The sequence below is a fragment of the Parasteatoda tepidariorum genome, chromosome 2 (genome assembly GCF_982258835.1).
Source record: "Parasteatoda tepidariorum strain Cologne lab strain chromosome 2, Ptep-v5.0, whole genome shotgun sequence".
Classification (NCBI taxonomy): domain Eukaryota; kingdom Metazoa; phylum Arthropoda; class Arachnida; order Araneae; family Theridiidae; genus Parasteatoda; species Parasteatoda tepidariorum.
Window position 1 is genome coordinate 100857631 of NC_141756.1, and position 60948 is coordinate 100918578.

The 60948-nt window shown below is 30.7% G+C and overlaps 1 protein-coding gene across 3 annotated transcripts; it reads left to right on the plus strand.

The window, feature by feature from the left end:
• Positions 1 to 3519: 3519 nt before the first annotated feature.
• On the plus strand, positions 3520 to 60175 carry LOC107439709 (fatty acid synthase). 3 transcript variants are annotated; one of them, XM_087157882.1, is made up of 28 exons: positions 3520 to 3710; positions 24182 to 24383; positions 26370 to 26522; positions 27661 to 27834; positions 28562 to 28762; positions 30534 to 30656; positions 30741 to 30971; positions 31844 to 32277; positions 33397 to 33633; positions 34614 to 34803; positions 35522 to 35751; positions 36581 to 36882; positions 37614 to 37984; positions 38739 to 38981; positions 39288 to 40674; positions 41720 to 41865; positions 43106 to 43309; positions 44511 to 44840; positions 45735 to 45854; positions 46820 to 46942; positions 47550 to 47782; positions 50298 to 50648; positions 51438 to 51681; positions 53560 to 53799; positions 54735 to 55201; positions 56629 to 56904; positions 57836 to 58087; positions 59786 to 60175. In XM_087157882.1, exons 2-28 carry the CDS (start codon positions 24251 to 24253, stop codon positions 59894 to 59896), a joined length of 7506 nt encoding a protein of 2501 aa, XP_087014008.1. In that variant the 5' UTR covers positions 3520 to 3710; positions 24182 to 24250; the 3' UTR covers positions 59897 to 60175. The 3 variants fall into 3 exon arrangements, with proteins under 3 accessions (XP_087014008.1, XP_071034019.2, XP_087014009.1); XM_071177918.2 differs by lacking the exon at positions 3520 to 3710 and adding an exon at positions 21125 to 21334; XM_087157883.1 differs by lacking the exon at positions 3520 to 3710 and adding an exon at positions 23050 to 23252.
• The last annotated feature ends 773 nt before the right edge of the window (positions 60176 to 60948 follow it).

The following is a 60948-nucleotide window of genomic DNA, read 5'->3' on the forward strand; positions in this document are numbered from 1 at the left end:
ATAAACAATGCTTAATTTTAGGTGGGCCGCAAAAAAAAAAAAAAATCAGTGTTCATAGAAACAAATATTTTTATTTTGAATAGTACATTGTAATAAAAATATATAAAGTAAAATTATTGTTTGATATTTGACATCTGTTCACAGCTACTATCCTTCCTATTTCGGGAGAAATTTTATTTGCCGAGACTACTTTCAAAGTTGACCCAACGTGAGCGTTATTAATACGGTTTCGGACAGGAGATTTATTTCCATTCATAACAGAAAATAATTGCTCGCACTGATAAGTACTTCCAAACATGGAAATAATTTCATATGCGAATTTTCGAGTATTTTCAAACCTAGTATGTAAATATTTGTAAAATTCAGGCACACTCACTTCAATGAATTTTGCCTTCAAATTTGAGTCGCCCTGAATCACTTCCATTTGCATATTACTGGGTACTGAGTCTATATTTATTGAGAAAATCGAAGAAAACAAACGAAATTTGTCTTCCAAAGAATTAAAATCCTTGTTTCAAACCTTGTTTCAAATTCTGTTCTAAGATTTTATTTTATTTTATAACCGTCGTTGAACAGCCGACCCAATTTCATGGGTTTACGACTACTTACGTTCAACTCCGTAGCCTTGTAATTTTGAACCAATCCAGAAGACAAGGAAACTCCTGGATCAGTACCCCCAGAGGTATTGATTTGTTGTGGGAACATGGAGGACTTTGAGACTCGACAGATTTAACGTGCATCAGTCACCATTTACTACACGGGGAGTCTTCTGCCGGCGAGGATCGAACCCACGACCTCTTGGATATGGGCCCAGCGCCCTACCGACCAGGCTATCCCGGCCCTGTTCTAAGATTTGAAATTTTTTCCGCATATTTTTGATACGATGCAGTATCCCTGGAATGGCAGGTGCCGCAATCCAATTAGAATTTTACATTTTCACGCGTACAATTTAAAATGATCCGTATAGTTTATAAATAAAGTATGTTATAATTTTAAATGCTAGTTTCCTTTCTAATGAACATTTCTATTTTATTTTTACTTTGCGTCGAATATATTGACTAGGCCGCAAAAATGTTCATCTCGGGCCGCGAGTTTGACACCCCTGATTTAAAGTATTAAAGCTATACATTAAAGCTCCTAGCTCCATTATTTAAAGACATTAAAATACGTTTCTTGTTCTTCTACTTCTTCTTCTTCTTCTTCAAAAAAAAAAAAAAAAAAAAAAAAAAAAAAAAAAAAAAAAGTCTAACTGTGATGTAAAATATCCGCTTGAATAACATTTTGGTATGAGATTTATTTCGCTTGAAATGTGCAAAATCTCGTGTCGTTCTTCCACAAGTTGAACATCCTGCTTTGTGTCCTTTACGCAGTCTTTTAATTGTATAAATTGTTTCTGTAATTAGAAATTAAAACAAGTTTCTACAGTATGTAATTACACCTTTTTCACACTCACGTCCAAAGGCACACAAGCACTCACATATATAATCAACATCTTCAGTCGATCAAGAAATCAATTATTTTATCATTCACTTCCAATTGATAGATATATTAGAATTTTCAACTTCGCAGACTTATCTCAGCTATAAACACCTCATTAAGGTGAATAAGCATTTACAGGTTGTCGTCGCTGCTATAATGAATGCAAAATCAGCGAATATATATTTCTTCTGAAGACTTAAGTTAATATTTTGAAGGCTGCCAACTGTGAAAATTTATCTTTGGCATGAACGTTTATGGGGGAGCATATCTTTAAGTTAAATAATAAGGGAATTTCAGGGAAGAATGCCCTGAATTTTACCAAAAGTTGAAAGTCCTACATTTTAGTTAAAAAAAAAATAATAGCAGAGGAATAGCGAGCGAAACAAAGGTTTTATTTAAGTCGCACTAGAGCTGAACAGCGGGCTATTGGCGACGGGGAAACATCCTTGAGGATGATCCGAAGGCATGCCATCACCATTTTGATCCTCTGCAGAGGGGATTGCTCCTCCGCTTTGGTAACCAGACGACCTGCACTCAAAGTCGAGCACTTTACGGTAAAACAATTTAACGAGGACCAATACCGCACACCCTCGGTCCCTACGCTGACTGATCCAAGTGGTTACCTACCCGCACACTGACAGCAACCGTGATCTGCTGGGAACCGTGTCTTAACGATCAGTCCACTGCGGGACGATCAGTCTAATTCAATCTATATTTAACTGTTATTATTAATTTAGTTAAAATAGTTTTCAGCCTCTAGACTCGCAAGTCGTACTTTTAAGTGGATACATTTCGTCGTCCAAACGGTGTCCATTTTATGAAGTTTTCCCATAATTAAAATTTTGCACTATTATATTGTATCAAAACCAGCTATTTCAGCATAATTATTAAAATAGAAAAGAAAAAAAAAAGTGCTGGACTGCTTGGATTTCCAAAACTACAATTATTTTCATCTATAGTTTTTAAGGTTACTGTGAATCTGAATATGTTGGACACAAATGAATGTTACCCGGCATAGGAAACCCGGTTCCGGGTCTTGAGATTACAAAATGTTGTGTCCAGGTAATAATGAGAAGTCGGTGGCAGATCGGGGAATTGCCGCGTACTCGGTACAACTCTAATTACGAGCTATAGTTTGTCTAACGTAAGAACTCCCCCAGACATTCGTCTGGACCCATGGCGGTGACTATGGTAACGAGGTGTGACTATTTCAAGGAGGGGTGTGAGGTCATTGTTTAGGACAGGTTGTGGCTCAGGTCGGTGAGAGAAAGTGAATATTTTTTTTTCGGTCTATTGTGTTAGCCCTAGAGTGAAGAGAAGCTACCCTACCTGAAATGAGCCATTCTTGTTTCCATAGCAGCAGACGGCCTCAGACTTTGTGGCTGGGGGAAGTTCTTACCATAGACAAACTATAACTGCTATTCCGACAAATTTAAAAGTCACTCAAAATAATAATATTAAAGGTACACGCATGTTATATTTATAACGAGTAAAATCTTCGATAAAAAAATTTTTTTTTAGGGGAGTTTATTTTCCTGCTGTTTAAGTGAGCCATATTATACGAAATATACATATTATACGAAATATATTATACGATATATATATTATACGAAAAAGCGAAAAATGGAAGACGTTTTTATGTATTTCTGATATCAGCGTCTCCCATCTTATCCTATATTTTTATAAGCCCATGTGTGAACGACCACCGGCTAAATCATCTTCCTCCAAACGAATGAAAAGGTCTTCCGTTACTTTTAGAATAATCAGACCACCTCATTTCCTTTCTTGACAATTTACTATTAAAATCAACATTCATTGTTATCAGTAGGTATTTCATTTTATTGTTTTCTTCTTGTAAAAACGATTTGAAAACCTGTTTTTTTTTCCTAACATTTCTGACTTTCATAAAGTATAGAATCCAGACTGTGAGTCAAAGCAGTCTAAGTATGACAAACGACAATTGAATTGTCGTAATAACGGACTGTTCTCTCTGTAACATTTAAAATCTTGTTACACAACATGTACGGCAACCCTTTTGGTTCGCTGACATCTCTTAAAAAAGCTCGCGCGTGTCGAACTTTATACCCACAGAAGTTAATTGGGGGTCAACATTTGTTCAATTCCAAGATCAATTTCATAAACAAAACAAGTTTATAAATTCTGCTGCCGGCTACAAGTTCTAATTAAGTTAACAAGAGAGATCCAAAGAAGAGATATTTTATGTGTGGTTGGTACGTAACTCATTGAATTTATTTCTTTTATTTAGGCATTTATTTGAAGAAAAAATATGTAATTTACTTTATAACATAAGTCCTAATTTTTTTAGTTGTTTGGTTGCATTTCAATTTGTTCAGTATTTTGATTTCAATTAAATAATCTATTTAAATACACCATTTGAGTCTTTTTAACAATATCTTGAAAACAAAATCAAAAAGAAAAAAATAATATTTTTAAAAATCACGTTTTTGTAGTGGAGAATAATAATTAAAAAATAAAAATTTGAAAAACTAAAAACGTGGGGAGCATGAAATACATAACAGTAATGTTATGTCAGTGTGTGTATGTGTGCTTATGAGAATATGTGTATGTATATCTGTAATTGTATCTGAATGTGAAATATGTTTGTGTATATGCATGTATATGTGGATGTGTATGTGGCTATGCATGTGTATGAGTAAGAAAATTTGTATATGTACTGTTATGTATTTCATGCGCCCGACGTTTTTCGATTTCAAAATTTTTATTTTTTAATTATTATTCTCCACTACAAAAACGTGGTTTTTAAAAATACTATTTTTTTTTTGATTTTTTTTTTGTACTCACTTCCAAAATCTCTTTTCACTCACTGTGCACAAAACTTTTCAACTGACATGTGACACTAATTTGAAATAATCGAATCGACAACAAAAGACAATCGCGAAAATATTAATTTTTCTTTACTTTTAATTTTATTTTACTTTGTATGTCTTCTTCCTCTTCATTTTCATGCATTGTCATCCAATTCTGAACTATGTGTCAAATTTGAAGTCTGTAGCTAGTCGGGAAGTTAGTTTAAAATCGTTTACGAAATTCCACCCGAACAGACAAACACGAAGGCAAGTTAATATAAACGTGGTAATAAAATAGTGTTTTTATTTGCAATATATAATCACTAGAGCCCGGAAGTTCAGGCAAAATGCCGTAAATGCCCTTTTCTGCCTTTTTTAAACGTTTTCTTCTGAAAATGCCTTTTTCTTTCCTTTTGTTCATAAATGCCTATTTCTGTCTAATTAAAAATTTTTCTGCAAAGCTTTTTGTGCTTTTGACCGAGCATAAACGCAAAATGAAGAAATTTTGAAGTACAGAAATGGTTGACTGTCATCCGACGTATTCTAATGCATTTATCGAGATTAGGACTTTATTCCTTTTGTCTTATTAATATTTCCTCTCCGTCTCTTCGTGGCATCACCTTCGTCGTGGCGTCACCTTCGCACTATGCGCTTTGCAAGGAGAGAGAGAAAGGGAGTGAAAAGATTGGAGTTATTTTTACTTACAACCAATAGAATTTATTCTTACTTACGGCCCATATAGCCTACACCATCGAATAACTCGTATGCTCTCTTATCTACAAAACGAATTCACCAAGCTGGTTGAGCACATTGTAGCAGGAGCACGAAAAAGTTTTCTAGTACTAGTTATTTCAAAAATGCCTAAAGTAAAAGCCTGCACAAGCAAAAAACTGGACAGTTTTGTGAAAGAGTTTGGGTCGGATGTGTTTTCTACTGATGGGAGCATTCTGTTTTGTAAGGCATGCGAGAAGTCAGTAAATTTTGAGAAGAAGTATTTTATATCTCAGCACTTGGAGACATCTAAGCATAAAACAGCAAAAGATAAAAAAGATGGGAAAACATCGACTCTGATTTCCACCTGTTTTCAATTATCTTCTCGCAAATCGGAATTCGCAATGGATTTATGCAGATCATTTGTAGATGCCGGCATTCCGCTGTGGATACTTGAAAATAAAAGTATACGAGCTTTTTTGCAAAAATATACGAATCAAAGTGTGCCCTGTGAATCAACTTTAAGGAAAACTTATTTAGATGACTGTTACCCCGAAGTTCTTAAAACTATTCAAAATGAAAACGGAACGAAAAACATATGGCTATCTATAGATGAAACGACAGATGTAACTGGACGATATGTTGCGAATGTTATTGTTGGTGTTATGGACCCATTTGAAAAACATAAAATCTTTTTGTTGACATCTGAACAGTTGCAAAAGACTAACAGTACTACAATTGCACAGTTGTTCACTAATGCACTGGCTTTACTTTGGCCAAATGGTACTGAGCATGAAAGAGTGCTATTATTTCTTACAGATGCAGCCTCCTACATGAAAAAATCTGGAAATGCCTTAAAAGTTTTATTTCCTAATATAATCCATCTAACGTGCCTTGCTCATGCATTACACAGGAGAGCAGAGGAAGTAAGAGGTCTCTATCCTGAGGTAGACTCGCTTGTTTCTAGAGTGAAAAAAGTATTTGTGAAGGCCCCTTATAGAGTTCAAGTGTTCAAAGAAATTGAGGCCAGACATTCAATTACCTCCTAAACCACATTATAAATATATGTGATCAGCAAAAAAATAATTTTTTTTCGCCTAAATTTAACGCTCAGGTGTTATTTGAATTTAAACGTCAGCAACAAAATAAAGAATTCGGCATCATTCATCAAGTTGAGACACCAGGTTTCATTCGAATTTTTTGAATGTAGTTTAACTGGAATGTTTCTTAAAATAACATGTATTTTTAATATTTACTACTTACTACAGCTTGATCAGGCATTTCAACCTAATGAAGCTTTATTTACAGTCCCTGGCCAAATTATTAGACGCACAATGAGATTCTACGTAAAATCATAATTATCAGGTGATACTATACAGCTTTATTGCTTTTACGCGACTGAAACAGGTTTGCACTTGTTTACAGTCGTGTATCGATTGGTTAAATTAGGCGATAGATAATATAAAGTTGACGATTGGATAAATTAGACGATATTTTATATAAATTATAGAATATTTATTATATCAGGTATTATATTGTAATAATTAGATCAAATTATTAGACACATTGTAGTTTTTTAATAATTACATGCTTTGCACGAGTTTATCTGAAATACTTTTATAGTTAAACATATATACAATTGGTCTTTATTCAGGAGAGTTTTTATATAGTTCCTATTTGTATTTATTCTTAACGTATTGCATTACAATGTTAACCAATTGATACACGGACGCAAACAAGTGCAAACCGGTTTCAGCCTCGTAAAAACATTAAAGACGCATAGTATCACCCGATAATTAAGATTTTGCATAGAATCTTATAGTACGTCTAATAATTTGGTTTTTATTCAGGCGAGTTTTTATATAGTTCCTATTTGTATTTATTCTTAACGTATTGCATTACAATGTTAACCAATTGATACACGGACGCAAACAAGTGCAAACCGGTTTCAGCCTCGTAAAAACATTAAAGACGCATAGTATCACCCGATAATTAAGATTTTGCATAGAATCTTATAGTACGTCTAATAATTTGGTTTTTATTCAGGAGAATTTTTATATAGTTCCTATTTGTATTTATTTTTAACGTATTGCATTACAATGTTAACCAATTGATACACGGACGCAAACAAGTGCAAACCGGTTCCAGCCTCGTAAAAACATTAAAGACGCATAGTACCACCTGATAATTAAGATTTTGCATAGAATCTTATAGTACGTCTAATAATTTGGTTTTTATTCAGGCGAGTTTTTATATAGTTCCTATTTGTATTTATTTTTAACGTATTGCATTACAATGTTAACCAATTGATACACGGACGCAAACAAGTGCAAACCGGTTCCAGCCTCGTAAAAACATTAAAGACGCATAGTATCACCTGATAATTAAGATTTTGCATAGAATCTTATAGTACGTCTAATAATTTGGTTTTTATTCAGGCGAGTTTTTATATAGTTCCTATTTGTATTTATTTTTAACGTATTGCATTACAATGTTAACCAATTGATACACGGACGCAAACAAGTGCAAACCGGTTCCAGCCTCGTAAAAACATTAAAGACGCATAGTATCACCTGATAATTAAGATTTTGCATAGAATCTTATAGTACGTCTAATAATTTGGTTTTTATTCAGGCGAGTTTTTATATAGTTCCTATTTGTATTTATTTTTAACGTATTGCATTACAATGTTAACCAATTGATACACGGACGCAAACAAGTGCAAACCGGTTCCAGCCTCGTAAAAACATTAAAGACGCATAGTATCACCTGATAATTAAGATTTTGCATAGAATCTTATAGTACGTCTAATAATTTGGTTTTTATTCAGGCGAGTTTTTATATAGTTCCTATTTGTATTTATTTTTAACGTATTGCATTACAATGTTAACCAATTGATACACGGACGCAAACAAGTGCAAACTGGTTCCAGCCTCGTAAAAACATTAAAGACGCATAGTATCACCTGATAATTAAGATTTTGCATAGAATCTTATAGTACGTCTAATAATTTGGTTTTTATTCAGGCGAGTTTTTATATAGTTCCTATTTGTATTTATTTTTAACGTATTGCATTACAATGTTAACCAATTGATACACGGACGCAAACAAGTGCAAACCGGTTCCAGCCTCGTAAAAACATTAAAGACGCATAGTATCACCTGATAATTAAGATTTTGCATAGAATCTTATAGTACGTCTAATAATTTGGTTTTTATTCAGGCGAGTTTTTATATAGTTCCTATTTGTATTTATTTTTAACGTATTGCATTACAATGTTAACCAATTGATACACGGACGCAAACAAGTGCAAACCGGTTCCAGCCTCGTAAAAACATTAAAGACGCATAGTATCACCTGATAATTAAGATTTTGCATAGAATCTTATAGTACGTCTAATAATTTGGTTTTTATTCAGGCGAGTTTTTATATAGTTCCTATTTGTATTTATTTTTAACGTATTGCATTACAATGTTAACCAATTGATACACGGACGCAAACAAGTGCAAACCGGTTCCAGCCTCGTAAAAACATTAAAGACGCATAGTATCACCTGATAATTAAGATTTTGCATAGAATCTTATAGTACGTCTAATAATTTGGTTTTTATTCAGGAGAGTTTTTATATAGTTCCTATTTGTATTTATTTTTAACGTATTGCATTACAATGTTAACCAATTGATACACGGACGCAAACAAGTGCAAACCGGTTCCAGCCTCGTAAAAACATTAAAGACGCATAGTATCACCTGATAATTAAGATTTTGCATAGAATCTTATAGTACGTCTAATAATTTGGTTTTTATTCAGGCGAGTTTTTATATAGTTCCTATTTGTATTTATTTTTAACGTATTGCATTACAATGTTAACCAATTGATACACGGACGCAAACAAGTGCAAACCGGTTCCAGCCTCGTAAAAACATTAAAGACGCATAGTATCACCTGATAATTAAGATTTTGCATAGAATCTTATAGTACGTCTAATAATTTGGTTTTTATTCAGGCGAGTTTTTATATAGTTCCTATTTGTATTTATTTTTAACGTATTGCATTACAATGTTAACCAATTGATACACGGACGCAAACAAGTGCAAACCGGTTCCAGCCTCGTAAAAACATTAAAGACGCATAGTATCACCTGATAATTAGATTTTGCATAGAATCTTATAGTACGTCTAATAATTTGGTTTTTATTCAGGCGAGTTTTTATATAGTTCCTATTTGTATTTATTTTTAACGTATTGCATTACAATGTTAACCAATTGATACACGGACGCAAACAAGTGCAAACCGGTTCCAGCCTCGTAAAAACATTAAAGACGCATAGTATCACCTGATAATTAAGATTTGCCTCGTAAAAACATTAAAGACGCATAGTATCACCTGATAATTAAGATTTTGCATAGAATCTTATAGTACGTCTAATAATTTGGTTTTTATTCAGGCGAGTTTTTATATAGTTCCTATTTGTATTTATTTTTAACGTATTGCATTACAATGTTAACCAATTGATACACGGACGCAAACAAGTGCAAACCGGTTTCAGCCTCGTAAAAACATTAAAGACGCATAGTATCACCTGATAATTAAGATTTTGCATAGAATCTTATAGTACGTCTAATAATTTGGTTTTTATTCAGGAGAGTTTTTATATAGTTCCTATTTGTATTTATTTTTAACGTATTGCATTACAATGTTAACCAATTGATACACGGACGCAAACAAGTGCAAACCGGTTTCAGCCTCGTAAAAACATTAAAGACGCATAGTATCACCTGATAATTAAGATTTTGCATAGAATCTTATAGTACGTCTAATAATTTGGTTTTTATACAGGAGAGTTTTTATATAGTTCCTATTTGTATTTATTTTTAACGTATTGCATTACAATGTTAACCAATTGATACACGGACGCAAACAAGTGCAAACCGGTTTCAGCCTCGTAAAAACATTAAAGACGCATAGTATCACCTGATAATTAAGATTTTGCATAGAATCTTATAGTACGTCTAATAATTTGGTTTTTATACAGGAGAGTTTTTATATAGTTCCTATTTGTATTTATTTTTAACGTATTGCATTACAATGTTAACCAATTGATACACGGACGCAAACAAGTGCAAACCGGTTTCAGCCTCGTAAAAACATTAAAGACGCATAGTATCACCTGATAATTAAGATTTTGCATAGAATCTTATAGTACGTCTAATAATTTGGTTTTTATTCAGGAGAGTTTTTATATAGTTCCTATTTGTATTTATTTTTAACGTATTGCATTACAATGTTAACCAATTGATACACGGACGCAAACAAGTGCAAACCGGTTTCAGCCTCGTAAAAACATTAAAGACGCATAGTATCACCTGATAATTAAGATTTTGCATAGAATCTTATAGTACGTCTAATAATTTGGTTTTTATTCAGGAGAGTTTTTATATAGTTCCTATTTGTATTTATTTTTAACGTATTGCATTACAATGTTAACCAATTGATACACGGACGCAAACAAGTGCAAACCGGTTTCAGCCTCGTAAAAACATTAAAGACGCATAGTATCACCTGATAATTAAGATTTTGCATAGAATCTTATAGTACGTCTAATAATTTGGTTTTTATTCAGGAGAGTTTTTATATAGTTCCTATTTGTATTTATTTTTAACGTATTGCATTACAATGTTAACCAATTGATACACGGACGCAAACAAGTGCAAACCGGTTTCAGCCTCGTAAAAACATTAAAGACGCATAGTATCACCTGATAATTAAGATTTTGCATAGAATCTTATAGTACGTCTAATAATTTGGTTTTTATTCAGGAGAGTTTTTATATAGTTCCTATTTGTATTTATTTTTAACGTATTGCATTACAATGTTAACCAATTGATACACTGACGCAAACAAGTGCAAACCGGTTTCAGCCTCGTAAAAACATTAAAGACGCATAGTATCACCTGATAATTAAGATTTTGCATAGAATCTTATAGTACGTCTAATAATTTGGTTTTTATTCAGGAGAGTTTTTATATAGTTCCTATTTGTATTTATTTTTAACGTATTGCATTACAATGTTAACCAATTGATACACGGACGCAAACAAGTGCAAACCGGTTTCAGCCTCGTAAAAACATTAAAGACGCATAGTATCACCTGATAATTAAGATTTTGCATAGAATCTTATAGTACGTCTAATAATTTGGTTTTTATTCAGGAGAGTTTTTATATAGTTCCTATTTGTATTTATTTTTAACGTATTGCATTACAATGTTAACCAATTGATACACGGACGCAAACAAGTGCAAACCGGTTTCAGCCTCGTAAAAACATTAAAGACGCATAGTATCACCTGATAATTAAGATTTTGCATAGAATCTTATAGTACGTCTAATAATTTGGTTTTTATTCAGGCGAGTTTTTATATAGTTCCTATTTGTATTTATTTTTAACGTATTGCATTACAATGTTAACCAATTGATACACGGACGCAAACAAGTGCAAACCGGTTTCAGCCTCGTAAAAACATTAAAGACGCATAGTATCACCTGATAATTAAGATTTTGCATAGAATCTTATAGTACGTCTAATAATTTGGTTTTTATTCAGGAGAGTTTTTATATAGTTCCTATTTGTATTTATTTTTAACGTATTGCATTACAATGTTAACCAATTGATACACGGACGCAAACAAGTGCAAACCGGTTTCAGCCTCGTAAAAACATTAAAGACGCATAGTATCACCTGATAATTAAGATTTTGCATAGAATCTTATAGTACGTCTAATAATTTGGTTTTTATTCAGGAGAGTTTTTATATAGTTCCTATTTGTATTTATTTTTAACGTATTGCATTACAATGTTAACCAATTGATACACGGACGCAAACAAGTGCAAACCGGTTTCAGCCTCGTAAAAACATTAAAGACGCATAGTATCACCTGATAATTAAGATTTTGCATAGAATCTTATAGTACGTCTAATAATTTGGTTTTTATTCAGGAGAGTTTTTATATAGTTCCTATTTGTATTTATTTTTAACGTATTGCATTACAATGTTAACCAATTGATACACGGACGCAAACAAGTGCAAACCGGTTCAGCCTCGTAAAAACATTAAAGACGCATAGTATCACCTGATAATTAAGATTTTGCATAGAATCTTATAGTACGTCTAATAATTTGGTTTTTATTCAGGAGAGTTTTTATATAGTTCCTATTTGTATTTATTTTTAACGTATTGCATTACAATGTTAACCAATTGATACACGGACGCAAACAAGTGCAAACCGGTTCCAGCCTCGTGAAAACATTAAAGACGCATAGTATCACCTGATAATTAAGATTTTGCATAGAATCTTATAGTACGTCTAATAATTTGGTTTTTATTCAGGCGAGTTTTTATATAGTTCCTATTTGTATTTATTTTTAACGTATTGCATTACAATGTTAACCAATTGATACACGGACGCAAACAAGTGCAAACCGGTTCCAGCCTCGTGAAAACATTAAAGACGCATAGTATCACCTGATAATTAAGATTTTGCATAAAATCTTATAGTACGTCTAATAATTTGGTTTTTATTCAGGCGAGTTTTTATATAGTTCCTATTTGTATTTATTTTTAACGTATTGCATTACAATGTTAACCAATTGATACACGGACGCAAACAAGTGCAAACCGGTTCCAGCCTCGTAAAAACATTAAAGACGCATAGTATCACCTGATAATTAAGATTTTGCATAGAATCTTATAGTACGTCTAATAATTTGGTTTTTATTCAGGCGAGTTTTTATATAGTTCCTATTTGTATTTATTTTTAACGTATTGCATTACAATGTTAACCAATTGATACACGGACGCAAACAAGTGCAAACCGGTTCCAGCCTCGTAAAAACATTAAAGACGCATAGTATCACCTGATAATTAAGATTTTGCATAGAATCTTATAGTACGTCTAATAATTTGGTTTTTATTCAGGCGAGTTTTTATATAGTTCCTATTTGTATTTATTTTTAACGTATTGCATTACAATGTTAACCAATTGATACACGGACGCAAACAAGTGCAAACCGGTTCCAGCCTCGTAAAAACATTAAAGACGCATAGTATCACCTGATAATTAAGATTTTGCATAGAATCTTATAGTACGTCTAATAATTTGGTTTTTATTCAGGCGAGTTTTTATATAGTTCCTATTTGTATTTATTTTTAACGTATTGCATTACAATGTTAACCAATTGATACACGGACGCAAACAAGTGCAAACCGGTTTCAGCCTCGTAAAAACATTAAAGACGCATAGTATCACCTGATAATTAAGATTTTGCATAGAATCTTATAGTACGTCTAATAATTTGGTTTTTATTCAGGAGAGTTTTTATATAGTTCCTATTTGTATTTATTTTTAACGTATTGCATTACAATGTTAACCAATTGATACACGGACGCAAACAAGTGCAAACCGGTTTCAGCCTCGTAAAAACATTAAAGACGCATAGTATCACCTGATAATTAAGATTTTGCATAGAATCTTATAGTACGTCTAATAATTTGGTTTTTATTCAGGAGAGTTTTTATATAGTTCCTATTTGTATTTATTTTTAACGTATTGCATTACAATGTTAACCAATTGATACACGGACGCAAACAAGTGCAAACCGGTTTCAGCCTCGTAAAAACATTAAAGACGCATAGTATCACCTGATAATTAAGATTTTGCATAGAATCTTATAGTACGTCTAATAATTTGGTTTTTATTCAGGAGAGTTTTTATATAGTTCCTATTTGTATTTATTTTTAACGCATTGCATTACAATGTTAACCAATTGATACACGGACGCAAACAAGTGCAAACCGGTTCAGCCTCGTAAAAACATTAAAGACGCATAGTATCACCTGATAATTAAGATTTTGCATAGAATCTTATAGTACGTCTAATAATTTGGTTTTTATTCAGGCGAGTTTTTATATAGTTCCTATTTGTATTTATTTTTAACGTATTGCATTACAATGTTAACCAATTGATACACGGACGCAAACAAGTGCAAACCGGTTCCAGCCTCGTGAAAACATTAAAGACGCATAGTATCACCTGATAATTAAGATTTTGCATAGAATCTTATAGTACGTCTAATAATTTGGTTTTTATTCAGGCGAGTTTTTATATAGTTCCTATTTGTATTTATTTTTAACGTATTGCATTACAATGTTAACCAATTGATACACGGACGCAAACAAGTGCAAACCGGTTCCAGCCTCGTGAAAACATTAAAGACGCATAGTATCACCTGATAATTAAGATTTTGCATAGAATCTTATAGTACGTCTAATAATTTGGTTTTTATTCAGGCGAGTTTTTATATAGTTCCTATTTGTATTTATTTTTAACGTATTGCATTACAATGTTAACCAATTGATACACGGACGCAAACAAGTGCAAACCGGTTCCAGCCTCGTAAAAACATTAAAGACGCATAGTATCACCTGATAATTAAGATTTTGCATAGAATCTTATAGTACGTCTAATAATTTGGTTTTTATTCAGGCGAGTTTTTATATAGTTCCTATTTGTATTTATTTTTAACGTATTGCATTACAATGTTAACCAATTGATACACGGACGCAAACAAGTGCAAACCGGTTCCAGCCTCGTAAAAACATTAAAGACGCATAGTATCACCTGATAATTAAGATTTTGCATAGAATCTTATAGTACGTCTAATAATTTGGTTTTTATTCAGGCGAGTTTTTATATAGTTCCTATTTGTATTTATTTTTAACGTATTGCATTACAATGTTAACCAATTGATACACGGACGCAAACAAGTGCAAACCGGTTCCAGCCTCGTAAAAACATTAAAGACGCATAGTATCACCTGATAATTAAGATTTTGCATAGAATCTTATAGTACGTCTAATAATTTGGTTTTTATTCAGGCGAGTTTTTATATAGTTCCTATTTGTATTTATTTTTAACGTATTGCATTACAATGTTAACCAATTGATACACGGACGCAAACAAGTGCAAACCTCGTAAAAACATTAAAACCGCATAGTATCACCTGATAATTAAAATTTTGCATAGAATCTTATAGTACGTCTAATAATTTGGCCAGAGACTGTATATGAAAAAAAATTTTTTTCAACCTATTTAATGCATCCTACTTTTTTTTAATGTTCTCCGTCTCGAAGTCAACTTTTTCAAATCCAAATTTTAAAGATCAAGGGTGAAGATGTTGTACAAAACATTAGGGCTGCCTCTTAAAAGTTCGGAGACTGTTTTTATTGACATCATTCTATCTCTCTCTGAAACATTTATTCTTTTAATGACACACGTTCCTCACCTTTCCAATTGAATTTCAAGGTCAGAGGACGAAAAAATAGAATCCATTCAAAACTCGAATAAAATCTGTCACTTTTATGATGAGATGAGTTCCTTTTTCTTTCATGGAGCAGCGTTTTCCCCCATGGAGAAAGAAATGGATTGATGGAAGTCATGAAAAAAAGTCGACTTTACTAACACAGAAAACAATGATTCGGAAATTATTTTATTAAAAAGTGCTGTCGTTGTTATTATGCCTTTAAATAAATCTAAAGAACAGAGTCGTCTTGATAACATGTATTTCTCCCGGGCACAGAAATGTTTTGGACCTATATAACACGTCATAGTGTTCGAAATAGAACTAAATAACTTCACATGCATGAAAAAAAAGACAATAATTTTAAGATATTCAATAATTTTAACAAATTTAATCGCATTTTGATTACCCCCAAAACTCAATGAACATAAAATAAAGCATTTTTAAACTATGCATAATTTCAATAAAAAAAATAAAAATATATATTAAGATTCTAATCAGTTGCAATCCTCAAATAATGCAATAATTTTAACAAACTTTCCCCGTGATTTAAAAAATTCTTATATTTTTAATACTTTAGTTAGAAAGCACGTGAGTTTCGAATTGCCCATTAAAAGAATTACTTTTTACGTGTTATATTTTTAATTATTTTAACATGAATATAAAAAAAAATTCCGAACGTTTTTTCTTTTTTCTTCTTCTCGTTATTGCTGCATTTTTACTTGTGATTTTGAATATCCTGATATTTTAACACAATCGTGAAATTCGATTCTGTTTTAATTCTTTTTGCTACTTAAAAAGTAATTACGTATCGTAGCAAAATCGACACCTTCCCAAGAATAAAAAAAAAACGAGATGTGTAACTTTATATTAAACGCTGTCCCTTTAGCAGAAAAATAATTTAATGCACGTGCCTATTTCTATAATCCCATGAACACGCGCTAGTTCAACACACATACCTAACGTATTCTTTTTCGTTGTCACATGATTTAAAAATCACATATCGCGATTCATAATTACGCGTTTTTAAAATCATACGTTTTGATTCTTCTCGCAATTTATAAATCGCACATCGTAAATCATATAAACGCGATCTAAAAATTGCACATCGCATTTCGTATTTATATTAACTTGGTTTATATATCGTCCATTGCGATTCGTATTCACGAGATTTAAAATCACAGATTGCGATTCGTATTCACAAGATTTAAAAACCACCTCATCACGTTTTTTATTCACACAATTTAAAAATCCTATACAAATACGTATTCAAGCAATTTAAAAGTAACATCGCTATTTGTATATATTTTTTTTTAATGACCGTCGTTGAACAGTCGACCCAATTTAATGGGTTTACGACTACTGATGTTCAACTCCGTAGCCTTGTAATTTTGAACCCAATCCAGAAGACAAGGGAACTCCTGGATCGAGTATTGGGAGAAATTTGCCTTCGTGGAGGACTTTTTGATGGAACTAACCAGCATTTGCGTTACATGGAGAGGAAGACCACGAGAACCTCCCACGGTTAGCCTAACGGCAAGATCCGTCTACCATTGAGGATATTTCATGTCAACACAGTGGTCGGTGCAAGCCGGATGCGGAATTCGTATCGACTGGGATTTGAACCCGGTTCGCCTCATTGGAAGGCGAACGCTCTATCCCCAGAGCCATCGCGGCTCGCTTTTTGTATTCATGCTATTTAAAAATCAGGAAAGAAAGAGCACCATCTGGGACAAATTCCAAAACTGATTAAGTTATTTGCCCTAAGTTTAATACTGCCCAAAACAACAGCTCCTGTCGAATTCCCCTAAGTTTAATCACAACAACACCTCTTGTCGAAGGATTGCTTTCCAGAATGAATTTGGCATGTTCAAAATTGCAGAGCACTCTTGAAACAAAATCATTAAATTTTCATTTTAATGGTTCGAAAAAGCTATCACATGATCAAGTAGATAAAATTATTACAATTTTTTAAAAGTTTTTAAATTTCGGGATAATCATTTTCTACCTACATGGACCATTTCATATCATTTGTGATTATATTCTGGGAAATTGTTTGCATATCATTAAACTTCAAGAGTAAAAAATTTAATCAAGATAACTTTTGTTAATAAGTAATTTAAATTTTAATTAATTGTTAATACACACCGAAGAGCCACCCTCCATCTATAACAATGGGGTCGTCCAGGTTTTCATGGTTTCTCACCCAGGAACAATGTTTTCATGGGGGCACATTAGGACCCATAATCCTCATAGAACAATCCCTGACGTCTGTAAGCTACTTGAACATAGTTGCAGACCAGGTTCGCCCATTCATGGTAACAGTTTGTTGGTGTTTGGCGGGATGGTGTTTACCAACAGGATAATGCACCATAATGTCATAAGGGTCGAATCGTCGAGGAACATTCCAGTGACTTTCAAGTCATGTCTTGGCCCCCAAATTCACCTGACCTTAATCCAAAAGAGCATTTGTGGTCCTACTTGGAAAACAAAATTTCAGCTGCCACGCTACCCCCTCGCAATGTGAGGGAATTGCAGGACCAGTTGGTGAGCGCTTGGTACCAAATACCTCAGACTACCTATCAGCACCTTGTGGAATCAATGCCACGGCGGGTGCTAGCAGTTTTGAGGGCTAAAGGTGGTCCTACATGTTATTAGCAGGGTGGTCATAATGTAATGGCTCTTCGGTGTATATTTGTATTAATTGTATATAGTAAGTGTCACCCTAAAAAAGTATTGATTCTAAAGAGTTGTAAACAAGTATCTTTATAGTTTTTTTATTATTAAGGAAAATAGTTCCTTCATAATTAATGTTTTCTCCCTTTCTCTCAGCCTCTTATAATTTATTTAAAATAAATATTTTAAGGTTGAAGTATATTCCCTGTTGAATCTTATATAGCGCTGAAGGGGTTTTGTTTTAATTTTAATCATCTCTAACCCTTCCTTTTTTTAAATCAAAATATTTAACTTACATTTATTTTAATAACTAGAATGTTTATTTTTTTAAAATTTAATTCTATGAACAAATTTTTCAATGTTAAAATTTATGTTTAAATGGATTTTTGTATTACGTAATATGATAAAAAAAACTTGAATTTTCCCAATGTGTTTAATTAAATAAATTTTTCTGAATCATTTTTTTTTTCTGAAAAATTGATTCTGGTTCTATTTTTCCCCCCTAAGTAATCAGCTTCGCAGTTTCTAATTTTAAACATTTAAAAGTCTTTAATTTTATGCAAATATATTACAACGTTAACTAGAAAAAAAAAAGAATTTCGTGCCTAGAGCATTAATGTTTGTATAACAATCACTTCCTACAATTACTGTCAACATGTCTGTCTAAATACTTTGTCATGCGGCCCTTCATTGGCCAATCTGCTGTGCTTGTGGCCCTTCACTCAAAAGGTTGTGGCAAGGGATCAAGATAAATTCACGCCCAAGGCCCACCAAATTCTCCGGGTCCCTTACAAAATATTTTGAAATTAAATTACTGAAGTTTACATTATATTTTGAGTAATTAGTCCGAACAATAGAAAAGGACAACTGAAGATCATTTTTCTAACATGAAGTTTATGTATCTATAAATTAAAGCAAAATATAAAACAACGTAACAATGTTATGTCAAAATAAAGTAATTAGTTTGGTGACCTCATACAATTGAAACCAGTTATTTTTGCTGAAAAGTCATTGATTAGCTGAATTATTTTTTTAATGTAAGCTGTGATTATTTTTTATTTAGTACTTAAACCAACACAAAACTATCTCACCGTTCATTAGATTTTTTACCAATTTTTGAGGCCCCTCAGAAATTATGGGCCCTAGAGGCTCATGCCTATTTGGCCTAGGCGATAATCAGGTCCTGTAACCCTATATCAGAGTCCCCCCCCCCCCGCCAACGATGAACATGCCCACTCAGCTTCATAATGATGGGTTCCAGCTTTCTTGGGAAGTAAAGGTGGCATGTGCGCAAAGATGACCACATTGCCACCATCATGGTCATGGAATGGTGGAGCTTTTACCTGCTCAAAGGGGCAGTCACGATGCTTTTATCACGCAATTTCAGAAAAGCGTACATCTCTACAATTTAACTTATGTGATACAGAGGTAACATAGACGCGAAATCATACTTTTCGATGTTTTGTTTAATTAAAGTCCCACAAAACAAACGCTCATCCAAGTAGATGCAATGAATCTCACTTCGATGACAAAAACATCAAACAAACAACAAGTCACCTTTTATTTTATTTTTAGAATTATTGCAAAACAGCATTTGTAGAAATTTTATGTAGTGAGTCACACATAAATATTTGATGAAGAGACACAAAATATTCGCTTAGTCTGATCGTGGGAATAATTTTCCCATCTCAGTTTTAGAAATTTTCATTTTTTAAAATTAATTTACTCCTTTTTAGAAAACATTTTGTTACGCGACTATTAATAATTATAAGAAGGCCTTTAAATCACCTTTACAGCCAGTGTTCATGAAATTAAATTTTAGGTTTATTGACCAAAAAGAATTTTTTTTTATGTTGAGATGCATGTTATTGAATTTATGATGCTGATAGAAAATTTCTAAGTCCATGCTACCGAAAAAAATTTATGTATTTTGTCGTTAGGTTAAAAAAAAATGCTCTACAGTATGCAAAATAATGGTAACTATAATAATGATAAATAAACAAATAAAATTCCAATGAACTAACTAATAATAATTATTTTTTCACCACAAATCCATCAAAAAGCTTTTTTCTCAAACATTTTAGATAACCCAAGCTATGATACATAATTTATTGCAATAACAACTTTCTCTGAGTATTGAGAATGTATTAAATCTTAATGCAGTTATGTAGAAAAATATTAATATTTTACACTTTAAAACATCATTTAATATTTTAGTTCGCTTAAAAAAAAAGTTTTCTAGAATTTAAGAAGTATAGAGCTTTAATTATTCTTGATACCTACTTAGTTTTATTCAATAATTTTTACACTTTCATTTAATTTTGATTAAGTTCGAATATTATCAGAACCAATTTTAAATACTCTTATTTACTGTCAGTTTTTTTTAAAAAAAATTTAAATGAAGTTCATTTATTTTAATATATTTAATTCCTTTCATTATTAATAATTGCAATCAATATAACATCATATCATCATCAATATAACATCATCATGTATAAAAAAATTAAACAAAAATTTTCTAGAATTTAAGAAGTATAGAGCTTTAATTATTTTTGATACCTACTTAGTTTTATTCAATAATTTTTGCACTTTCATTTAATTTTGACTAAGTTCGAATATCATCAGAAGCGAATTTAAATACTCTTATTTACTGTCAGTTTTTTTAAAAAAAAATTTAAATGAAGTTCATTTGTTTTAATATATTTAATTCATTTCATTATTAATAATTGCAATCAATATAACATAGAATTTATTTCTGTATCCAGGTTATGTTGGAGTCGCCAAGTACTAAAAATAAACCAAAATTATTCCTGAAGTGTTGGTTTATTGATTTGTATCATATCAGAGCATAAGGTATTCTTTAAAAAAAAAAAAAAATATCAGCTCATGCATGATGTCTGTAACATTCACGTTCTCTTTTGAAAAAATTATTGTTTATTTTTATCATATATATTTTTTTTCTTTCTTCCCATTCGTGTACTCATGATTTTGTTGCGTGTCCATTAAATGACCGTACCGAGACGAAAAATTTGCGATGCGGGTATTGGTAGTGCATTACCACGTGACGAGTGAGGTGATAGGAATTCGTCGTTCTGATTGGCTGTTTATCCTTTGGTCGCACATCGGATCATTACAGCGGCATAGATAGATTCTCATCCGGAGGAATATTAAAAAAGATGCGGCGAGTTAGCCGGTAGTTATTATTTCTTAACAGCTGATTCAGGCTATATGTGTATTATATTTTCTGTAATTATTGAAGGATTTATTCATTTCTTGTACAAATAAGTAAGTCTGTAAATTTAGAATTATTAAATCATTTGACTTAATGAATATATTTTGTGAGTTTGTTAAAATAATACCTAATACGATCTAAAAAATAGTCGTTAGTATATTTGTATTTAAATAATCCGAATTATAGCTTTGAATTAACGAATTTATTTTCTATAATTTAGAATCTTTGAGTGTTTAAAAAATTTTTTTGTTTTTACTTTGATTCCATTTTGATGAATTTCTAATTGTATAAATTTATCCACTATAAAAAGTTCAATGAATAATGAAAAGTACTTTTTATGAATTTTTTTTGTTTTATAGGCTTTCATAATTTGATATAAAATTATTCAGTATTTTATGAATTTCTTTCTAATTTTTAGCTGTTAAGTATTTTAGCAAGTTTAAATTGAATTTTTAATTTAAAATTTATAAATCATTTCAAATTCTATGAAAATATAAAATTTGTCTCGAGTTAGAGGTAAAAAATATTTTATTGAAAAAAATCAATTTTACTTATTTTTTTAAATTTAATTAATAAATTTAAATATTTGGAATGTGCTTATTTTACCTGAATGTCAACACTCTTATTTAAACTGGAATTAAAATGCTGCCAAATACTGATTGTGACAGCTTCATGAGTGACAAAATTTAAAACTAACCTGAATTTTGAACGTTTATATCACGAACATAATTGTAAACATCTTTTAAAAATTGTGAATTGATAAATTATTTATTAAGAAGGTTTTCTTTTTCTTTTAAGCAATGAAATTAAATTTCAGTTTGTAATTCTTATAATTTTAAAAATATTAAGTAAGCAGCAACATGTTTTATAAAGTTAAGAATACTTTTACGTCTATTAAAATTAGAAATTGCTAAGCTTAGTAAAATTTTTGAGACATTAAAGAGAAATATATTTTGAGAACTTTAATATATATTTTATATAATTATATGCATTAAATATATTTTTAAGTTTAATATATTTTTAATATATAAATAAATTGAAAACATTTTATTTCTATACTTTAAAATTGTATTTTTAAATTGATTTATATGAAATATAATTTTTGACTGTTTAATAAAATAAAAGTTTTCGGTTTTTACTCCAACCATCTTAATTAAAATTATCACAAATATTTTTTTTTTTAGTTATAAAATTTTTTTTATGTACAATGTAAATAAAATATAGTTTTTAATTTCCTAAAAGAATATTTTCTTGAAAGCGATAGGTTGCATATCATAAATATAATTAATATATACCATTTTGTTATGCTTTTAGATTATCTCCAGCTTATAAAAATTTATTTTTAAAGTTAAATTCTAAATATGTAGTTCCTGGCGCCATCTACCCATAATACTTCAAACGAAAAAGCTTATGAGAATAAATGTGTCATTATTTTAAATAAGAAAATTTAATTTAAAAATGCTTATTAAAATGTATAGTTCTTTCTCTTACAGTACTTTTTAAATTTTTTATTATTTAGTAATAAGTTTTTCTATGTAAAAAAAATGTAAACGAAACCCATAAAAATATTACCCATTGATTAAGAGCATATTAAAATTTTGTTAGAATCAGTTTTGTTATTAAATATTAAGCATTTATTGTGACAAATAAATATTTTAAATGTAATTTTTAAAATATTTGAAGTAAATAAAATATGTCATGATTTGCTAGGGTGTGGCTACAATTTATACCTAAAGAATATATCTCCCGTGTTATTTTGTGTGCCTTTGCCAGGTTGTCACCAAAACTTGGTATAGGTTCCTAAGCTTTCATTTAACACCTGTTTGCGCCTACTGCCACACGATTGAAAATTTAAAAAAAACAATGTATGCTTGCCCAACTGTCGCTGAAAGATCTACTCTTTTTAAATATATACACTTGTTATGTTTCTTATGCCACCAGCTGTCGCCAAAACTTGGCGATTTATTTGGTGTATGTATTGTAGAGCTTTCTTTATTTTCTTCAATATATATATTCTTTTGTAATTATTGTATTATTTTAGAAAGGTATTTTTAAGTTTTTTTTCCGTTTTATATATATATTTTCTAATTTTTATGAGAAAATATACCAGTGAAATTTCCTGGCCTCTCATCACTGTAGAGGCCCTCTTCAGTGTTATTGTTCAGAAAAATGAGAAATAGAAGGAAAAAAAACTGAATATGAGAAAGTAGTTTTAGGCAATATATTTTTAGTATTCAGAAGAAAAAAAAGCAGTAACTCTTTTTGTAATCTTTTGGGCAATAGATTATAAAACAATCTGTAATACTTGATATAATTACAGTTTTCAATGTTGCACACTAATAATTGATGTTTTATATAAATGAAACTTCACTTTCTTTAATAAAATTTCCCTATGTTAAGAAGAAATTTGAACTAATATATCTTGCTTCAGCATGGCCAATGTACCTTACCCTATCAGATCTCTCCTTTTTTTTTACCGCTCTACAGAAATTTTTTGTATTGAATTTAAGCAAATTTCTGAAAAAGTTATGTAATATTTTAATTTTTGTATGAATTTATTTTTTCAAACTGAAGTGTTCTTAGTTTTTGTAACCATGCCCCTTGACCCTCTGGCCATATGCATTAATCCTCTTTGCTCCCTCCCCTTGACTTAACCCCTGCTGTCCATAGTCTATATTTTAAATCTTGAAATGTTATTAATTTTGAAAAATGTAAAAAGAGAAAGGTAACTTAAAAAAAGCTATTAATTTTGAAAAATGTAAAAAGAGAAAGGTAATTTAAAAAAAAGCTATTAATTTTGAAAAATGTAAAAAGAGAAAGGTAACTTAAAGAAAAGCATGGCATTTTTATTTTGTAATTATTGCTGCCTTTTGATCTAATTTCTTCTTTCTTCATTTCAGAAAACGAAGCCAATTCATTTTGTATAAATTTCATTTTCATTGAAGAAATACTTATTTATTTAACATTCCATGATGGATTCTGAAGTTGTGATTACTGGAATTTCTGGTAGATTTCCTGAATCGGACAGTATTGCTGAATTCAGTGATAATTTATTTAACAAGGTTGACCTTCTCACTGAAGACAACAGAAGATGGGAACCTGGTCAGTATATTTTGATAATATTGTATTTTCAAGTAAAAAAAAATATATAAATAAATAAACCTATTAACATCCCACCTTTAGGTACATTACCTCTAGTCAGATTGCTATTGCCTGAATTACTGTTTTTACTTTTTAATTTTTAGATATTTATTATCTTTTAATTTAATTGTAGAATATTGTTTAAATTTTTTAAAAAAAATATCCTGAATTATTCTTTGATATATTTTAAAATTTAATTTTATATCATTAGCATTTTAGTGAAATTTTTTTGTTTTTATTTTAGCTGCTCAAAATTGGGTCAAATTCCATAGTTACGAGCTGAAAAATAATTAAAAAATTTTTGCAGACTGGATTGCATTGTTTTAAGGACTGACATTATCATCTAAAACAAAAATATAACTAATTTCATTAAATATTTTTTTACCAGCATTAAGTTATTACAGTCTACAATAATTATGATTTATATTGTAAATTGTTTGTAAAAAATATAGCCAAAATTATTGAAACAATTAATTGGTTTTTCTGAAAACACAGAATTCAAAATATTTTAAATCAATATTATTTCTTATATTATAACTATTCAGTTTATATTAAAGGTAATAACTATGAGTTGTTAATTATTATCAATCTAAATTTAGTTCTTTGATGCCACAATATAGGCAGATTTTTTAGATTAGGTAAAACTGTTCGACAATAATTGTCTAATCTCCACTTAAGCTTATTTTTGATTCTCGACATTTGTTGTTATTACTTATATGTAGGGGAGTAGTGTATAATTAATCTTCGGGGGATATTCAGGCAGCCATGTTGGGTCTTTTTAAAAAATTTCTACAAAATTTTTTAATGTTGGAAAAATGTGTCACCCTGCACATTTTTTCCTTTTTAAAACATATGTCTATTTGTGTATTTATTAGTTTGAATTCCTTAAGTTTACGAGAGGGACTTTAAATTTAATTGATAAATTATTACTATTTCAATATATTTTTATTTTTATTGTATTTATCGGATATGCTCTTTTATTCAAGAATTGTATAAAATACTAATTTTTTTTCCTTATATAAACTTGAATTTCCAAAAATATTTTGAACAATAAGTTATTGTACTGTTAAAAAAAAAAAACAAAGAGGGAAACCTCTAAAATTTTGGGGAAATATCAATCTAAAGGAAAACTTTGTATGAAGAAATATTAGGATCTGAGAATTTTCTACACTCCTAATTATATGTACATGGATATTCCCAGATGGTTAAACTAATTACAACGCACAAACGTTTGTTTAAATGAGTTCATAACATAATTTTTTCAATCAATAAATTTAAGGATTTAATTAAATTACTATCAATATTTATAGTTATTAGAACAAATTTCCTAATTACATATTATTTTATAATTATGTTATAATAGTTTTAGTATGTCCATATTACAGTCTGTGCAGCTCAGCATCAATCAAAAGAATAGTTACGAATTTCGACCTTATTTATGCAAAACTGAAAAATGAACTTGGAGTACAGAGGGCTTCGAAGTTACTTTTTTGTAATTGCATGCTTCGGGGAAAAGGGGAGCTAAATTGGGAATATGAGAAAATTGATTTTACATATAATGAATAAGATGATTGTTAATTTTTTTTTTTACGATGATTGTTTTTGTATTTTTATTTTCAATAATGGAAATAAATAAATAAATAACAGATTGGATAAATTGAAATTTTACACATTTTTATTTATAATTATATTATATTTTTTTCACCAAAATTTTTGACAGTAACTGTCAATGCGAAAAGAGAGTTTAATATTAAAATAGTTCAGGTACATAATTGATTGATCCCTTGTATTTTTATGTGTATGTTTATTTATAAATACTTCATATTTATAATAGCCAATTATCCATGCACTAAAATTTTGGGTTTTTGACAATTGTCAAAAACTCGGCAGTTAATACATTGAAGTGATGCTTTAGTTAAAAACTACTAATTTTGAATAATTCCATAGGTCTTTATGGTTTACCAAGAAGAATGGGAATGCTGAAGGATATTACAAAGTTTGATAACCAATTTTTTGGAGTGCATCACAAACAGGCTCATCAGCTTGATCCACAAATCAGAGTTCTTTTAGAATTGACTCACGAGTCAATAGTTGATTCAGGTATTTTTTTATTATTATTTCTGTTATAATTTTATAAATATGATTTGTCTTAATGTAAGTGAACATTGTTTCATTTGTTTATAGTTTTTTTTCTAGCTTTGAAATAGCCATTTGCATACCTAACTGTTTCTATGTTGTTATGCAGACCATATGACAACTGTTTGGTTAAAGGTTCTACGAATACTGAAATCATAAATTTGTATCATGTCGCTTAAGTGCAATTGAAGATGAAGGAAACTATTTTTTGCTGAATATTATCGATTTCTGCATAATGTTGAAATAAGAAATTGACCTAGACTGCTCAATTTGCTAGTATGATAGCTTCACTCTAGGTTAAAGTGATATGAATGAATATTTATAAAAATTAAAGTTTGATAGAATGAATAATATAAATGAAAAAAACAGGGTGATTTTTTTCATCATAATTTTCTTTTTCTCTTGAGTTGCTTTTCCCCGAATCTTTATGAATGATACAGGGACTGCAGAACTGGGGGGGGGGGACTCCAGCCCCTTCACATTTTAAAAATGAAGGAATGCAGCCTCTTTTAAAATTTACAGCCCCTTTTAAAATTAAAAATTTTCACTCATTATTTGTGTAATTAAGTTTACAATATGGAAATCGATAATTTTTTGGTGTCTAAAGAAATTTAAAAAATATAAATTGAGATAGACTTTCTGAATTTTTTTTCTCTCCATTTCAAGCGAGTTTTAACATTTCCTTGGTGAAAACTGTTTACAAATCATCCCTTACTTATCCTCGCACAGAGAAAATATACGTTCCTGTTACTGACCGATGGGGAAAAGTCTTGGTTTCAAATGTCCCATCGAATTGAAAAAATAACGTTAAATGAGAGATAAATAATTTACAAGTGAACATTTTCTTTTATTAATTTTATTTTAATTTTAAAACAATTCGAACCACGAAATTAAAATTGCAAGTTAAAATTTTTTATTGCCATTTTGTGTGGTTCAGATAATTTGGATTAATATTAAATAATAATTTGGTTAGTACTGTATATATAAATGTATGGATTCATTAGTAAAAGTTGATGTTCTTCAGAAAAAGAAGAATATCAAAAATATAATTATTTTCTTAAATAGTCACATAGACTAATAAATTTATCACTTTATTTGCCAGGGTATGATCCAGAAGAGCTTAGAGGGAAGAATATTGGTGTTTTCATTGGTAACTGTTCTTCGGAAAGTGATGAATACTTCACTCGAGATCCAAAAAAAATTAATGGTTACGCTATGACTGGTTGCTGTAGAGCCATGTTTGCCAACCGTATATCCTACACTTTTGATTTCAAAGGTATGAGTTAGAGTTATTATTACAAGTATGATATTCTAAGTGATTTAACAATTATTATTATTAAAATATTATTAAATTAGGTGGTAAAAATTAGCAATTTAAATACCAATGCTTCCCCATTTGATATTTGTTTTTTTAAAAAAAATTATTTGAAAAAGTTTAAAAATAATGAGAAAGATAATTTTTCCTATTTTTAAAGAGATTTGAAGTGGTGAGGATAGTTACAGAAAATTTTCACTTCCATATGTATAAATTATGTATCTATGAATGAACTAATAAAGAATTAATAGCTTTAAAAACCGTCAGTGTTTTATATTTTTACTCAATACATCAAGTTAGAAAAAAAAATCAAATTTTTATGAAAATAAATTTCTTTTTTAAAGGAAAAACAAACAAGGTTTTTTTCTCCTTGAAATATATCTTTCAGACTGCAGTGTACTAACAAATTCTTAAATTACTCTGTAAGTTGATTCAAAATCATCTATCCAACTTCGATGTGCAATGGCGCCTATTATAATAGAAATAGATCATCTTTCCAACTTTGATGTGCAATGACGCCTATTATAATAGAAATAGATAAGTCTTTCAGCTTGCACTTGTTTCAAAAACAAAGGTTTTTGTAAAGTAAAATAATAATTTTTGTACTATACTTTTTGCTACATTTATTTGTTTTAATTTGTTTACTACTTTGATTTTATGATCATTTTTACACGATCTTCCTTTGCAGGTCCAAGTTTCTTGATGGACACTGCATGTTCATCTGGCGCTTTAGCCTTATATGAAGCTGTCCGTGCTATGCAAAACAATGAATGTGAAGCGGCTATTGTTGGAGGAGCTAACCTATGTTTAAGGCCTGGAACTGCATTACAGTTTTACAAATTAAACATGCTTTCTGATGATGGCATGTGCAAATCTTTTGATGCTGCTGGTATGCATATTTTACATTTCTTTTTTTTGGGGGGGGGGGGACTATTAAATTACTGTACTAAAATTGTTCTTATGTATATATACTGGGAAACTTCAATAACTTAAAGCAGAGCCATGGTGGCTTAAGGGATTGGGCGTTCGCCTTTCAATGAGGTAAACCTGGTGTAGGGTCCAACGTACCTTAATAAGAAAGTTTCCATAGGTGACAACTAATAACTAAAGGAAATAGCTGATAAACAATAACAGTTTTTATTGTAAACAAAAATAATAGTAACGAAAACAGTTACTTAAATTATTCCGAATGAATCATGATGTTCCAAAATATGGTTGCAATTAACCATAAACAATAGTTATCAAAATATGGTTACAATTAACCATAAAACAATAGTTATCAAATCATAGTTAAATTGCAAAAAACAATAAGCATGAGAGCTTAAACGAAAGGTTAAGTGGAGTGTGTGCGGGGGGAACGGAGTTGCCGCTACTAGTGAAACTCAAAATCGCCAACACCTGGTTTGAATACCAGCAATAGCTGGTCGATATGAGTTCTGCACCTTAATTGCACTGATCACAGTGTTGATGTAAAATGCCCTCAGTGGTATACAGATTGTGGGTTAGAGTTCCCTTGATATCAGGCTAACCATGGAAAGTTTTCCTCTCCATGTAACTTCCATGTGGGTTAGTTCCATCAAAAAGTCCTCCACAAAGGCAATAATTGATCCAGGAGTTGCCCTGTCTTCAAGATTGGGTTAAAAATTACAAGGCTACGGAGTTGAACATTGGTAGTTGTAAACCCAAAATTGGGTCGGCTGTTTAATGACGGTTATTAGATAACTTAAAGCACAATTGGTAACCAACAAAATGTTCTGATTTATCGAAATTCAATTTATCCAAAATTGAATGAAATGTCCAATTTTAACATGAAGACAGTAAAAGATGCACTATATATTTTTTTTTAACTTTTGAAATTGTCAAAAGTTTCCAAATTCAAGATTAGTACCTTTTTGCTCTCCATTACCCTTTTCCTCTTCCTCAACGAGGTTACATTCATCTCTAAAATTTAAATTTTTAATACCTGTTTCTTTTTTCCAAATTGCTGAATTGCCAAATTGCAAAATTGAATTGGCCTAATGCTAAATCTGCACTGTAAGGAGCTCTAAAAAAAATTGAAACAAAATAGAACACATTAAGTAAATAATATGTCATGTAAAAAACAGAAAATAAAATGTAAATAAAAAACAGAACGAAATCTATAAAGCGAGTAGCGAATTCAAATGAACTTACATGTACGGGAAGCTTTCAAAAATGATTCAAAATATTTTTGTCATAAGATTGCAAGATTACAAAACATAAAAACAAAAGCGCAAATGGATCTAAAAGCGTAAATAGAGGGATTTTGTTTTACGGCACGTTCCTACTGTAGTACTGAAGCTCGTTTGATTTGTTAGTTACCTAGGATTGGCCCAAAAATGGATGTGCGCAAGGTAATATATATATAAATTTAGGTCTTGATTGCAAGTTTTCAGGACCAAAAGCAACTATCCTCTTTGTTGAATAACTATACTACGTATGTTCTAATTTTATTCAATCTGGAAAAAAAACGTCATTTGCAGAGGCAGTTAGTTAAAAATTGAAATTGTTTTAAATTCAAATTGAAAAACTTGATATAATTTTAAACTATATTCGCTTGCACTTTAAGTAACAAGAATTTTATTAGCTGGAAGCTGTGTGCATACAATTGCAGTAAAATCTCTTCTCTGATTTCTTAATAGGTAATGGATACGGAAGGAGTGAAGCGATTGTTACTCTTTTTCTGCAAAAATCAAACATGGCAAGGAGAAAGTATGCATCCATTGTACATATCAAAACAAACACTGATGGATTTAAAGATCAAGGTAGTGTTTATATTTCACGTTTTTATGTATGATGTGAATTTTGCCATTTTGTTCCCTTAATGTAACAATTTTTTCTCTCTCCAGGTATTACTTATCCATCTGCTGCTGTGCAGAAGCGTTTAATTCAAGAAGTTTATGAAGAATGCAAGTTGGATCCTCTGAGCATTTCATATGTTGAAGCACACGGCACAGGCACGCCGGTTGGCGATCCCATTGAAATGTCTGCAATTTCTGAAATTTTCTGCTCGGGTCGTGGTGAACCTCTTTTGGTTGGATCTGTGAAGAGTAACATGGGACATTCTGAACCTACTTCTGGTAAGTGGTTTTTCTTAAAGGCTGCTGATTATTACTTGCTGTACTTTTGTTCGGAGCCATCTTAATGGCGTCTGGGCACAGAAATGTTTTGGATCCCTTTAATATGTCAGACTGTTTGAAATTGACCTAAATAACTTCACATATATAAAATAAAGCAGTTTTAAGATATGCGATAATTTGCACATACTTAAACACATTTTTATCACCCCAAAAACTCAATGCACATAAAATAAAGCATTTTTAAAGTATGCATAATTTAAAAAAAAAAAAAATTGAGATGCTAACCAGTTTCAATCCTCAAATAATAAAATAATTTTCAAAGCTAAGATGCTAATTAAAATAATTAAATTAAAAAACATAAGGGCATAACAAATAAAAAAGGTTATGAATTATTTCGTTACACTAAAGTCAGTTATTAAATTATCTTTCAACGCACATCAGACATAACTAGTTTAAAAGTTACTGTCTCATAGTAATGTGCAATTCTAAACTCTTTCAATTATTGCTTTATTTAACTAATTATTAATACTAAACGGAGTTGGTGGTGGTCAAGCATATCTAGAGGAATTAGTTGAGTATCTTAAAACTTAATTTTAACGTAGAGAAATAGATTTCAGTTGACCTTTAAAAATTTCCTGGTGATAAACTATTCAAATTATTGATGTTTGCATGATAATCAAGAAAAAAAATTCACACTTTTTATACGAGAATATATTTATTTAAAAGAATATACAATGCAATGTTTTTGCTCTTAGATTTTTTTTAATACAATATATAAAAAGTAAGATTCTCAAGGCGTGAGGACGGTACTGTATGCTATACTTTTGTTTTATAATTATTTATTTGCGTCTTATGTATGTTTGCAATTTTAGGGCTTTGCAGCATTGTTAAAGTACTTATAGCGATGGAAAAGGGACTTATACCTCCAAATTTACATTTCTACAATCCTAACCCTAACATAAAAGCACTTGTTGATGGTGAAGTTAAAATTGTGACAGAGCCCACGCCCTGGAGTGGCGGCTATGCAGCTCTCAGCTGTTTTGGTTTTGGTGGTGTCAATGTGCATGCTGTTCTTAAGTCCAATACACATCTTTCAGACAAGATAGAAGAAAGAACAATTCCTCAATTAGTTCTTTATAGTGGACGAACCGAAGAAAGCGTACAATATTTATTCGATGAATTGGACAAGAGTGCTGCGCCTGCAGAGTTCTATGCTCTCCTTCATAAAAGTGTTTTCACTTCAACAGCGAAACCATACCGAGGATATAAATTAATTGTCGAGGATCAAGTGATATCAGATATTAAGGTACCTCGATGAATATTTTTTATGTATAACATTCTTGTAATTATTAAATATTGTATTTCTTTAAATGCTAATGAAAATGTGTGTCTAGAAAAAAATATATAATCTAGAGTTTAATATATATATATATATATATATATATATATATATATATATATATATATATATATATATATATGTTGCCTTGAATGACCAAAATTAAGACATTGTCGACTTTCGCCGGTGAATGTCAACAATCACATAGTCGCTTTGGTGAATGCCTGAAGTATTTGTTATTTCCCATCTGATGTTAATTTATTTATTGATATTATTATATTTATTCTATATTTTAATATCTACTAAGGATAGATTAGGAGAAACATTATTGTTCGGAGCGCTGGTTAAATGTGCAGTGGCATTTGATCTTAAAAAACATTGATATATATTTAGTATATGAGTATTATATATATGAGTATATATTTCAAACATTCACAGTAACATATATATATCTATATATAAATATTGAGTTAAGCTAAAAATATTGCGAAAACCTGAGAAAAAATGTAAAATTAAAAAAAAAAATTATTAAACATTTTATTAAAAAAATGTTAAAACTTTAAAAAAAAACTAGAAAACAAATAATTAAATGGTGTTAATTATATATAATATAAATATGTCTATATATATGGATAAAATTTTATGCCTGTAGTTACATCCTTTCAATTTTTTGTGATAATCTATTTTTTGAATGAGGAAAGAAAGGTGTAAGACGGTAAAGAAAGACTGTGGAATAATTTTTATTTTATGTCATAGCAGAGATATATAGTTGAAGTTGGGAGTATGAGAGTTACTGAAAAAAACTTTCGTTTTTGTAAAAAGGAAATGTAATTTATAAAAAAAGTAAATTGGATAAATGTTTTTGGCAGAATTATTTAAGTTCATACAATTTTTAATGTAATTAATATTTATGTTATTTTCACATTTAAATCTAATCAGATAGTCATACAGAATGAGTTCATGTTTAGAATCTATTTTTGTGCAGAAATTTCAAATGTTTATTAATCTTAGTTTTAAATTATTATTTTTTTTTAAAATTATTAAAAAAATTCTAAAATTTCTGATGCAAAGATTTCTATTTTGCAGCAAATACCTAATGAAAAGCGACCTGTTTGGTATATATTCTCTGGCATGGGTACCCAGTGGCCTTGCATGGCAAAACAACTGATGAATTTGGAAGTTTTTGCACACTCGATTCGGAAATCTGCTGAAGTCTTAAAACCTTATGGTTTAGATCTGATTGATCTTGTTACCAATGGTGTCAAAAACCCATCAAATACAAGGAGCATCATTCCTGCGTTTGTTTCTATTGCAGCAGTTCAGGTGATTATTTTCTCATTAAAATTCTTTAACCTAGAAATTTTATTTATTTACCCTTTTATAAATAGAACTTTACAAGTTATGCTTGGCAAATTCATACAAAAAAAAATTATTTTCTTTTTAGGACCCTTATATTGATGCTTATATTTAATTTTTGGTACTTAATTTTTTGTATTGCTTCAAATGTTCTTCAGTGTCCTTCAAATGTTGTAATTTTTTTATCACTGTGTGAAAAAAATATTGATTGCATCATGCAGAGATGATTGTGCTCTGGAAAAAATCCGAATTTTTCGGTAAACGCGATCCGGAAGTTTCCGGAAATTCGAGGTCCAAAAATTTCAAGAAATTATTGATCACATTTATGTATTTAAAAAAATTTTATGTTTCATTTAGAAATATTAGAACTTGAATTTATATTTGGCATCTCTTTCATTTGTAAATATTTTTTTTAGTAGAATAATAAATGTGATTAGAGATAAAAGTAAACTTATGCATAATTATTCATTTAAATTATGCTGCATATAATTTATTTAGAATTTCATGTTTTGAAAATATCAATGATTTAAATTTATAAAGACGTTAATTTTTTGCAATACGTAATTAATGATTTTAAAGGAGAAATTTTCAGGATTTTTGAGTTGGGCTCACAATCACCCCTGATCATATAATGGCTTAAATCAAAATTAAAAGTTTTTAAAGATTCTCATTTTTTTTCTTACTTTGTGAGAGTACAGACCCTGACAAAAGAACACAAAGAGAAATCATATGCAATTTTTATTCCCATTTATAATTAATAAAAAAATGATAATTGATAATGGTGTAGCATGAAAATTTATTATAGATTAATTTTAAAACATGCTCAGGTATCATTTTTATGTTCAAAACGTATCTAAAAATAATGAAATACTAATTCATTAAGCATTTCCTTTTAAATTTAGCTGAATATGGCTAATAGTAAAAAAAAAACATGTTACTCTTACTAGGTTGCTCTAGTTGACGTGCTGAAAGTGCTTGGAATTGAGCCTGATGGTTTCATTGGACACAGTGTGGGAGAACTTGGTTGTGCATATGCAGATGGTTGCTTTAATGCTGAACAAATGGTTCTTGCTGCTTTCTGGAGAGGCAAAGCTGTTGAGGAATCTCATTTGGAACAGGGAGCTATGGCTGCTCTTGGTAATTCTTTTCGGATGTCTAGTTATGAGATAATCAAAAGTTTTTTAAAAATGTATTATTTCATGTAAAATATATCAATTATATTTCTAATGTTGATGAAAGAAGAAATATGAAATGATGAATGTAAAAATTATGATAATGAATTTAAATTATAAATGGAGTTATGAAAATGTAGATTTTTGATTTTTACCAACTTCCATGTGGCTTTTAAAATCCCGATATATTTATTACGATATTGCAACTCGTGAGTTATAAATTACGCACTTAAACACGTTTTTGATGTGCTTTATTTGTGTCAATTTCATCGTAAATCTGCATGATTTTATTTTTTAAAGCCGTTATTGAAACGCTTTTCCACATGATCTTGAGGATCTCGTATTTTTACTTCGATATTATGACATACGAGTTTCATATTTAAATAATCCCTTTGACACGCTTTGTTTTGCTGATTTCATTCTTAAAAAAAAGAGCTCAAAAGCGTTAAGCTCAAAAAAATTTCTTAGTATTGCTAGTTTTTTTTTGTGTGGATTTTCTGGTTTTTAATTTTTTATTTTCCCCCAAAATTATTATCCGCTGTTGTAAAAATGTCAACGTTGAGGTGGAAGCTCACTCTAGATGTAAATATGAATCCTGTTGAGGCTATGTTTTGGTATTGTATTGAAAGTAACAATTAAAAATGAAGTTTGAAGAGTAGTGAATTATATCTTCCAAATTTTAGGTGTTACATGGGAAGAGGCAAAAGAGAGTTGTCCAAAGGGTGTCTATCCTTCTTGCCATAATGCTGAAGATTCAGTGACAATATCTGGACCGAAAAGTAGTGTGAAAGAGTTTGTGGAGAAACTCAAGGCTGATAATGTTTTTGCCAGAGAAGTAGATAGCTGTGGCTATGCATTCCACAGTCAGTATATATATCCTGCAGCTGGAAAGCTTCAAGAAGCCCTCAACAAGGTAATAAGACATCCTTTTTAAAACTGGAATTATAGCAGAACCTCTTTCACCTGAACTATTCAAGTTTGAAATTCTACTGCAGCTTAAGTATTGTTCCCCATATAGTAACATCAAAACTTTTAGGATTTTTTTTTTGTTTTGCTTTTTTAAAAAGTGCTTTACGGTGCTTATTTTCGATTTTCGTTTTTTAAAATCCCTTAAAGGTGCTTTTTTTATTGGGTGTCTTAAAAAGTGATTAATTTTCCTTTTTTGGAAATGAGGTTTTTTTTCTTCTTCTTTACAATGACAATTTTTGCCATGTATTATGCAAAAGCATGGTTTTCACATTGTTCTATACAACATTTTCACAATTCATTCAAACACAATGTATTTAAGCATACCGTTGGTCTGTAGCTTATGAAAGCGCCAATCATTGTGCTTGTTTGATGAAATACTTGTGGGTTCACATGTGGGTCGACAGAGCTGGGTCTGGTGAAATTCTTGCACTCTCATGTGCAACTCTGTTGCCTTTTGCAAGATATTCTCAATTTCTGTCTTCATTTTCCACCCTCTGAAATCAAACTGAAAAATCTCTCGATCTTTTTATGGTGGCTAATAAAATCAAGAAAAGAGTTCTTTGTCAAAAACTAGAAAAGACCATCCATTCCAAAGATTTTAATTATGCAAAGTAAGACTAGTTCCAAATACTTTGGATAATTATTGTTCTATTGACCATTTTTTCTTCTTCCAATTTAGCTAAAAAATTCTACTTTGCATACACAAATGTTAACAGTTTATGTGATATTATGCAGTTAATGTAAATAATTCATATCTCTTAAAAAAATTTCAGGTCATTCCAAATCCTAAGCCGAGGTCTAGTCGCTGGGTAAGTTCATCTTATCCTGAAAATGAGTGGTCAGACGCTTCAGCAAAACTCGCTGGTGCTTCCTACTTTGTCCACAACTTGGTATCCCCTGTGCTTTTCCATGAAGCTTTACATTATGTACCCAAGAATGCACTTGTCATTGAGATAGCTCCGCATCACCTTCTTCAGGCAATTTTGAAAAGAGTCATTGGCCCAGATGCAGAATATATCGGCTTGATGAAGCGCAATACAGACAATACTCACCACCTACTGTCCAGCATTGGAAGGTAGCAACAAATGCTTTTTTTCAATTTATTATTTTTTAATAAAAAGGAATCATCAACATTTATTTTCTCAAGTCACACTTCAGGGGTGATTGTATTCCGGGTGTACCCCAAAATTCCAGGTTTTTCGTATCATTCTTCTGGATCTAAAAAACTAGAAGCAGGATTTGTAAATTTTCCACGCATTGGTTCGCGGACTTCAGCAACTCAACCAAAAACAGTCTACGCTACTTCCACCAATTTGATTATTTTAGTTCAGCGGATTTCCGCTATTTTGAATATTTGGAACACTGCGCTGGTATCTGCTAATATCGCGTTTCTTAATAACGTGATTTTAATATCAAATATTGATTTTCCCATCTACTTAATTTAAAAGTTACACGTTGCGATTCACATTCTCGAGATTTAAAAATCTCAAATTGCGATTCACATTCACGGGATTTAATAACCTGATATCGCCATTTGTATTTACACGTTTTTAAAACCCAATATCGCGATTCATATTCACGCGAGTTCTAAATCGCGATTCATATTCATGCAAGTTTAAAATTCAATGTTGCAATTTTGGTATAATTTTTCTTGAATTAAGTTTCTATATAAGTGTGATATTCTTCATTAGTAGTTCATTACTGTTTGGTTTATAAATTGATATCAATATTTAGGGTTTTTCACTTTGTGTCACCCCTGACACTTATATCAAAATATTTTTAAAAGAGTTCTAACTTTCCTTGCAGGCTTTATAGCAGTGGATTGAACCCCCAAATCGATAGGCTTTATCCTGCAGTACAGATGCCAGTCCCAAAGAGCACTCCGATGATATCGCCCCTCATTAAATGGGATCATTCAGATAGCTGGTTGGTTGCCAATTGGGACGACCTCGCTGATCAATCCCAAATGATTGTGGAAGTCAATGTTGCAGCAGAGGAATCCCCAGATCACTCTTTGTTAAACCATTGCATCGATGGACGCTGCCTCTATCCCGCAACTGGCTACTTGGTTCTAGCGTGGAGAGCACTGGCAGAGTTGAAAGGAAAAGAAATGACTTCTTTGCCTATAAATTTTGAAGAAGTGAAAATTCACAGAGCCACCGTGCTAACGAAAAATGGTGAATAATTAAAATTTTTCTTCAACACATAACATTAAACGTTTATTAATTTCAAAATCATAAATTTTTTGGTATGTCAACTAAAAGTACTCATTTTTCATACTTATTTTTTTACGAATTTTTTATGGATTTATAAGTTTACACAACAGAATCGTGAAAAACTTTTGGAAACATGAGGAGATGAATTTTCTGATTTCTTTAAGGCCTTTTATTTTATCATATGTTTTTTTTACAGTTGGTCAGTGACCCCTTATTTTTCTCCCCTAATTTTTTTGCAATTTGAAACTAGATTTTTTTTACAAAGGAACTTACTTACTATTTGTTTGATAATTAAATTTTTTTAAAAGACTTTTTTCATATTGAAACCAGTTTTATTTTTTGGAAGAAATGTAATTTATTAGGGGGCTAGGCCTCCTGTTTGCTGATGCTTCGCCACAATTGCTGTTTCTTGGCATGAAACAGTTGCAATTATTCAACTAAAATAAAAAGCCTTATGTTTAAAATTAAAACTAATTTTCGATTTTGACATTATAAACAGTTGTTTTATGTTGATTTCAGTCATATTTGTTGACAACAACATTTAGAGTAAGTTAGAGTTTAATGAAATGGGTTTTTATACCTACGTATTTTCAAGTATATTTTTACTCTTCTAAACCCAAACTTTATGTATAGCAAGTATCAAATTTTAATCAAAAACATTATATGTAATTTAATGTGGAAATAGTGAAATAAAAAATCTTATATTATCTTTTAGGATCAACAAAATTCCTTATTGACATGACAAGTGCTGGTGGAGACTTTGAAATTTCTGAGGGAGGAATGACTGTTTGTACAGGTCGAGTTTATTCACCTGAAGAACCACTGAGTGTCGATTACTTAAAACGATGGAAGAAGGCTCCTTTGCAACTGAAACATAGAGACATTTATAAGGAACTAAAACTTCGGGGTTATGACTATGGACCCACTTTTCAAGGCGTAGCTCAATCTGATCTTGAAGGTTGGCAGCTCTTATTATTATCATCTCTCAATTTAACAATTTAAATAAAAAGTTAGAAACCAAAACTGCTAACTGTCTGCCAACACAGTGTATCCCCTGATAAAGTGCTGTTTTTTCTAACATACATTATCTTTCGTTTTTGCTTGTTTCTGGTTTTTAACGTTTTATTTAAATTGTTAACATAAGAAAAAATTATTTTTAGCTGCTTTTCCATTTTGACTTTTTTTTTTTTAAAAAAATTGCTTAAATCAATTTTCCAAACTTTGATTGCATCAAAAATCCAACTATTATTGTCTCTTTTTACAGGAAATCATGGTCTTCTTAAATGGACTGGAGACTGGATTGTGTTTTTGGATACCATGTTGCAATTCACCATATTAGGATCACCCAAGAGAGCTCTTTATCTTCCCACGAGAATACAAAGCATAAAAATTAATCCCATTGTACACAACAGCATTCTAGAAAAAACGCTCGTCGACTTGGAGGGTGTTCCTGTCCTACATGAGAAGAACACGAGGTGTTGCATGGCTGGAGGGGTTGAACTCAAAAACTTAAAAGCTACTTTTGCACCAAAGCACCAGGGAAAGCAAATCCCGATTCTCGAGGAATACCGTTTCGTTCCTTACGATGAGACACAAACTTTATCAGAATCGAGCAAGACAACCTTGGAGCATTACATCCGAATATGCTCAACTGTGGCCAAATCGATCCTCGAGAAATCTGACAAAACCAAACATCAAATATCAGATTTAATCAATGGTTTTAAAGAGATAGATGGCTCTGTTGTTTCAAAGTACCTTGAAACTCTCGGTGATAATGAAATTCTATTGAAGACTCTCAGTGATATTATGAGTGAGGAGGCAACCCATAGAGACTTTAGCCAGCGTGTAAAAAATCGCGTTAACGATTATTTGTCGGAAAGAGATACGGATATCCTGTCGGAGACAATGCTCGGAGAAAAACCATTGAGGACATTGCTTGATATTGTGTTTGAGAATACAACTTCCAGGAAGTTAAAAATAGCTGAGGTTGGAGACAGTCCGATAGCGCTAACCTCAAAACTTACAGAATTACTACAGACACCTGGCATGCAACAAGTGAGTTATGCCATAGCTCATAGTAAACCAGACTTGCTAAAAAAAGACACTCTCCCCCAGAACTGTGATGTAGTGTCGTGGAACACAAACGCCCCATTTACATTCAAAGATGTCGATCTGTTTGTTATGAAATATCTAAACTGTCAAACGAAAGATCTTAAAAATGTGCTTGAGAATGCAGTACTAACTCTCAAAGATAATGGTTTCATTGCAGTGATACTGAAGACTAAACTAATTCCGGCCGAGATGTTTCTTTTGGCTGTTGGTGAGACGGTTGTTCCAGTCCACAGTGAAACTAACTTTGAGCAAATCTGCAAAGAATCAAATTTGAAAATTGTCTGCAAAAAGTCAGATTCACTTACCTCCACCTCTTATTTGCTGAGGAAAGTTCCAGAACTCAGTTTTATTGATGTTGTTATTCCGATTGTTGAGTGCAGGTATGAAAAGTGGGTTGATCAATTGAAAGATGAATTAGTGAAGTCTTCAACATCAAACGAACCTAAGAGAATTTGGCTACTTAGTGAAGAATCCATGAGCAGTGGACTTGTGGGACTTGTTAATTGCTTAAGGCAAGAGCCCGGTGGTTCTAGCATAAGGTAAATATTCCGTATGAATTTTGATATTTTGTTGAGTGTGCCCTAGCAACAATTTTATCTTGGCCCCACTTAAGCTCGAAATTGGCTCGATATGGATCCTAAATGAACATGCTGCAAGGGACCAATATTGGGGTGTCTAAATTTTTTTAAATATTGGTCCTATACATTACAAGGCTAAGGGGGATCAATATTGGGATGCCTAGATTTTTTTTTTAAATATTGGCCCTATACATTACAACGCTACGGAGTTGAACATTAGTAGTCGTAAACCCATAAAATTGGGTCGGCTGTTCAACGGCTGTTATAAAATAAAATATTGGTCCTATGAGCCGTGATGGCTCAGGGGATAGAACGTTCGCCTTCCAATGAGGCTAACCGGGTTCGAATCCCAGTCGATACAAATTCCGCATTCGGCTTGCACCGACGACAGTGCTGACGTGAAATATCCTCAGTGGTAGACGGATCATGGTTTGAGTCCCCTTGCTGCCAGGCTAACCGTGGGAAGTTCTTGTGGTCTTTCTTTCCATGTAACGCAAATGCGGGTTACTTCCATCAGAAAGTCCTCCATGAAGGCAAATTTCTCCCAATACTTGATCCAGGAGCTCTCTTGTCTTCTGGATCAAGTATTGGGAGAAATTTGCCAGGAGCTCTCTTGTCTTCTGGATTGGGTTAAAAAATGACAAGACTGCAGAGTTGAACATTAGTAGTCGTAAACCCTTAAAATTGGGTCGGCTGTTCAACGATGGTTATAAAATAAAATAAAATATTGGTCCTATGCAGTGTCAATATCGCTCTATATAGGTCTTATATTGACTGAATGATTATAAAATATCGGAAAAATACGATAATTTTATATAGAGCCGATATTGGTTGTAAAGTGGCAGTAAAATATCGAGTGAATCAGACAATTCTATGTAGGGCCCATATTGGAAAAATATCGGGTCTTTGAACCCTTATTGAGCCAAGATTCCTGAATATTGATCCTAATTATTTTGTTAGGGTGATTTTAATGTAGAAAAACTAAGGGACATTTATATATATTTAGGTGTATCTTCACAAGCAAAGGTGATAAGGTGCCTCCTTTCTCTGTGGATAGTAAATTTTATAATGATATAGTACAGAAGGATCTGACTATGAACGTATTTAGAAAAGAATCCTGGGGGACGTACCGCCATTTGAAAATGACTGAAGGTAAATGGTCTTAGAATATTTGATTTGATTTGTGAACCAATTAATTTTATCATTCATTCTCGATTTTTTTTTAATTGCTTTATTTTATGATATGCATATCAGTGACATATTTTATAAGAATGGCTTCAGACATTCGAATTTTCATGCTTTTTGTTGGATACCATTTTTAATATTCAAAAATAAATAAAAATAAATATACATATATATTCCTTCCTACTTATGTTCTAAAAGTATTTTCCCTACATTCGATAAATAAAAGAAAGAAATGAAATTTTTTTATTGAATTGAAGAATTTTAAATTTTATCATTCATTTCATGTTATAATTTTTTTTCTTTAATTCCATAGTTTTTTTATTTATAAATTAGAAAAACACGTTTTAACTTCCTAGAAGTAAACAAAATCGTTTTTCTGTTATAATTATTTTCAATTGATTTATTTGATATGTAAACCAAGCAAATATTTCATAATTAAAATTAGAACTTTTTATACGCGTATAAAAAAATTCTGAGATAGAGAAATAATAGATAAAATTATCTATCCACCTCTAAATATTTATTCCTAAACATTAGATGCATAGTTATAAAAGGGAAAAGAATTAGATAAGATAGTATTAATATTGCAAAGTGTAATAATATATTTGAGTTGGTCAGTGCCTATTACTCTACTACTAATTACTCCACACACCTTTTCCGCAGCTCTGCACTTTGCAAGAATTCTATCACTGAATGCTATTGGGAAGCTAGAGACATGTTGTGATTAATAGACTTTGCAGCATCTTTTGTTTCTGTTCTTATTTTTATTTAATGTTTATGTATTATGCTGTTACTGTCTATAATCTGCCATTGGAAATGAAAAAAAAATATTTAGTTACTTAGGAGAAAAATTATGTTAGTTTTTTACATACACGAATAAGAATTCAGTTTGTAATGAGTGATAATACTATCGGTGATTATCCCAGCACCTCATCGAATAATTTGAAAATATTTTTAAAACATGATGAAATAGTCATTTTAAAAATGATTGGGAAATTGTTATCTATGTGCCTATTTCAAAAATTAAAAAAACCATAATGATTATTTCATTAAAATCATGCTGATATGTTAATTGAAAACAGTTTTAAATGTATTTTTAATGATTTGTGTAATTTTTTAATTTTCCACTTTTTAAGTCAATTTTTTAACATGCATGGTATTTAATTTTAAATGTGCCATTTTATTAAATAATGTACTGATATTTCAGATTACAGTAAGAAAGAAACTAGTCATGCATACCTGAATGTTTTAACTCGGGGCGACCTGTCCAGCCTCGTGTGGGTGGATGCACCGCTGAAATTTTTCTGCCCTTCAGAAGAACACAGTGTTCTATGCCAAGTTTATTATGCCCCTCTCAATTTCAGAGACGTCATGCTTGCAAGTGGAAAGCTACCTCCTGATGCTATTCCTGGTAAATACATGTTCATATGTTAACTAAAGAAAAGAAAAAACATTTAGCACCACAATTTTATGGATGGTAAACTGAATGCAAATAATAACTAGCTTCTTAAAACCGAAAGAAATTTAAAAATCTTCGGGTGTATCTCACCTCTTATGTTATGGAGGCGATGTGTGAACAGGCTTACTATTCTAGAGAGTTTTATTATTGCGATTTGTGTTTAAATTTACTCGTAATTTTACCATTCATCAGAGTTTTTTGTAATTTATGAATTCTAACAGGTCGTGAACCTAAAACAAATTGAAGAAGATTAATATCACAACATAAATAAAGTGAAAGGTTAGCCATGTTTTGAGTGTTATCCCTTATTTTACTATATTAGTGTAAAATAGCGCCGTTTGTTATTTTTTGGGTATCATCATAGCAAGCTTGAGGAGACTTCCGAAGTCATTTGTTTCGTTGAAAGTTAGATTGGAAGAACGTGTTATATTGAAAATACTACAAGTACAGTAATATTGGATGGTGCATTTTTGCAAGCTTAGGTATAAAAATCAGTTAGAAGTAGTACCTAACCTGGAAGTCTTATGATGAATTTTAGCCCCAAAGATATCTGGGCTTAGCTTTACATGGTCAAACATCCATATTATTAGGAGGGGAGTAATTCTTAATTTGCAGAATGAGAACCCAACTTTGCCGAACGATTATCTATTATTTGCATGAAACTAGCATTAAATTAGAAGATCTATAAAGCATAATTCTCCAGAAACCGCATTAACTTAATCTCTAAAAATTGTTTTATAAATTTGTTGAATATTATTTCTAATAGTTTAGATAACTTAGATTTTTTTCTATTAATAATAAATACTTAAATTCATGTTTTAGTGCACAATGATATTTCAGAATAAATGCACAATTATCCTTTACCATTATTAGTATAATAACAGCATTAATAATAAAAATACAGCATAAATAATAATGACTTCAGTTTTATTAAGCTTTTGGTTTGACGAGTTTGTTAAGACTGTAAGTTCTTTTTTTTTATAGTACATAATACATATTTAAAACAAAAATATCAGTCATATTATTTGATGCGATAAAATAAAAGCTTCTTTCAAAATGTCAACACTATTGTATTTTCAAATATGTTCCACATGTAACTGAACTTGATTAATGATTTAAAAAAAAACTTGATACCAATATAATTCTTCTCCAGGTGATCTTGTCTTACAAGACTGCATACTTGGCTTGGAGTTTTCTGGACGTTTAACAAATGGAAAACGAGTCATGGGTCTGGTTCCAGCTAAAGGTTTGGCAACAACTGTGGCTGCTGATCCAGATTTCGTATGGGACGTACCTGATGAATGGACATTGGAAGAAGCTTCAACAGTTCCTGTAGCTTATTCAACTGCATATTATGCTCTGGTCATTAGAGGAAATCTAAAGGAAGGTGATAGAGTACTCATTCATTCAGGAAGTGGGGGTGTAGGACAAGCAGCCATTTCCATTGCTCTCAGCTTCGGATGTGAAGTTTTCACGACTGTTGGTAAGTACCTTCAAATTATAAAGCAAAGTTGGCAAAATATAGTGTAATGTGTATGGTGCTTAAAAATAATTTTTGAGTGTTGAAAGATTTGGCTACCTTGTTCTCACTTGAATATTAATTTGTTTAATCCCTTCCTTCTTGCTCCTGTGAAAATGACAAGGTGAGGTTTCGCCCTCTATTTCTCGCTCCTGTGATATTCCCGGGCTGGAGTGCTCAGTAGTAACGCGCCAATAAGAGCAAAACTAATTAATTACTTTTGCCTGGAAAAAATTTTATTTCTCATTTTACAAAGATGGCAGTACCAGGATATTTTTAAGGTAATTGTAGATAGATGTACACGTAGATGTAGGAAGGAAACTCGGTACTACCGTCCAGATTGTGATGTTGGCCTCTGTATCTCATGCATTGAAATTTATCACACAAGAGAAAATTACTAATCTTTATTTATATTAACGTAAGTTTAATGAAATTCTTTCTTAATGTTTAAAACACATATTTTTAAAATTTTCCTTGCTTGCAGGAAAACCAACATTTAGTAAACACAATGTAATGTACACTAGTAAACCAACATAGTAACCCTGAATGTTAACTTTACTTAAAAATTTAATTTTTTAAAATTTCAAGCTAAAAATAAATCAAAAATTAAAAATGAATATATATATTGTTCATACGCATATTTTTATATAATTTTCAGGGATATTTTTTATCCCTGAAAGGCACTTTTATGACCGTTTTCCTGAAAATTAACCGATTGTTAAGGGGTTAAGTACTTTTTTTTTAACAAGGATTCCATAAATAAGTATGAAGAGCAATTTCTAAAAAACACCCAATATAGATTTTTACTTAATGGAAGAATACTATATTGTTTCAAACTTTTCATGATATTTCTTTTAGGTTCGACTGAAAAGAAAGAATATCTGAAAAAACGTTTTACATCTCTACAGGATAGAAACTTCTGCAATTCACGAGACACATCATTTGAACAATATATTTTGAATGCAACAAACGGAGAAGGTAAGAGTAATACAGTAGAAATTTTTATATCACATTTGAAATATGCAGTAGCTTGACTTAATCAAAAATTTAAGTGTGAAAATAATTTTGAAATGAAATTTGCTTCTGAAAACTTTTTATTGAACATGTATTAATATATATATATATATATATATATTTAAAATATTATATTACGATTATCATATAATTAATATATATTTATATGAAAGCTTAAATTATTGTTCCTATAGTTTTAATTTATAATGTTTTCAAAGAATTTGCCCATTTTTTGTGAAAAATAGTGTTTAGTTAACAACCCGCATTTTAATGTATTTATGTGATTTATAGATAGTTTTGTACTTGTTTCAATCAATTGATTGATGGTGAATTATTGGAATGTCGAGGAAAACAGTCAGTTAAAAAATTAGAAAAATAAAATTAATGTATTTCTTATAATGTGAGATCACCTTTTAAATTTACTTATAAATTTAGTTCTAAAACAAAGTTTGCCCATTCTCATGTTTGCAATTAATTATTCACAATTATTAATTATAAAATTCACAATAACTTTTTAATTTAATACATATACTGAAGCCACAAGAAAAATCTCATTTAAAACCAAAACCAACACTTTGAGCTGCTATAGATAAAAAGATTTATTCTCAAATTTGTTAAATGAATCAATTAAAATAATCTTTACATTTTAAAAAGAATTATTAAGTAAAAAAAACAAATAAGCAATAATAATTTAGGTTATCTTTCAGAGAGGTTTAGGCCTTGTTCAATTAAATCCACTTAATATTAATAAAAGGCTTATTTCAAATAAAATTAAAAGGTGTAGTAGGGTGACATAGTGTTATGATAGAATATATATATGCATATTTATAAGAATAATGTTTAAAGACTTTTTGTTTGTAAACTGAAAATTCTTTTTTGCCCGCAATGTCTTCTGCATTTATGTGAGACACTCATATTTCTTTTTTCAGGTGTTGATGTCATTCTGAATTCACTAGCAGACGAAAAGTTGAAAGCAACATTAAATTGCCTTGCCCAACATGGACGTTTTCTAGAAATAGGAAAATATGATTTATCAAACAACAGTCCATTAGGTAAATCGAAAGTCTCATTTATGGCTAAGTTCCTAATTTTTATTTTGGTTGGGGGCATTTAAATGCATAACATTTAACAATGTTCATTATGAGAACTATGACTAGGATTACAAGTTTGTTTGAGGCTAAAAAAAATAGAAAAATTTGCGTGAAAATAAAACAGGGGAAATTTTTGCAGTATTATGTTGTGCAGTTAAATAAGGTTGTGCAAATAAACAAGGAAGGACCACCACTTTAGCTGGAGACCAGGGGGCGATCATCTTTTCAGGTCTATGAACAGTCCCACCCTGATTAAAACAGAAAAATCTAAAGAAGTTGATAGATCATACTCAATAGAAATGAGTGCCAAAGATGAAAGGCGGGCATTAGTCAACATAGATCTCAAATATGTTTTTATCAATTGCAGTTTTGAAAATGAACGTTCTGCAGCAATAATGGTTGCAGGAAAATTAAAAAAATTCTTAAAGCAATCACAAAATTTGGCATAATATTAGTAAAATTGCTTTTGTACTGTAAGGTTACAAATGATCTAATTTTCAAATTGTTAATAAATTTTCAAATTGTTAATATTTAAGAGCAAATGATAAATAAAAACTTTAATTTTTAGGAATGGCAATCTTTTTGAAGAACATATCATTCCACGGCATACTATTAGATGCACTGTTTGAGAGTACTGGCTATAGTGGTCGTGTGAAGAAACAAGTTGTCCAACTAGTAAAGGATGGTATTGCTGACGGAACGGTGAAACCTCTCAACTCAATTCTTTACAATCACGATGAAGCAGAACAGGCATTCCGATTCATGGCCAGCGGTAAACACATAGGAAAAGTTGTCTTAAAAGTAAGTTGTGCACGATCCTATAATGATTTCAAGCAGTTCTGCGAATGACAAAAATGATTTTGAATCCTAAATGTGTATTCTCTATACAGTAGGAAACTGAGTATCAGATATCTATGTTGATATGGTGGAATTTTTCCTTTTATAGATAAAAAACATAATGACTTATACTTCCAAAATTAGAAACGAGTTAAATGTTGAGAATATTCAGTAAAAACATCATTATAATGGATGGTGTTTTGTACACTGAGGAGCGTTGTAAGCAGGGTTGGGTTTTTGACATGACAGTGGTAAAAACCGTCAAAAACCTACTGTTTTCTTTAATTTATGGCATATAGCGGACAATATATTATTTTCACTTAATTGCCTTTATAAATGAATGTTGTAAATGATTGCTATTGATTTTGCAACTATATATATGTATTCTTAAAGAAGGATATACATTCATACAGAAATATTGTAACATACTTATTGAAAATAGTGATGTACTTAACTTTTATCATTATAGCTTGATTTGCAAAGGATTCAAAATTTTGCACTTCTTAATTGTTAGAAATAAACAAACAAACAAACAAAAAAACTTGGAACTATTAATAAATTCAAGAACTAAAAAGAAGAATTTAAAATTTGGCATTTCTTAAATATTAGAAATAAGCTAAACAAAACTTTCAAAACTTGTTACTACTAACAAACTCTAAATCAGGAATGACTTGACATTCTTCAGTAATGTAATATGTCAAACAAAATGATGCTTGGAAATGTTGAAAATTTTGTTTAGTATCCTAATATTTTCCTTCAAATCGTATGATTTGATATAATCATGTTGGGAAAATGCTAAAATCTGTTCTTAAATATCTTCTAACAACTTTTTTTCTAATTTTATTGCCCAAAAATGAACTAATTTTAAATCATAAACAGTTAAACTCAAAATTAAAATACAATTTTATCAAAACTATGGGTTTTTGACAGTTTTTGACATGACGGTAAAAACCATGGTATAAACCGGTAAAAACCGTCATGTGTCAAAAACTTGCCAACCCTGGTTGTAAGCTCTTGACTGCCTATACTTTCGGGTTACTGTTTTTGGCGTTTTTTAGCCATTTGGCTGACAACATGATCATTGTGTTTTGAAACTCTTTTGAGTAGTTTTTCTTGTATACGTGTATTTGTTACCTGATTTATTATGTGTTTAAAAGAAGAATCGTTATAAGAATTGTCCTTTGAAGACCTGTCGTTTCAGGACATAAGTATTGTCTTTTGAAAAAAGAATCTATATTATATAAAACGCTAATACGTATGTATCAATAAAACCGATGATATTTCTTTTCTCGCATTGGCAACAGTTTTCATTTTTAATTGATAAGCTTTGGCGCGCAAAAGCACGTAGTGAGCATCATATGGCTAATCTATATTATATAAAACGCTCATACGTTTTAATTGATAGGTTCCGGCGCACAAGCGCACGTAGTGAGCATCATATGTCTAATTGGGTGAATTCTCACCGAATTATCAATAAAATTCTCACAAAATTATCTTCATCGAAGCCGATGCTTTACATCCGGCGTTCAGTACTATTTCATATTGTTTTACAACACATAGTTTTAGCCCTCTGGTGGGAAAGACTTTAAAACAAAACTTACAACAGTTACTTTTCTCAACAACTGAAATTTAGAATAGTGTGATTAAGAAAAATATGTGAACTGTTTGCGATTTCAAATTAATATTGAAATGCACAGGTTTAGAATTTTCTACAGGGAAAAGTTTTCGGAACTTTAGTGTTCAAAAAAGTATACAAAAGCTAGACTTAAGAACGTATCTAATGAGCGAGCAAAGCGAGCATCGGATTGCGAAGCAATCCGAAATGAACTGCGAATGCAGTTCCGGGGGTTGGAGAGCGCCAGCAAGCAGGGGGCGAAGCCTCCTAGTTGTTATATAAAACACTTCTTACCTTGTCTACAATAAACCAACTTCGAAATATAAACCTAAATGATAATTTATAAAATGAACTTAATCTCATTGCTATAACAATATACTAACACTAATGTATGATAGTGCATGGCTTGCACCGAGAACAAACAGAAGAAACAAGTAAAAAGAGGCCAAATTGGAACTGCCAAAAAAGCGAGTTCTTTCTAAATCTAGCAACCATGTCACCTTTTTTTAACAATACATCTCTAAATAACTAAAAAATATTTTCACTTCAAACTCACCAGAATTACTTGATATTATTAATATCTTATGAAATACAGCAAGTTCAAGCTTAACAATTATATGATTTATTTCTTTTGTTAAAAACAAAATTATTAGTTTGAAAATATCGCCTTGCAGATTAAGCTGTAGTAAGCAGCTGTATACTTTTAACAGGAAGTCGAGCAGGTCAAGATCTCGAGATTGACGTTTACATTTATATTGAAAACACCATCTATTCAGTTGTTTTGTGTTCATATGATTTTGTATTTAATTGTAAAAATTATGTTCAAATGCTTTTTTTTTTTACAATTATTATTTACATTTTTAGATAAGAGAAGAAGAATTAGAGAAACAAGCAATTCCTACATCTGTTAAATTAACAGCATTAAATCGAACAATGTGCAACCCTAAGAAATCATATGTTATTATTGGTGGATTAGGAGGTTTTGGCTTAGAACTCAGCCAGTGGTTAGTTGAAAGAGGAGCACGCACTATAATTTTAACATCAAGATCTGGTGTGAAAACTGGTTACCAACAATTATGCGTGCAGAGATGGAAACAGGACGGCGTGAACGTAGTAGTATCAAAACTAAATGTTGCCAACCAAAAAGAAACACAATCATTGCTGAAGATGGCAGCTGAACACGGTGCAGTTGGTGGAATTTTCAATTTAGCTTTGGTAAGTTTTTCAAAAATAACATTTAAAATACATAGTTGATGGAAATTAAATGACATTTTTATTTCGTCTGTTAATTAAAAGCTTTTCCGACCTCTTAATATCAATTTAAAAACAGAATGATTTTCAACTCTTTCAATCTTAATGATTTTGAGATATGATGAGTTAAACTTTTTTAATGCATTTTTTTTCTTTTTATTACATACCTTTTAACATTTAAGATTTGAGTGAAATATTTTTTTCTAGTAGTAGTGAAATAAAGCAGAAATTTGGAAGAATAAAAAAGATAATTTTTTAGACGTTTATCCGAGTTTATGAATATGGATGGATGTTTGTACTTTAATGAAATAGATGTGGATTAAATATTTTTTTTTTGAACTGTAATTGAAAAAAAAAATTTTTTTTTTGCTTAACTCGAAGTTTTACTCTTTCATAAAAAAAGTTCTATGAATCAGCAAATCAGCCTTATGAACGTTAACAACCGTATTTGATTTTCAACGAACCATTAAAATTATTTTTAATGAATAATTACTTTAAATGATATTTATATGACGGCATAGTAAAATTTTATAAATTTACATACTTTAATTATTATTAGTTTAAATTTATTTTTCTAAGCAGTAAATAAATCGAGATATATTACCTGTTTTCTAACAGAATATTTTACAAAACAAAATATAATACAAAATGTTTTTTTTTTAAAAATTTTAAATGATACTTTTGAGTTACTAAGTTTCACAGTGTTATTAATTTATTTTTTAATACAAATATTTATGCATTGCTTAATTTTAGGTATTAAGGGATGCATTTATGGAAAATCAAACAGTAAAAAATTTTGAAGAAGTGGGTGAATCAAAGATCCAGTCCACTCTGAACCTAGACCAAATATCCCGTAAACTATGCCCTGAATTGGAATGGTTTGTTTGTTTTTCATCAGTCAGTTGTGGTCGAGGCAATGCTGGGCAGAGTAACTACGGATTTGCCAATTCTGCTATGGAGAGAATATGTGAAGAGCGCTGCAAACAAGGATTACCTGGTAATATTCTTTTACTTCAAAAAAAAAAATTTTTTTTTAAAAATAAAATTTGAATAAAAATTTTAATGTTAACTTAGTTGCAATTCTCAAAGACAAAAAAATTTAATTAATGCAGGTTTCCTCAAGGTGGGCTGAGCGCAGAAAAATACAGCAAGTTTTTTTTTTTAGATTGGGCCATTTAAAAAATCCAATCTTATACCCACCAAGTGGGCTTTTCACATTTTGTTATTTCTAATTAATTTTCTTTGAAATTATCAAACCAAATTGTTCTTTGAAATTATCAATTTATTGTTTTTTAAATTTAACTTTGTAACCTTCATACAAAAGTATATGAACAAATTATACTTATGAGAATTATAAGTATGAGAATTATAAGTATGAGAATTATACTTATTACATAATTTATTTAGATTGTAAACCACTTAAAACCCTTTAGATTGTAAACAACTTAGGGACTGAAACACAAAACTAGTTTCTGTTTCGTTCAACTATTTCAATAAAAAAAAAGAGACTCCTACGTAATTATCAATTAAATTTAATGAGCATTTCTACATATTTATTAAAATCCTAAATTATATACTTAAAATGTTTAGGAAACAAATGTCTATAATCTTTTTTCATAAATTTCAAAAGTAAAAAGTAAAGTGGAGATTTCTGTATCATCATCAGCAGCAGAATAATCGACAAGCCTTGGTAACTTCCAAACAAGGACTCGTGGAAAACTAAAAAAAAAAAAAAAAAAAATTACAGAATGAGGCCAATTTGTAGGATATAACTTGAGGGCTCCCCTGGATAAAACTCTACATGTTTTTTTTTTTTGTTTTTTTAATGTGTAGGTTTAAAATCCATTTGCCGACTAATCACGCTGTGAAAATATCTCAAAAGTTGATAATTTTTTGTACATTTTACACATATAAAGTAAAGTATTCATACACAGAGAAATACAAATAAACATACCAGTATGTGAAATATCCTCAGTGATAGATAGATCATGGGTTAGAGTCCCTTTGCTGTCAGGCTAACCGTGGGAGGTTTTCCACTCCGTGTAACGCAAATGTAGGTTAGTTTCATCAAAAAATCCTCCACAAAGGCAAATTTCATCCAATACTTGATCCAGGAGTTCCCTTGTGTTCTGGATTGGGTTTGAAATTACAAGGCTACAGAGTTGAACATTAGTAGTCGTAAACCCATAAAATTGGGTCGGCTGTTCAACACATGCTATAAAATAAAATAAAATGAACATACCATGTGCTACAAAAAATATGTGCTTTTAATTTCATGAATGTATTTAAGCATGCAAGTAGAATATATTTGAAAAAACCTCACCTATTTTCGGGCAAAATTGGGGTCTTTTCATATAAAAAACCTGAGTAAATCCACTTAAACCCAAGCAAAATTCGCTTTTTTTCACAAAAAAACCCACATGGGCTTGCAAATCCTGGTAATAGTACTATGAAATGATCATAAGATGTCAAATATAATCAAATTGGATTGCCACAGGTGCTAGAAACAAAGGAAAACACAATATTTATATATATATATATATTAAAGCTGGATTGCTAAACAAACACCTTAAAATCAAAACAATAAATTTTTATATTATCATTAAAGTTTAAGTAGTCATATAATACAAAACAATGTTTATTTAATTGATTTTGAAAACTATTTTGAATTATTTGTGCAATGATTTTTATAAAATTTTCTGCAATTAACTGAAAACGCACACAGTAGTCTATCTAATTTCACTGCATTTTGGACAGAGTGCAATATCTCAGAATGATGCCCCTTAAACTATAATCTGATGCTTGTGCATTACTTTCCTAACAGCATATTATTTATAATCACCCTTTTATTTAAAAATAACTTTTTTGTGTGTAGGTCTTGCCATACAGTGGGGTGCCATTGGTGATGTGGGTGTCATTCAAGATACAGTTGGTTCTGATGTTGTGATTGGAGGCACTGTCCCTCAACGAATTCACTCCTGCCTCTCTGTTTTGGACAAATTTTTGCAGCAGTCGCATCCAGTCGTTTCCAGCTTTGTACCCTATCAACCATCCGAAACCACCTCACAGAAATCATCAAAGCACAACGTACTCTCGACAGTGGCTAATATATTTGGTATGCTTCAACAATTTTACTCATTTAATTAACACAAAAACAGACATTTGTTCTTATCATAATACAGGCATTGTGAGTGAGAAGTATTATATTATTAATTTGATTCTAAATACTTATGGATGGTGTTTTCGACACTAGGGTGCGCTGCGAGCATACCATATGGGTTGATCTTTTTGGTGTATTTTAAAGCCAATTGACTCACAACGTGATCATTCTGTTTTGAGACTAGACTCCCTTAATTATTTCTTGTATATGTGTATTTGTTACCCGATTTATTATTTTTGCTTATAAAAAATTTTCATTTGAAGACGTGAGAATCATGTGTAAAAAAAGAATTGTTATAAAACACTTCTTACCTTGTCAAAAATATACCAGCTTTGAAATTTAAACCTAAATGATAATTTGTAAACTGAACTTAATCTCGCTGCTCCAACAATATGCTAACACTAGCATATGATGGTGCACAACCTGCAATAAGAACAGCAATAAAAAAGTAAAAAGAGTCCAAATCAGAACTGCCAAAAAAGCAAGTTCTTTCTAAATCTAGCAACCATGTCAAATTTTTTAACAATACATCTATAAATAACTGAAACAAATTTTCATTTCAAATTCACCATAATTACTTAATATCTTATGAAATACATTAGATTTGAGCTCAGAAATTACATCATTTTTTTTAAAAACAAAATTAGCTGTTTGAAAATATCACCTCGCAGAATAAGCCATAGTAAGCAGCTGTATACTTTCTAACTAGAAGTAGAACAAGTCAAGAACTCGAGATTGTTGTTGTTTACATTTATATTGAAAACAACATCCATTAATTTGTATGCGTTTTTACCTAAGCACGGCATTACTTTGCTTAATTCGCCTTTAAGTTTTAAACCAATTTTGATGAATATTTCACTTTGTTTATGAGTATTGCATTTATTGAATAGGTATCAAGGACATGTCCTCAATTAATCCTGAACAATCACTCGGTGAGCTCGGAATGGATTCTCTGATGGGCGTAGAAGTGAAGCAGTTCCTCGAGCGAGATTTCGACCTCGTCCTCACCGTGCCCGAGCTTAGACAGTTGAAGATCAAAGACTTGAAAGAGTTGGAAGGAGGTGCAGACAGCTCAGAAACTCAGAAACCCACCGAGAAAACAACTGCCGATGATGATTTTAATGCTTTCTTGCAATTCTCCTGGGACGTTAAGAAGCAGCTCGTTCCATCTTCGACCATAGTTCCACTGAATTCAGTCAAAAGTGGAGTTCCATTGATAGTCATTCATCCAATTGAAGGTACGACAGACATGCTGAAATCTTTGTCGAAAAACCTGAAATGCCCTGTTTATGGTGTTCAGTGCACTCCGGAAGCTCCGTCCGACTGCATCGAAAATTTGGCGGCTTGGTACTGGAAGGTAAGATCATACATAGTTTTATTACAGGGTTGCCACTCCACAGGGAAAAACTTGGAAAATACAGGGAAATTTAAAAATAACCTAAAAATAACAGGGAAAATGCAGGGAATTTTGTTTTGTATTTTCTTCTTTTAATAAATGGTGACCTCTCAGTGGGTAATTTAAGGGATATTTAAGAATATTTCAACTACATTAAACTATTTCAGTTATTATAGCATTGTTTAAACATGTTCAGTTGTTCTTTTTTTTCTCTAAATTTTTCCAGCAATTAAAATTAGTATAGTTAGCTCAACATAGCTGAAGCAAGAGAACAGTAGTTGTTGTGTTTCTTCTTAATATATTGTGTATAATCTGTACAGGGAATTTTTTTCCAGATTTGAGTGGCAACCATGTATTAATATAGTTTTAACAATTTGATACAAACAATAACTAATCATACTTGGAACAAGAAAATGATATGATCCGAAAACATAGAGTTGTCATTCAAATAATTTTTTGAAATTTTGAGTCAACCTACTTTTTATAATTAGTACTTTTATCATTTTATTTGAATAGAAAAAATTTAATTTATTTTCCTGATCAAAATAATGTAAGAATAGTGTGCAGCTATTAACAAGAAAATGAAAACTCCAATAGATTTTATGAAAACGTTATGCTAAAAATAAAGAATATTAAAAAAAAGTCACAGGAGGAATATGGGAATTTTTTTTTATCATCCATGTAGAGAAATAAGTAATAACAAAAACTGTACATTATATTAGAAATCACAAATTTAAATGAACTGTAAATTTTTTTTTTATTGCAACTGGTATTTTTTAATAGGACATAAATTAAGAAAATTATAATATTCATTTTATTTGTAAATATATAATATTCATTTAGTTTAGGTAGGTATAATATATTCCTCAATAATGCATAGGTCAAAAAAATTTCACAATAACAAAAATTAAAGATTTCTGAACTAATTAAGAAAAATTAAGTATCTGTCAAAAATCTAGGAATCTAAAAAGATTTTATCAAACTTATCCATTTAATTGAAATAGCATATTTCTTAAAATTAATTTTCGATTTTAATTTCACTTTACTGTCTAGTAATATTACATATATCAAACAAACAATAAGTCTTGTAAAATATATGCACATTATATATAAATTTTGTGGGGGCATTTTCCATTCTTAACTTAAAGAAACAAAAACAACTGGAAACTCCAGAACAGTTGGTACTTACTTCTTGTAATGTTCTCTTGTTCTAATGATTGAAAAAAGCACAATATGATTAAATATTACTATAAAAACAGTATAGTACTAATACTATGAAAAAGACTTAAATAGATTTTACAAAATTGAGTAAATGACTTGAGGGTTTTTTCTTTTAATGAAGTTATAATATTACATATAATGCATTTCTAATAGCTTTTAATTTACAGAAAATTGATGCAGCAAAGGTCGGTAAAACCATCAACCTTGCCGGATACTCTTTTGGTGCCTCCGTCGCTTTCGAGATGGCGGTTCAGGCAGAACGTAATGGTAAGCAGCTGCACCCTAAAGTTCTAAGTGTGACCATGCTTGATGGATCTCCTGCACTAGTGACAACCTATACGAAAGACCACAAAGCTCGTTTCCTAGAAAATGCTGAGACCATGGGAGAAGCACAAGCACTCTGCTCTTTTGCATTACAATTTATTGATATTAAGATAAGTGAGGTAAGTCACCTGATTATTAACACCTAGTTATTATTATTTTTTCAATGAGCAGAACTATAAATTATTTTAATGTTCGCAATGTAGCTATCTGTAACACAGAGGGGACAAAGCTGATTTCATTTAATTAGAAAGATGATTACATATATATGTTTTAGTTTTATTAAGCATAGTTTTTAGTCGAGAAAACGAATGTTCAGTTTTTTGTCAAATGGATCAAACAATGTAACAAATATGCTACTCAATAAAACTTCCAATTTTCCTTGCTGCTGTGCATTTCGTTGTAATCGGGAAGCGTCACTCAGTTTCTATTTGTAAAGTTTTTGAATTAAAAAGAGTAAACTAACTGCCTCATTTAGTATTTATTGTACATGGCACGTAGCGTTTCTAAAAAGTGCTTATTTTCGTGTTTTAAAGGTGCCTTTTTTATAGGGTATTTTTAAAAAGTACTGCATAAAAGTGCATAAATTTCCCTTTTCAAAAATGAGATTTTTTTCTTTACCATATCGATTTTCGCCATGTATTATTGAAAAGCGTGGTTTTCACATTGTTCTATTCAATGTTCATTCAACCACAAGGCATTTCAGCTCACCGTCGGTTCCCAGCGTATGAAAGCAGCAAAATTTTTTTTTTTTTACATGTTTGAGGAAATATTCGCAGATCTGAGTGTGCGTAAACTCGCTGTGAGATTCTTTCTCTCTTATGTGCAACTCTGCTTCATTTTCCACCCTCTGAAACCGCACGGAAAAATCTCTCGATCTTTTTATGGTGGCTAATATGATCAAAAACAGCGTTCTTTGTCAGAAACTAGTTATTTTATCATGATCATGTAAAGTCTTTGAAAATTATTTTGTAAATGTATATAGTGCTTATTTTTTGTTAAAAGATTTGGCTATGAACAATGTTGTAACATAAAAACAATTTTTTTTTGCAGCTTAAAGATGAGTTAGTGAAACTTCCCAGCTTCACTGAGCGTGTACAAAATGTAGCGCTGAAAATCTCAGCCGCACACCCTAGTCTAAAAGTGGAAGAACTCATGACAGCATTTGATCTCTACTACAAGAAGTTGGTCTTGTCACTGCAATACACTCCTCAATACAGGTTGAACAGGGACATTACTCTCATCAAAGCTGCAGACAGTGTCAATTTGACTAAAACATTCTCAGACGCCTATGATCTCGAAAAAGTAAGTGGATTTTTATGGCCTTGTATTTGAATACCTGCCAACATTGGAGAAATAAAATAACGGAGATTTTACTAGCGAAATTTTTTAGGCTACGAGTAAAGTTTTGATACATCAGGAAAAAAAGAAACTCAAAATTGGAAATAATATAAGCACTTACATTTAGCGAAGTAAAAAATAGGTTAAAAAATATTGATCTTAATCTAAAGATTTTTTTAAATCATTATTTATAATTACTTAAACTATAGACACTCAACATACTGCAGTACAGGCAGTAGCACCATCTGTTGAGGAATAAGAGAAGTATTTTTGCCATCAGCGGATATTTTATTGCCCATTTCTTTTTTTTATTTTTAATTTATTCGACAAATACGGAGAAATTTGAGAATATATGGGTAAACAGGAGATAGTTATAAAATACAGGAATCTTTGTTAAAAAACAGGAGACTTGGCAGGTATGCATTTGTTTAAACGCTTCCTCTATTGAATATCATTGGAAAATAAAACATTTTGAAAAGCTCCATGAACGTTGATATTGTAGACATCATTATTGGTCGAGAACAAGAATGGATAAAATGTATTTGTCCTATGTCTAGGCTATTCAAAAGTGTGGTCACCAATCTTGACCAAAAGATCTGTAACAAACTGCAGTGGATCAGAAGATAGAGCATTTGCCTTCAAATGAGGTTCGAATTCCAGCGGTGGCTGGTTGAGAAAAATTTTGCTCACATGTCGCACGGACCGCAGTTCTGGCGTTGCGGTAGACGGATCATGGGTTTGAATCCCCTTGCCATTGGGCCAATTGTTGGCTGTTTTCCTCACCATCTAACGCAAATGCTGGTTAGTTAAAAATTCCATGAAGATGGCTAGTTTGTCCCAATATTTGATCCAGGAGTTTCGCTGTCTTCTGCGTTGGGTGCAAAATTATAAGGCCATAGAGTTGAACATTGATATTCATAAACTCAAAATTGGGTCGGCTGTTCAAAGCTGTATATAAAATAAAATAAAACAAACTTAAAGCAAAAAATAATAATTCCAAAAATAATTTTAAAATTAGAAGTTAAACAGTTGGAGTGTATAATACAATAAAAATTAAAGAATCACAGTTAATTGTTTTTTACAGACATGCTTTAATTAGGAAAAAAAATGTTTGTCCATGAAGTAGAAACACTTTTCAACAATACTATGTGAATATTATCATTCTCCATACAGAACTGAGGTGGCTGTCACAACTTGCAAACAGATTGATAAAATATATGTACACCTTTAAAGTTTGAAATTTTTTTTTTGGCACTATGCAGCTGAAAATACAATCGTGTATGGATGGTCAAATTGTTTACATTTTTTGCTCTGTCAGGACAACAAAAAATTTTGATCATTTGTTGAAAAAGCAAAACACATTGTTCTTCAGTTAGCAAAATATCCTTATTACCAAGAAATAATTGTATAAAACATTGTTTCAGTTAAATAGATTTATTTATTAGTTAATTTCACCATGTCTAATTATTCTTTGAAATATCAAATTATCAGTTTTTTAGAAAAATTTATTATGATTTTTTTTAATGACACTATATAATAATTAGTACTACGTATTTTCTTAATACAGTACACCATTTTTGCATAAGTATATTTTTAAATATTTCAAATACAATAGGTAATTTATATCACCTATATTTACTAAATATTATGATTCTATTTTAGGTTTGTGATGGAAAAATATCTGTTCATACGATAAAAGGAACACATCAAACTTTTATTGAAACGAGGGAAATTTCAGACTTGTTGAGCAAAACGTTTAACAGTGGAGATTGAGCTTTTAAAAGAGACTGAATTCTTTGTATTTTAAATATTTTTTAAAAAAAATGCAGCTTATTTAAATCCCTGAAACGTTTGCGGGACAAATTAATTTCATGCATTTGTTTTCTTCTGTAACAAATTTGTATTATAGTTTTCAAATCATTGTTATGTTTTTTCGTTATTACAAAAGATTCCCATTATAAATAAGATGTATTTATAATTTGTACAGACTTGAAAGTGTGTTGTATTTTTATTATTTCTCTAATTTCTATGAATAAAGTGTTATTTTTAAAATTGTATCTTTTCTTAATTGTTCCTTTGAAGAAAGCCCTATTGATAATATTTAAGTTAGTATAATGAAGTTAAGAATAGATAGTAAAAGAGTACAGGATTTCAAAAACAATGTGTGCTAAAAACATATACTTCAGAAATAATTTCTAAAATTCTGGAGCAAATTTTAAAATGTATTAGGGCCAAATGGAGTAAAATGGCATTAAAACCAAATTGTTTCTAATTTTTTTAGAACAATTTAACCTTTTGGTCTTCTAAAATTCCATTCCATTACATATAATAAAACTTCGGCGACATAATGTTACCAACTTTCCAAAAGCAGGTTTTATGAAAAATGGAGTAAAAAAAAAGTCTTACTTTAGACAATTATGTTTAGAGTTACAATATTTAATTTAGTTACATAAAGCAATTTTCTCTCTGAAAATCTACACTTCAGTTGATAAAAGGGCTGTCTTAATGATAAGCATGACTCCTGGAGACACATAAATATTTTGCGCACCTATAACATGTCATCCTGTATAAAATCGATGCATGTACAAAAATTTCACATACAACAAATTGAGCATTTTAAAAGATATATATTTAAAAATAATTTCGATGGTAACCATTTATAACCCTTGTTAATTAAAATTTAAATAATTTTCAAAAACATTGAAGCTAATTAAATAAATAAAAAGCATAACTATTTATTTAAAATGTTAATGAACTATTTTAAATAAAATTTGTGAACTTTTATTGTCGTTTTAGCATTAGTGAAGCATTTTTAGACACATGGA

Coding starts and splice junctions, on each gene's coding strand:
- LOC107439709 (XM_087157882.1), top strand. CDS start 24,251: ATGATGGATTCTGAAGTTGTGATTACTGGAATTTCTGGTAGATTTCCT. Junction 47,783..50,297: donor TAGGAAAAGTTGTCTTAAAA/GTAAGTTGTGCA, acceptor TTACATTTTTAG/ATAAGAGAAGAAGAATTAGA. Junction 50,649..51,437: donor GAATTTTCAATTTAGCTTTG/GTAAGTTTTTCA, acceptor GCTTAATTTTAG/GTATTAAGGGATGCATTTAT.